The sequence below is a fragment of the Ursus arctos genome, unplaced genomic scaffold (genome assembly GCF_023065955.2).
Source record: "Ursus arctos isolate Adak ecotype North America unplaced genomic scaffold, UrsArc2.0 scaffold_4, whole genome shotgun sequence".
Lineage (NCBI taxonomy): Eukaryota > Metazoa > Chordata > Mammalia > Carnivora > Ursidae > Ursus > Ursus arctos.
This window is the reverse complement of record NW_026623056.1, coordinates 13,483,456-13,555,544: the sequence shown is the minus strand read 5'-3', so window position 1 is coordinate 13,555,544 and position 72,089 is coordinate 13,483,456. Positions and strand designations below refer to the sequence as shown.

Sequence of the window (72,089 nt, the reverse complement as noted above, 5' to 3'; positions counted from 1 at the left end):
GTGCAGAGATGGTTTTAGAGAGATTATGATTTATGAAGGCAGTTACCGGTTAGGAGACAGCTTCTCTACTTAATGGTTGGTTTCTCTACTTAATGGTAAAGTCTTTGAGGGAAAGATAACCACTTTTTAAATTTTGTAACTTGAAGGCTAGGTCAGTGTTTTAACAAATGCGATGTCTTTTATGAAGAACTCTACTTATGTCCATCATCATACCTCAGAAAGACAAATACAAGCCACTTCCTTTAAGAAGATGTGTCCCTTGTGACTCATGTAGTCATTGGATCAATGTTACTGCTTCCAGGTGAGCTAATTGCAGAGGAGATTTAGTGGCCCCCCACCCTGACCTTGCTCTCAGTAGGTATATAAGTTAATTTATATTACCTTACCTTATCTATATTATAACTGACTATTTGTGGGTTTTTTTCCATCTTTTTCATTAAGATGTCATTCCTGGATTAAGATCATGGCTTTTTCATGTTGTGTAGCCTACCTAGGAATAACCAATTCAATTTTGACATCGTGAGTTTATTCAAGGACTGGTCAAAGAGTTAATGAAAGCATGAATGAAGGAAAGCGTAAATGACAAAATAGTCTTCTAAAAGGTTGCTTCTGACTTTCCTGTATTTATATTAGAATCTGGTCCTTAAAGTGATCTAATTCACTGAATAAAACCATTTTGTTAAGCCTTTGGTGGGCAGATTAATACCTATATTATGTATAGAACTCCTCTAAAATTAGTGACTACAGCTCTCATTTTTCTTTAGATACAATGAAAAGAGTAAAAAAAATTTAAAGAATGTGAAAGGACATTATGAAATCACATCACAGTTAACTAAATCAAAATTTAATACAATAAACTAATACAGTACTGAAAATGTTCTAAGTTTTAAATTAGTTGATGTTCCCTTATTCTTGATTTATAATACAATGATTTCAAAGCATTTTGAATTTGTGAGCTAATAACATTACAATCTGCATGGAAAAGGAGACAAAATATACATATCTTCTGATTCAAAATATATGCCCAGGTTAGTTCTTGTATTTATAATACATAAGTAACATAAATTAACTGCTCATAGGTTGCTGGGTGATACGAATTATTTGTGCTGATGCCTAAATAGAGTCTCTACTTTTATAAAGCTTTCAGTTTTTGATGATTCACAAAGAAACAATTTGTATGGTTAAGCTTAATTGCTGTTTTAACAATAAACTTTATCTTTACAAAAATTTATATACCTAAGTCTTTTCCCATGTTGTCTTCTTAAATGGTGGATTTGCATGTTGATCTACCCATTACAATCTTAAATTTAAACTTTCATTGTTAATCATTATCATTGTTACGGCTGCTTCATAGTAATAGCAACTAGCAATATTTGGAAGAATAAGAGCGATTCTGATTTTGCATCTGGTTGTTTTTAATGGGCTGAGACAGAATTCTGTGTGACACTGAAGATTTTGTCATTTTAGAGTGAGAATGAGCTGAGGAAAAAAAAAAACTGTTAATAGATTGTTAGGTTGGTATTTGGTCCACGGTTATTTGGGTGGGGAGGTTTCTCCTTAAGTACATCTTTAATGCTACACCCAGAGATTTGGCTCAGATGTCAAGAATAATGAGCTTCATTATAAGAGTAAACCTTGATGAGAGTTCTGGCTAAAAAAGAAAGAGAGAAAAGATTAAAAGAAAAGAAAAGAAAAAAAAGGCATTTGTGGTACTTTACATATACAGACATGTAGCACCATCTACTGGATTAGAGTAAATGAATAAAATCTGTAAAATCTGTATTTCCACTATCAAAAGTATGAACCCATGAGTATCAGAGCTTCTTATAGTATTGGTTTAGTCAGTTCTTTGGTTTTGAGGTTTGTTCTTAGGATAGATGAGAATACTTTGATATAAAGGACCTTCTTTTTCCCTTTGTCCTTGCAGTTAAGAAATAGTCACAGATAATTGTTAGCAGTGATTTAAAGTCACACATCTATAGCAATTGATTTTACAGCTGCACAGAAACACACACACACACACACACACACACACACACCCTTTGAGTACCCAACTCAATTATGTAATATTTTTTTGCAAGGCAGTGGTTGCCATGGGCCAAATAAATTTGGTGAACATGTATTTCCTAGAAAAGGATATTAGAAGGTCTGTAATTAGGTCTTTCCTGTACTGTTTCTCTGTAGTAAAAAATGTTTTATTTAACTATAGTTATGGCCCCCTGTTACCAGGAGAAATAAATCCTTAGGAATAATATATTCATTAATTTAGCGAGTATTAAGTGGTTACTGTGTTTCAGAAACAATGCTAAAAACATTGAAAAAAAAGGAACAGTGATTTCAAAAATACTGCCTAATATTGGGCTGTGATGTAAATGTTCCTTTGTAAAGACTTCCATCCATCTTTTTCATTAACAGGGTCCAAAAGAGCAGCCAAATATCTAATACAGCCTTTGCGGAATGTTTAAGTCTGCAAGATGTTATAGATACTAGTCAGTATATTCACCACTAAAAGCATATTTTGCATAGATAGTTAAGAAAATTGAGGAACAGGACAGTGGTGGGACCCCTCTGACATTTTTCCAATAAGACTGTTATGTAATTATCCAGGTCATTATTTCATAATAAACGGATTTCCTCAGGAGGGAGTGAGTAGCTAAGCAGCAGCAGCATAAAAACATTGCATGTTGCTGAAGTGCATTTTGTAGGAAGTCTCTTGGAAGACTCTTCTGAGTTTATATAAATGCTCTGAATGTGAATCATATGCAATGACTTAAGAATGAATCGCATAAAAGAAAATGTGAAAAAATGGAGACTTTTACCATTTTTCCCTGTAGGAAAGCAATAAAAAAAAGTTTCAGTTTTTTGAAATTATAGTGTATATTCAAGAGAGATTTCAATGAAATTCCTAGGATTCTGAGTCCTCGTCTTTTTTTTGGAGGGAAATGGGAAACTTGACAACTTGATTTCAAGGAAGTGTTTGAGGGTAGACAAGAATAGTTGTGATGGTGGCGATAGTTGGTGTGTTTGGCCCTAACGTATTAAGAAACTGTGCTACTCAAAACTGTGGTATTTTTATAGAGGTAGATAAATACATCAGTGAGACACAACATATCCAGAAACATATCTTTGTATATATGAGAATTTAGTATTTAAGAAGGACACATTTCAACCCAAAAAGCAAGATATTTATTTAATAAGTGGTGCTGAGAAAATTACTATTTGTTTTGAAAAAGAACTGTAAATCTACTTCTTCTCATACACAAACATAAATTTTATGTGCATTGAATTTTAATATGTAATTCTTTTTTAAAAGATTTTATTCATTCAGTCAGTCAGTCATTCATTTAGAGAGTGCGAGTAAGGGGGAGGGGCAGAGGGAAAGGGAGAGAGAGAATCCCAGGCAGACTCCACCATGAGTGCGGAGCCTGATGCAGGGCTTGATCCCAGGACCACAAGATCACGACCTGAGCTGCAGTCAAGAGTTGGATGCTCAGCCAACTAAACCATCCAGGCGCCCCTTAATATATAATTCTAAGAAAACTAGAAAAACTTTTGGTGATCATTTTTATAGTCTTCTGGAAAAGGCTATTTGGTGTGAAACAAAAGTTATCGAGGAAGACTGACATTTAATTACAAACATTTTAAACTCCTCTTTTTATTCATATATTGATTCTTTCAGCAGATTTTTATTGAGCACTACCATGTACAGGTGAACAAAATGCATCTGGTTCCTACTGTCATGCATATTGTAGTCTAATGGCAAGGATCAAAAATAAATAAGTAAACAAGCAAATAAAAACATTAACTGCCAATTGTGGTGAGTTGTCTGAATGAGATTACTAAAAGTGAAGAATCTGCTCTAAGAAAGAAAAACAGGAAAAAGCTATGATGGATTAAATGGGCAAGGAAGATCTCTATAAGGAGGTTGTATATAAACGGAAGACTATGGAACCCTGAAGAATACTATAGAACCTAGTCATGGGAGGAAAATGTTCCAGGCAGAAAGATCAACATATTTGAAGACACCTTGGTTTTTTTGAGGCTCTAACAAAACAATTTTAAAAAGCCAAGGTAGCTGGAACATAGTGAATGAGAGGACAGATGGCAAGAGATGAGGTTGGAAAAAATAGGCAGGGATCAGATCACATAGGACTTTGTAGACAGGTTAAAGAGTTTGGATTTAATTCTAACCAAACCAAAAAGGTCAGGCATGTTTTTATAAAACAAAACATATACACCTTACCCTATGGTCAGCAGTTGTATCCGTTGGTATTTATCTAGGAGAAATAAAAATACATGTCCTTGAAAAGGCTTGTACTGGGAGTATATGTTAATAATTATGGAACTAGTTTAAATGTAAATTGAGGTTGAAGAAATAAGTAAATGGATGATGAATAGTGGGAGCAAGGCTTCTCACTGTCAGAAGGGAAGTTTCACATAAGAAAGGGAGGCTAGAATGAACTCTGTGGTACTAGATTGGAGTCAGAGACATCAGTAGGTACTAATGTTTAGCTTATGCAGGTAGATAGATGCAAAGACAATTGTAGATATGTATGAATTCTTGGGTTAATGTACATACCTATGTTATCTAATTCTGTCTGCTGAGAGGGCCCAGAAATAATGACAACCCCATAGCAGCATATATACCCAGAGACCAGGTCTTGGTTTCTAAATACCGTTATCCACCAAAAGGAACAAGGGCTCCTTGGAGAAATGCTAATTCTTAGGCTGGGTAAGGAAAAAATAAGATGATCCTGGGACATTTTGCAGTGCCAGAAAGTAAGGAGGTGCTCAAAAGGATGAAGGTGTGTCAAAGAGACAGGGGCCAATGGCTGAAGCTGGAGCAAATTGAGCAACAAAACAGCGTAGTTTGGAATCCGAAGTATAAAGTATGTATCAGTCCATAGTGCTATAAATTAATAATTGAATAAATAAATGGAGAAGAGATAATCAATCTTACTATGGAAATGTTTCAAATAATATATGTACGTACTCTCCATTTAGGAGGTAGGGTGTAATCTCCCTCCTTGAAGGCAGGCTGAATATCGAATCACTTAGAGTTTGGAAAGGAAAATAGTAGCTTTAAAATGGGGTGAAATAGGGGCACCTGGGTGGTTCAGTCAGTTAAGCGTCTGCTTTTGGCTTTTGATCCCAGTGTCCTGGGATTGAGCCCCACATTGGGATCCCCACTTGGTGGAAAGCCCGCTTCTCCTTCTCCATCTGCCTACCACTCCCCATGCTTGTGCTCTCCCTCTGTGTCAAATAAATAAATACAATCTTAAAATAAAGTGGGATGAAATAGATAAAGGGGACCAAGAAGTACGCTTATCTTGATGAGCACTGAGTAATATATAGAATTGTTGAATCTTTACATTGTACACCTGAAACTAATATAAAACTGTATGCTAATTATACTTCAATTTTTTAAAAAAAGAAAAAAATGGAGAAAACTGGCAAATGCTACCTTAACAAAATGATCAAGATTAAAATCACCAGTGATGTTATGAGAACATGTACTCCCTGATATGATGTGATGAGAATTGCACTTCACCTCTATGGGTTTCTTTCTTAAAACCCGTAACTCTGGCCTAATCACGAGAAAACCATCACATAAACCACATCAATGTCATTCTACAAAACACCTGACCAGTACTTCTCAGTTATGTCCAGGTCATGAAAAACAAGAAAAAACTGAGAACTTGTCACAGACCAGGGGAGACTAAGGAGACATGACAACAAAATGCAATGTGGTATGCTAGATTGTATGCTGGAATAGAAAAGAACATTGAAGAAAGGACTGGATATGTTAACTACCTAAAATTTAAATAAATTTAAGTAAAAATCATAAACTATGTAAAAAAAAAAAAGAAAAGACCGGAAGATCTGGACTTAAGTTCATAGTCATGTATCAATATTGGCGTCTTGTTTTGTGAAATGTACTACAGTAATGTGTAATAACATTGGAGGAAACCAACTGTATGAGGAATATATGGGAACTCTTTGCAACTTTTCTGTAAATTAAAAGTTATCCTAAAATAAAAATAGTATTAAAAAAGGCTTGTACAAATATGTTTATAATAGCTTTATTCATAATTGCCCCAAACTGAAAACAGTTCAGGTGTTCATCATTAGGAGAATGGCTAAACAAAGTGTGTTATATTATGTAAGGGAATATTACTTAGCAACAAAAAGAAATAAGCAATTGATGCCACAACATGGATGAATATCAAAAAATATGCTGAGTGAACAAAAGCCTGATGTCAAAAAGTACATACTTGTATGAGTCTGGATCCAATCAGGAGGGAGAAACCACATAGTAATTTAATAGGGAAAGTTTAATAGCAAGGATTGTTAACTATAACAGAGGATTGGAGTATCAAGGGGTTGGCGGTTAAGATGTAAAGACAATTCTAAAGAATGTAGAAATAGGAGATATAAGGAGCGGTCATCCTTAATGCTGAGAGGACCTTGTCAAGGCTCACTGAATGGCAGAGAAGTTATTGTGGTGCTGGTTGAACTTTCTGGAAATCTGTTCTCTTGTGATGCTGGGGAATCTGTTAGCAGGGAGATGTCTCATTAGAGGCACCCTGCTGCAAAACTGCCCAAGCTGGGGTGGGGGAGGCCCTAGGGGAAGCTGCTGTGCACTGCAGGAGCTGGAACTGAGGAAGCCTCAAGCACTGCAGAAATCTGATGCCAGACAAACTGCCTGTGAGGCAGGAACTGGATACTGGAGAACCTGTGCTTGCTTCAGGAGCCTGCTTGAGAACACTGGAACTCGGAAGAAAAAACCCTTTTTTCCTCCTGCGGTGTCTCTTCCTTACCCTAATAAAGCTTGATTTTGTGCCAACAGTCAAAGGAGAAATATTTAAAGGGCCCATATTTGTTTTCAAAGATAGGCAGGCAAAATGGGTAAATTTGGAGCTGAAAGGCAATACATTATAAAATATAGTACCTTTAGTGCGATATAGTACCTTTTCATTAATTTGAAGTTTTAAAAAAGTAGAAACTAACTTATGATAGAGAAAACATCAGGACAGTAGTTTGCCTTGGGGGTTGGAGAAGGTGAGAGGCAGGATCGACTGGCTAGAGGCAAGTGGGAACTTTCTGGAGTAGTGGTACTGTCCTACATCTTGAGAGTTTAAGTTAACCAGATGTACGCATATCTCAAAACACATTTTGTTTATTTCCTTGTATATAAATTTTACCTATAGAGGAAAGAAGGTAAACAAAAGTAAACATATGTATGGTGGAGTCTTTGGAGCGAGAGTATATGGATTCTTGCAATTTACTTTGAAATGCATCAACGCAGATTGATGAATGAATAGATAGACAAGTGATAACACAAGAATAGTAAAAAATTAATGGTAGGATCTAGGAAACATCTAGATCAAGGGGCTGTTGGTGCTCACTATAAAATTATTTCAACGTTCCTGTATGTGGGAAACATTTCAAATGAGTTGTTAGAAATAAAAGATTACCTGAACTGTTAAGGGAGAATGGATTTGGGGGATAAGAGTGGAAGTGGAGAGATTGTTGAGAACGCAGCTGTATTAATACAATGAGAAATGATGATAGTCCGAATTGGAGTGGTGGCAGTGAAGATGGAGAGAAGTAGAATTAATATAGACTTGGGGGTAGAAGTGAGATGTCATAGTGATGTATTGGAGGTGGAAGGTGAGGAAAAGGAAGGAATCAGTAATGACATCTAGGATTTGATTTTGTACAGCTGGGTATATGGCTTTGGTTCTACTGTGCTAGGAAAGACTGAGAAAGAGGTTTGGAATATGTGTGGGATGAAATCAAGAATTCTGTCTTGCACCTGTGTATTAGATTTGAGGCATCTCATCTAGGACACATCTCAATGGGACTATCGGGTAGGCAGTTGGATATATGTTTGGTGTGGAAGAGAGATCTGGGATACGGAAATACTAATGGAGTCGTTAAAGAAGTCCATGGTACTTAAAGCCATGAAAAAAATGGATGTGATCATCGAGGAAGGAAGTATAAGAAGAGAAGAGAGGCAAGCTTTGGGTCTTGAGGAATGCCAATATTAAGAAGCCAAAGAGGATGAAATAAAGCAACAAATGAGACTGAGAGGGTTACCTGACAGTCATAAAAAGCCATGAGAAAAAGAGGGAAGGAATAGCTGAGAAGAGTGCAGCCCATAGATCTGGCGGGAGTTGATGCTAAACTTCGCATTGGAATATGAAGCATACTAATGGCAGCAAGAGCGGTTTCTGAGATGGTATGGCAAAATATACCGAAAACAAAGTTTTAAAAACTCCAAAAAACGGATAGGAAGAAAAATACTGTTCATACACACATGTCCCACACAAGCATGCACAAAGAATACTGTCCATAAAATAGAAAGCACTGTGTTATAATTCAAAAAGAAGAGACAACCTAATGGGATGGATGGGCAAAGGATATGATAACATTTTATTTATTTTTATTTTTTAAAATTCCAATACAATTAATATACAATGTTATATTAGTTTCAGGTCTACAATATAGTGATTCACCAATTCTGAACATTACTGTGTTCATCATGATAGGTGCACTCTTCATTCTCTTGACCTGTTTCACCCATCTCCCACCCACTTCCCGTCTGGTAACCATCTGTTTGTTCTCTATAGTTAAGAGTCTTTTTTTGTTGGTCTCTTCTTTTTCTTTGTTCATTTGTTTCTTAAATTCCACATATGAGTAAAGTCATATGGTATTTGTCTTAGGATATGATAAATTCTTGGCAGAAGAAATGTGATGCTGTCTCATAACTATAAAATTGTCAATAAACAAAAAGATACCATGTTTTTCTCTTTAGGTTGTAAAATACTACTTTATAATATACAGAGTATGCAAGGGCACTGCCATGTTCTGTTGGTATGTAAAGATGTTTTCAAAGAATTTAGTAGTAGCTATCAAAATAAAATTGCTTATATATGTTTTCCATCAATTTTACTTCTAAGAATAGGTCATGTAGAAACACATAGGTGTGCAAGATTATCTCTTATTCACCAAAGCAAATTGAAATATGTATCTCAATTTTAGAGATATTCATATGTGAAAATAAGTATACCCCAGACTTGATGAAATACAGTATTATAGAGATGTTCATTGTAGCATTGTTTAAGAAGTTGAAATTGATGGATAATACTGAATTTTAAGCTGCCATTAAAAGACCAAAGATCTAATGTACTGATATGGAAATATGGCCACTAATGTTAAGTAATAAAATGAATCTGCAAGAGAATATTTATAATATGATTCTATTTCTATAGGAAAAATTAATATATCTATGTATATGTAGCTTTACTTAAAAAAATACTGGTAGGACACATGTCAAACAGTGGCATTCTCTTGGGAATGAGATTAACGTGGAGGTGAAAGATAGCTTTTCCTTTGTACGTATATGTATTTTTTTTCTTTTTCCTTTTTTTTTTTTACAAATATCATATTTTTTCAGAACCATAAATCTCTTCATATTTTAAGCTGAAAAATATGATTTGGATGAAATTATCTACTTGGGAATGAGATAGTAAAAGGGTAACATCTACCTTAGCATTTTGGGATTAACTTGAATATTTCATGGTCAGCAACAAGGCTTATAAGCTTTGGGTTTTGTTTCCAAGTCTAGATCTGAATACATTCAAGTAGAGTTATAATAGTGGGATTATAAAAGTGGGAACTGCATGATATGGAATGCTGTGATGATGAGGTAGAGAAGCAGGAATACCATTTTAAGGCAGAAATGTACAATTAGGAGAATGTACAGACATTTTGTACAAAATTCAACACTGTATAATTATCATGCTGAAATTCAGGAAGTAGAATCCATGAGATATGAGATAATGGGACTCTTTGCATGGATTTATCCGCCAGACTTCTTATGTCCTTGGGGCCTACAGGAGTACACAGCAAAGACAGTCCTGTATTTGGCAGCTCCTGCTAACACTGAAACGGATGGATCAACCGATTGGCACAGGCTGAGGCAGCTGCCTCAGTATTCACATTAGTAATGGGGATGAGGAATTAGAAAAGAATGTTTAAGACATATGGACAGAACAACACTAATAATTTTAGGAAGCAGCATCGCTGTAATAAATCTCCAGTATAAATAACTATATGCATCTTAATATGTGTTGGATACTAACATTTTCATTAGTAGGAATGACTAAACTATTATAAAATAAAAGATAATCTTTTATAAGGTTGTTTAAGCTCAAAATTTCCATTATTCCACACAGGTTGAAATCCCCCCTACAAGCTGTCTTTCTCCTCCACCACCTTGGGAATTTAGCATTGCAGAAGTGAGGAGTAAAATGCTGTGCTAATTCTACCACCTATAGAAAGTATTTCTAAGAATGTTGTATATGTGAATAAGTAAAGTGTTATTTACAGTGAATGATGTTTCACCACACTGTGCTGCATATATTTTGCATATAAAGGCACACATATAAAAATTCTTTCTAAAAAAGAATTGTATATATAGATAAGTACAGTATTTCAGTGAAGGAATGTGTTCATTACACTTTGATGCATGGAATATACTATATATAGTCAAATGTATAAAAGTTTCTGAGAATAATAAAATTTTATTGCATCTAAGTAATGTCATTCAGCAAAATAATATATGCCACGTATGCTGCATTTAATACATCTGTAAAGTATGCCACATTTATAAAATGTTTCTATAGTGATAGAAGATAAAAGATAAATACTTTTAAGAATACAAAAAGCTAATTTTAGTCTTTGAGACCAGAGAAATAGTCTATAAGATTAAATATATGGAAAATCATGTAAGCACAAGGAGACAAAACTACAAGATTTCAAAAGTAAAGTAACAAACCAATGGTAAAAAGACATTTTCAGGACAATTGAAGAAATATAAATATGAAATGGTTATTAAATGATATTCAAGAATTTTGATATTGTTAATTTTGATAGATGTGATAGTTATACTGTATTTATGTTAGAAAACATTGAACGTTAAACATTAGTGATGCATGCTCAAGTAGTTAGAGATGAAATGTCATGATGTCTGTGATTTTCTTTAAAATGCTTCAGCAAAAAATATAGATGAAGTGAATGTGGCAAAATATGTTAAATCAAGATAATGAGTATGTGGACGTTCATCATAACCCTGCTCTATTCTTATTTCCCACCTCTCGCCCCCATTTATTCTTTTTTATATTTAAACTTTTTATAATAAAAGGTGTAACAAAACAATGGTAAAACAAAATTCGAAAGGGCAAAAAAGGCCACAGACAGTTGCTTATTGGATAAGCAAAATTAATTTAAGCTCATGATGCTGTAGTAGAGGTATTTCAGCCAAGAACATCTCTCATTGCAGACAGCATAGTTTGTAGTAGGAGATCTGTATCCTGGTCCTGCTGACTTTAATCGCTTTACCTTAGGAAGCCTCAGTTTTTTTTTATCTGGAAAATGAAAGGATTAGATTAGTTGTTTTATTCTTCCCAGTTCTGAGATGCTATAGAACAGAGGCTCTAAACTCAAATGTCTACCAGTGCCAAGGAGGTTAATTCAAATTACCGAATTGGTGAAATGCTTGCCAGTCTAAAGGGGGCGCCTCTCAAGCCGAATAATGCCTTCATGATAATGTGGGCTCAGTGTTTCCTTTTTCGAGATTAGGAAGAAATACAGATTTCTATGTGAGATAGATTTGTGGATGTTAACAAACGAAAATGAGAGAAAAGAGAAAGAGAAAAATAAGGTGTAGGAGTGGTGAGGGAGGGACCACCAAACTCTGCGCCCCAAGTTTGCCAACTCTGCGCAGTCCATGTCTGCGGTTAGCCGGGACGCGCTGCAAAGGGCAGATGAGCATTGTGAGGAAGACCAGGAGATTAAAACAAAGATCGAAGCACACATCAGAGATTCTACGGGATGAATTGTGCTTCAAAATACCAGTCTACTTCAGCCTACGAGATTTCATCTGAGGATGAAATCAACAGACACCACTGGAAAAGAAAAGCCGGGTTTACTGTTTTCCTTAGCTCTCTCTCAGCGGCTTGCGATCCGGCAGTTGCGTGGCGCAATGCCATTCCCGTATCCTGTGTATCCTGGAGACCTCAGGCGCCACCGACTTTACACTCTCCGGGAGCGCCCGGGCAGACGACCTCAAGTCGCAGTTTGAGGGAAGGTTATGCGGGCACCTGGCAACCCCAGCGATCTCCTGGTGTATAGTGCTTCGCTTCCCTGGGAACTCAAAAAGAAAAAGCTCGGGATCTAGGGGCCGAGTTCTCAACCGGAAGTTTTGCCTTGCGGCTTGAGCATTTCCTGTTTGGTAACTAAGGGCGCGGAACGGTTGCTAGGGCTGAGGTGGTAATTACAGGCGAGCTTAGCGGGTGTGGGGGATTGCCTCGCGTGCTGCTCCCGGGCTGTACGAGAAGGCGGATTTTTCCTCCACAGCTTGTCAGAGGTTCCCTATCCGTTTGCCATCATGAGTAGCGAATTCTTGGCAGAGCTGCATTGGGACGATGGGTTTGCTATCCCTGTGGCAAATGAGGAGAACAAGATACTGGAAGATAAGGTAAGCATCAGGTGAAGAAGGCGGGGTAAAGAGGGGAAGTTTTCTGGTTGGCAGGAATACCCCAACCCCTTTATTCCTCCCCTTTCCTTCCCCAGGTTCGTCTCTTCACTAACTCTCACCCGCACCATCTTCTTCCTCCCTCACTTGCCCGCCCTTTTCGGAACTTGCTAAGCATTACAAAATATAAAATGAAACGATAATTGATATTCAGGACTATAAAGACTGAGTCGTTATTCTCTTCTCTCCTGCTCCATGTATTCATTTCCAGCCTGCTGGGCAGGAGAGGAAAGGCTGGTTCCTGGGTGCTCTTTTTCCTTCCTCAGAATTAAGCGCGGCTTGCAAAGGGACTTCTGAGGTTTTCGAAGCAACAGTTGTTTGCGGATGTTTATAAACAAAACACGTTCGGGTCGACGTTTCTTTTTGAGTTTCTGCCGATGACATTTAAAGTTGAAAGTGTCTTGAAGAAATGTTTTCAAGAGGAACGTTCTAGTAAGAATGTAAAATGTTCAGTTTGCAGCTTTTCAAAGTGAGAATGTTGTCACGGAGTGATATAAAATATTTTACATTGTAAGGAATATTTTACACCAGCTTGCAACCAATGCATAATTTTTGTTAAAAATAAAATTGCAACCGGCTCAGAAAACTTTTAAAAACCTTTAACAGTCAGTCTAAAGTTCCATCACATGGCAATGTGTTGTGTAGAAGAGGGTCCAAGAACAGATGATGTTTACATTACTTTATAGAATGGAAGAGAAGGCTTTCTTTCCTCTGAAAAATGAAAATCCTTCACTGTTTTTTGAAGATTTTTCCCCCAAATACTCTGACTTATTTGCTCATGCCTAACTTAGATGGCTGCAGTTTTTTGTTTGTTTCAATGAAGGACAACATTAGGAAATAAAAGAGATTTAGCACTGAGTACTGAGGAATAATAATATTAAGAAGTATTCAGCCCTGGGTTCAGATCCTAATTACCAGCAATGAGCCTGTTTCTTCTTCTATAAACTGGAAATAAATAAAATAATTATTTCACAGGATTGTTAATACAGCTCTAAGGACATTAATGTAAGTTAAACTTCCATTCAAATGTTAGTTGTTGGTATTATTACCATAATATTTGTCTCATATGATTTTATATACATAGTAATTATATTAGCTATTTAAAAAATATTGCAGAGCAATAGAAAGAAGAAGAGTGAGGATCATAATCACTTCACCTGAATAAACAATGGCATTAAAAAAGCAACTCTGGTAAGTTTAAGCCATTCAAATAGAACAGAAGGGTATAAAATAAGAAATAGAGTACTCCCTCCTCGAAATACCTACTGTTGACTATAGAAGTGTGACTTTCATGACATTAAACGAATATTCCAGACATCATGGTCTACAGATATAGATAGAAGAGGCCAACAGAAGTATTATATGAATGGAATCCTACTATATGAGCTGTTTTTATTGTAACAATTTTTATTTAATAAAAATAATTTAGTTTTACTTAAGAGACAAAATGAAAGGGATTGTTGAATTTCAGGTAAATATTACTTGATTACTACAGATAGTGATTGCTAAAAAGTTTTCTTAACCTTAGGAAAAACTATATAAGAAAAAAATGAAATGGTTAAATTATTGTTTAAAAAATGCTTTGTTTCATTTGTTGACAGTATGGGTTGACTCCCTGATCTTTCATTTTTCATTTTTAAAATAAAGAAATTAGCTCTCACACTTCTTTCCACCATCTTTTACCCCATTAAAAAGTAGTGGTTTTATTATTTTTATGTTATCAAGGTTTATTCAGTGTCCTTAATTTACTACAAGTTTAGTCTTATTTTATATTTAAACTGATGTAATGGTCCTTAATGCAGCCACTTGTCTTTTGACTGGTTGGGTTCTATCCTTAAATAGTTGTTTCAAGAAGGGTCCATAGTACTGTGCTTTTGATTCCTTGCATCCTTAGTTGCCAACTGATTTCTTGCATTGCCTGCTTTAAGTTTATATTCTTTAAATTATAGCATCGGATCTTCAAGATACCTTCCTTCTAGAGTCCTGTGTTTTTTTAATATGGACTATTTTTCCACAGGCCTATTTTCCAACTGTTAACTTGAGAATTTCCTTTATTCCTTTACTGGGTTGATGCTCTACTTCCTAGATCACATATCTTCTTTCTTGGGTAATTTCCTTATTTTGATGAAATACTTCTTGTGTGTCCCTAGGAAGTGTGTATAGGAGGAAAACTCTGAATCTGAAAATGTTTTTTGTTTAATCTCACATTTGATGGTTTTGGCTGGATAGAATATTCTAGGTTAAAAATATTTTTTCCACAGAATTTGGAAAGTATTATTTTCCAGTGGTGATATTCGTGAGTAATCTGATACTAGATTGATTTCCATTTCTTTGTGGGTTATAATTATAATCTCTGGAAGTTTTTAGGGTTTTGTTTCAAATTTACATTGTAGTTTTTATCTTGGCAACTCTGTCAACCATATTTTTAACTTTCAGGTTATTTGCTTGTTGCTTTTTTGTAGCACATGGTCTTGTTTTAGGAGTACAGTATCATTTACAGTCTGGCTGAGTGTGTGTGCGTGTGTGTGTGCATGTGTGTGTGTTAAGTTCTTTTTTGTGTCTTGAATTATGTTTCCTGTGGGATCTTTTTGTTTGTTTATCTTGATATCCCTCACATGTAAGTTTTCAATAAATATCTGGTGGTCCTTGCATGGTCTTTTATATTTAAAAGAGGCAAAAGATATTTCTGGGAATTCTGTGGGGAAGGAATTATCAGCTTGTGGAGAGGTAATCATTATGCTTTCATTGAAAAAGCAGATGCTTTTGCTCTGGGTTCATTGTGCAATCATAAAAGTTATAACTGATGAAGTAAATAAAAGTCATAAAGCTGTATGCATCAAACAATGCAATAACTAAGTACATGAAAGTAAAAGCTATTATAAATACAAATAGACTTTGACAAAAAAGTACAGTTGTAGTAGGATACTTCAATATTGACCTCCTCAGAATTGGACAACCCTAATAGACAAAAATAAGAATATAGTTATGAATAATACAATAAAAATAAAAACAGAGAGAGCACATATATCCCTTAAATAAACACTTTAAGGAGTATGTCCATAAAACATTTACAAATGTGGATCATTTACTATACCAGAACAAAATCCTTAATGCACTAAAAATGAATGTTAAAACTTAAAGACATTATATGAAGTGAAATAAGGTGGACATAAAATACTGTATGGTTCCACTTATGTGACATACATAGAGTAGTCAAATTCATAAAGATTCAAGTAGAATGGCAATTTCCAGGAGTTGGGGAGAAGGGGAAAGGAGAGTTAGGGTTTAATGGGCACACAGTTTCAGTTTGGGAAATGAAAATTTTCAGGTGGATGGTGGCAGTAGTTACATAACACATGAATACACTTAATGCCACTCTTAATGTACACTGAAAAATGGTTAAAATGATACAAAGTAGGTTATGAATATTTTACCACAATTAAATGAGTGGTAGGAATTTTGTAGGCCACATTCTCTAATCATAAGCCAATAGCATTTGTAATAAATAATTTAAAAAATTATCTTCCATTGTTATGGACTGATGTCCCCCCCCCCACCCCATTCATATATTGAAGCTCTAATCTCCAATGTAATGGTATTTGGCAGTGGGTCCTTTGGGAGGTAATTAGGCTTAGATGAGGTCATGAGAATGTGGCTCCCACGATGTGATTAGTATCTTTGTACGAAGTGGAAGAGAGACCAGAAGTCTCTCTTTCTCCACCATTTGAGTATGTAGCTAAGAAGGCACTATCTGTAAGTCAGAAAGAGATTTCACCAGAACCAAATTGGCTAGCACCTCTGTCCTGGACTTTCCAGCCCCCAGAACTGTGAGAAATAAATTTCTGATCTTTAAGCCACCCAGTCTATGATATTTTGTTATGTCAGCCTGAGCAGACTATGATATCCATCTTAAATACTTAGGCCAACTTCTCAGATATATATTCCTGGATAGTTCTTCTATCATAGAGAAATTGAAAGGGAAAAGTCAGTTTTTAGAAAACAATAAAAAGAGAGTTCTTCACACCTATATCCATTGGAAATAGCAAAAATCTTACTAAAAGAAAACTTACAGGCTTAAATACCTTCATTTTTAAATCAGCGCCTTAGTTGGCTTGGGTTGCTTTATAACAAAATACCATAGACTGACTTAAAAAACAGACATTTACTTTTCAAGGTTCTGAAAGGCTAGAAGTTGAGATCAGGGTGGCAGAGTGTTTGGGTTCTAGTGAGAGCCCTCTTCCTGGCTTGCACATGGCTGCCTTCTCACTTTGTTCTCACATGGCAGAGAGAAAGGAAGCTCTGGTCTCTTGTCTTCTTAAAAGGACACTAATTCCATCATGAGGGTCCTACCTTCAGGTCCTAATTTAAACCTATTTACCTCCCAAAGGCACATCTCCAGATACCATCACATTGTGGGTATGGGTCTCAACATATGAATTTGAGGGTGACACAAACATTTAGTCCATAGTAATTGATGTGACAAAAAGTAAAGAAATTAGGAATTGCTCTTAATAAATTTTAAAAAGAACAACAAAGTAAACAAAAGAGGGAATTAAAAGCAAGACTGAAATTATGAAATAAAAAGCAAAAAAATACATCTTTAATATTAGTATGCTTGATAAAATATAGGATATAACATCTAGTACATTAGTATTTATTTTCTTTCTTCCTTATTTAAAAATTCAAATATTGCCTTTTGTACTTTAGTGGATTTTGTTGTCTACCTCCTGGGTCGTAGCCCCAACTTTGGGAACCACAGATCAAGACGATAAGAAAGGATATTTTTGTTTTGTTGAGCTTTTACATTGCTTTGATATATTCTAATTGTCCTGAGAATCTATCTTGTAATTTCCTAAAGTTGTTTGTTTGTTTGTTTGTTATACATTTGCATTGTTTTGTTTCTACTCAGGGTTCTAATTCAGTGATACACAAAATACATTGAGAAATAGGGTCTAAGCACATGAGAGTTAGTTGTTTTCTTCTGTTCAGCTTGCTCTAAATCTGTTGGTTTTGCATAGGAGTTCAGGGAGGAGCTATTATACCTGGTGTCCCACTACTTTTCAAACTTATGGTTCATGTTCTGTGTTTTTGTTACGTCTGTTATTATGCTCTTGTTTGCTCTAGAGATCTTGTGGTTTAGTTATGGAATAAAATCTCGTTTTTTCCCTTTAAGTACTGCTGTATGAAAATTGCATTTTAACAGTGGTCCCTGAGAGATTTCTGAGAAATCTGAGAGATTTCTGTTGTCTTAATATCCTAATATAATGTGCTGACTTTCCCACAGTAATCTCTAAATTACTGCACATATTATTTACAGTTGTCAAAGCTGCAGGAGGAAAGGGCAAGCTTGCAAGATCAGCTACGTGACTATGAAGATCGAATTAATGCTATGACTTCTCACTTCAAAAATGTTAAGCAAGAATTTTCCTTTACACAGGTACAGTTATGCCAGTGTTATGTTGATTATGCCATGTGTAGTCATGGAACATTTCACATTGCATTTACATCTTGATTTTATTTTAGAGATACAACAGGAAACTTTAGCATAGCTGAACTATTGTGAACATAACCTTGAACCTGACGATAGGTAGAAAAAAAGGCTTTGAGGAACTCATTGCTGCCACCAAGTTCAGGAATAAATAATTCAGTTGAAAGAAGAGATCATTCAAACAGTCTAATGTAATATTAGGCATCAGATTATGTGAGAAGCATTTAGTGATCAAACAGTGATTTTAAGCCAAAATAGACCTAATGTAACACATGATAGAATTTCCACCTCCTTTTCACTTTTTCAGTGCAACCCACTGGGCCTTTTTGAGTGGAGGCAAATAGTTCACACACTTCAGTAGCCCTTAGGGCACCATGGTATTTTAGGATCCTGAGATAATAGAAAAATTAAATTATATTTAGGTTATTATTTAAGATAACCAGGAAAAGTACAATACATTTTAGAAATATTACTACAAATAATAAACTTAAAATTTAGAGTGATTAGTTAAGTAAGCTTTTGTTTTATGGACAGTCTATTCATGTGTAGAACATCATTCCCTGATGATGTCCTACTAATCAGCTCAGCAAATCAGCACTGGAGAGTTTACTAACTTCCATTTCAAACTATTTTTTAAAAAATGCATCTACCTTTCTTTGAAAGATATATAATTCTTAAAAGTGAACAAAACATGCTTTTAATACCAATTTATAATTAATACAGATAAGTAACCATTTTATTGCGTACAAGTCTTATTAGGAAGCTACGAATTTAATGAACTTTTAAAAGCAATACTTGAAATTTTTGAATCCTGATATGATTGAGTAACAAACTGTTTGGAACATATTTTCTTAAAGTTATTAAATCACTGAGTTGGGAATTTGAAAGTCAGAGACTCTCTGTAGGTATATAGGTATATTTCATTATAGTCAAACCTTAATTAAATCAGATAATAGACAAAAAAGACAATAAACTTCCTATAGCACTAACAGCTCTAGTAATTAAAAATAATACTGATAGTGATAACTTTGAAGCACTACAAACTCAATAGTCAACAAATACTATTTTATCAAGTAAAACTTAACACAAAGACATGGTGGTTTATTAATATATTCTGGGAAATATTTATAACCATTAGTGTTTACATAGTCATTTATAAATTATCTCTTAATTAGAATATGTAATCAGTTCATAGAAACATCCCATTTCCCAAGTATTTTTAAATAAACTTTATTTCTTATTTTTTAGGTAAATGATGAGTTATATATATATTTTTAAGTCTTAACCATTATAAACTTTGGTTTTCTTCAATTTCCCTAGACCAACATAATATCTGAAAATTACTGACAACAATATTTTCTCCTAGGTCATTCCATGAACTGACTTTCTTACAACTAGTATGCAACACAAACTACACTGAATCATAAAACCTAACATAGTTCAGGTTTCAGAAAAGTGGACTTAATAGTACTTAATCTAAGTATTTTGTGGGAACTTTTTTGGGGGGCTAGTGGATTATTATAAATATTTTATAATATTAAAAATTAAAAGGTCTTTCTATCTTATAAATTATTCTGTAGTCTCTTTGTAAAGCCAGGGAGCATGAGATTGAAAGTGAAGAGCATTTTAAGATCATTGCTGAAAGAGAACTGGGACGAGTGAAGGATGAAATCCAACGACTGGAAAATGAAATGGCTTCAATACGAGAAAAGAAAAGTGATAAGGAAGTATGTATTGAAATGTTACTTAAAATTTTGTGCTATTGTTCTTTCTTCCCTCACCAACTAACACAGATTTTTTTCTATGGGAAAGGCATTCATTAGTTTTCTGACATTTACTTACATTGTTTTTTGGACAATGAAAGGTGTGCAGAGTTGTTATTTGAATGAAATGATAGAATGTTATATTTATTTTCCCACTGTTCATTTACCAAATAGTCATTGAGCCACCACATGCAGAGTACCATAGTGGCTGTCTGTTATGTGATACTAGACATATAAGTATTATATGATACTAGGCACAATTTGTTCATATATTTTTAAAAGGACATGTTAAAAATTACTTTTAATATTGAGTTTCATTTTTCATTCAAAATTTTTACCTTTCATATTAATTTATTAGCCTGTAACTCTAATATTATACTACTGTAACCTCTTTTTCTCTTTTCCTTTGTTTTTAGTTGTCTGATTTGGGAGCTCTTTGCAAATTCAATTTTTCTCTTTACATGTGTATATACATATAGAAATGCACATATGTATGCATATGTATACACACATACATATTTTATTATATTTGTATTTATTTGCGTAATGATCTGTTTTCTTTTATGACTCTAGATTTGTTAAATGAATACATTTACAGAATTTTTGTGTTTTAGTTTCAGAGGTAGAATTTAGTAATTCATCAGTTGCATGTAACACCCAGGGCTCATTACAGCAAGTGCCTTCCTTAATGCCCATCACCCAATTATCCCTTCCCCCTACCCACCTCCCTCCAGCAACCTTCAGTTTGTTTCCTAGAGTTCAGTGCCTCTTATGGTTTGCCTCCTCTCAATTTTCATCTTATTTTATTTTTCCTTCCCTTCTCCTATGTTATCTGTTTTGTTTCTTAAATTCCACGTATGAGTGAAATCATATAGTATTCGTCTTTCTCTGACTGACTTATTAATTTACAGAAATATTTTTATCTCCTTAACAACTGTATTTATTTCAATTAAAAGTACTTCCAAAATTTCCATAGAAGAGGCATCTTAGAGGCAAGAATCTGATTGGAAATGGAGCTGAAGGGGACTTGACTTAGGCTTGAGTTAGCATATCAAGCACATTATTTTTACTAAGATTGTATATCCAATCTCTAATATTAGAGATTGCTCTGGGGGACTTCCCCTGAAGCCTTTTTTTTTTTTTTAAGATTTTTATTTTATTTATTTGACAGAGAGAGAGACAGCCAGTGAGAGAGGGAACACAAGCAGGGGGAGTGGGAGAGGAAGAAGCAGGCTCCCAGTAGGGAGCCTGATGTGGGGCTCTATCCCAGGACCCTGGGATCATGCCCTGAGCTGAAGGCAGACACAATCTTTGACTCAACTACTGTTCTCAACTTTATATAATCGTTTCCCCTCTATTTTACAACCAAAGAATTAAATACAAATATGATAGTTATATAATTGAAATATGGTGCATTATATATATCTGGAAGTTGGGAAAGGGATAGGATTTCTTCTTTCCTTTTCAGTATGTTCTGTAGTATGTAATATTATGTTTTATTTTAGTTTGTGTAGTAAATAATATTTTATGATCTCTCCCTGCCCCCTTTCTTTGGAAATTAGAATAACATATTTAAAACTACTCAAAAATTGGATGGTTTGAAATGTCAAATGAACTGGGACCAGCAAGCATTGGAAGCCTGGTTAGAAGAATCAGCTCATAAAGATAGTGATGCCCTCACTCTTCAGAAGTATGCACAACAAGATGATAATAAAATTAGGGTGAGAAATTATAAATTGTAGACTTAGGTTTTCTCTGAATCTGTAGTGTGTGAACCTTTTTACCTAAATTAGATTTGTAATTTGAAAGCCATAGTTTTTTTTTTTTGTGTCAAATACTCATAAAATTTTGCTGAAAGTTTTATAGATCCTCTGAAACCCTCTGACCATTTAGGGATCCACAGACTCCAGGTTAAGAATCCAGATTGAGAAGAGTTTTCAAAAGCATTTCAGAGAAGAAAGTTTTATATTAGAATTATGTATAAGTAATTTGACTTCTTTTGTCTAAATAATAGTTTGAATGTAATATACAGTGTTTGTTGATTTGAGACTATAGTGCTATTATTTAATATTATAACCATTACTTAAAATCTACTTGTAAGTAAATATGTTAATATGTTAGTATTATGAAACATGCTGTTTTCTAATAGACTTAATACCAAATGCATTATTTTAAATGGCAAATCATTGTTTATTTTTTTCTAACTTACTTTAATAGTCTTTTTAGAAACAATTGAGTTTTCATTGCAGCCCTTTAGGGTTAAAAGATTATGTATTATTTTGTAATTGTTTTAGATAACAAATAAGTGTATATCTGTAATATAGTAGTACTTAATGTGAGATATGCTAATAGCTTTTAAGTTAAATGATCATTGTGAATATTTTTACATGCAACTACATCACAGGCACTGACTCTGCAATTAGAAAGACTGACTTTGGAATGTAATCAGAGAAGAAAGGTTCTTGACAACGAACTTACAGAGACTCTAAGTGCACAGGTTAGTTTAGTGAAGATTTTTATTAATTGTCGAAGGGATGTATGCAAAAGCACTTAAATTCACAAAAATGTTATTTGCTCTCTATCTGACAGTTAGAATTGGATAAAGCAGCACAAGATTTTCGTAAGATTCATAATGAAAGACAAGAACTCATTAAACAGTGGGAGAACACAATAGAGCAGATGCAGAAGAGAGATCGAGACATCGATAACAGTGCCTTGGTAAAGTAGTTGTTTAGTCCTTGCGGTGTTCAGCTGTGTTACTCTCTTTTGTATTTAACTCATTCATTTCAAATGTAACTCACATTGTTATTTGAAAATCACTTTTGTAGTAGGGTTCAATAGTTTTGATAAATGTTTTTCAAAGCTGACTCTTTCCATTTAGATATGTGATTTTATGAAGATTATTTACTTATGGTATTATAATGCTGAAGACTAGATCTTTCCATCTCTGAAATGTGGAACAAGAGAAAGTCAGTAGATAATGTTAGTGCAGTAAACCAATGCTCTGACTTACACGTGGTTTTCCAAAGGTGCTTTGGATTTAATGTATGTGCTATTTGAAATAATCACTGGTGTAGGGAAATGAGTCTCATGGTTGGCCAAGAAACAAAAAGGGAGAGTCAGGAAAGAAACCTAGACTGTGATGAAATTTCACTTTTGAAACTGAGGCACTCATAATGGGGTAGAAGCTTGGAAGGGAAGGAATACCACACCAATTAAACACAGACCTAGTGTTATCTTTTGCTACCTTCAGAGGTAATTTAGGAGATGTTTTTTAGAAAATCATTAAAGGGCAAAATGGTGGTGAGTAAAAATGGGAAGATTAGGGGGAGTTGGGATGGAGAAGGAATTGAGGAAAGAAGGCAGATGCGAGGATATGTTAACTTCCACTCTGAGTCTACTCCACGGAAAGTCAAGCAACCTAGGTCATTGGGAGATTAGAATTCTCATATCTGTATGAGGTTTACTTGCTATATGTGACTTATATGTAACTATATTATTCTTTTATTTTAAATTTTTGTAAGTAACCAACATTTTATCAACAAAATGGCCTATGCCTTCCTTGGAAGGCCAAGGGAGAACCAGTCTTAACTATGAGTTCCTCTTAATTCTTAATGCTGATCTTGGTTTCAGGCATCAAGTCCTGACTGCTTCCTTTGTGTAAATCAAATGTGACAGATCCAAGATTGCAGATCCACAATTGCATTCTCATACAACCCCACAGCTGAATTGACACAGCCTGCTGATTTGGCAGAATATACAACTTGTAGCTCTCTGGTTATATTCACTGTGGTTCCTTATGGACATCTCCTGGTTGTCTTTTTTGTAAGAGAATTGGGAGGTGCTAAGAAGTGCCTCCATATGTAGTGGTATGCTTCTAATTAGAGTGTTTAACAACTGGCTCCCATTTGTAGCATTTCTGATTTCTGTGGGGAAACTACTTCCATACCAACGTGACTCCACTCAATGCAGAGTTGAGAAGAGATGTGTCAGTCAGTGCTGGTGAGCCAGTGAGATCCAGTTCATACTAGGACGGGATTTAATCTTTGGTCCTGTGACTCCAAAGCAGTTCCTGCCTTCTTGATGTCTTCTTGGTAGGAATCTGAGCATATGAACCTGAAATTGGCTTCTTAAAAGAAACTTTTATATTATATAGAAGAGGAAAAATATTTTTCTATTATGCTTTTATTCCAGTGTGGAAATTTTGGGGTATTACTATACTTATCAACATCACCTACAAAAAACTTAACTGTGAGTAGATAACACCGTTAAAAAATGTGAATGTTGAAGTAGGTATTAAATTATCTGTTTTAGTGGTAGAAAATCAATATAAGGCAGGAAGTTCTAGAATGATCATTTGACATATATAAACTTAGGATGTTTTGACATGTCTTTGATTGAATGAACACAGTATATATATATAGAATGTTACATTATAGAGTGTTAATTGTTATAGAGAACATGTGGGATTTAATAAATTTATGCTTTTTAAAATGTAATGTATTTCAGGGGTGCCTGTGTGGCTCAGTCGGTTAAGTGTCTGCCTTTGGTTCAGGTCATGATCTCAGGGTCCTGGGAATGAGCCCCAAGTCAAGGGGGGCTCTGCCCTTTGCCCTACTTCACTCTGCCCACTGACCTACCCCACTCCCCGCTTCTCCTCCTCCCTCTCCCTCTGCCCTGCCTCATTCCCCTGCTCATGCTCTCTCTCTCTCAAATAAATAAAATCTTTAAAAAAAGTAGTACATTTCATATATATATATATATATATATATATATCCATTGAATATGCTAATATGTACAGTATTACATGCAGCACTTCTAAAACTTACTCATTTCAGAACATATACCCTCACCCTAGGCTCCCTGCTCAGCGGGGAGCCTGCTTCTTCCTCTGCCTGCTGCTCCCCCTGCCTGTGCTCTCTCTCTCTCTCTGGCAAATAAATAAATAAAATCTTAAAAAAAAAAAAAAAAAAAGAACATATACCCTCCCCCAACCCAATTTTTGGGATTAATTGTTTGGTGGGACTCCATTTTGGAATTACATTTTAGGGTAAATTTTCCTTCTTCCTCCATTCCTCTAACATGTTGCCATCAACATCACTTGTAAAAACCACATATGAGCTTTTTATTCCTCAGCTCTAAAATCTTCTTTGTTCTACATTGCTTAAAAATTGAACCTCTTTAACATGGCAGTTAAAAAAATTGAACTTTTTCACAATTGGGCCCTATCCTCTACCTTTCCAGCCTCATTCCTTTCATTTGTACCCACCCCTTCTTAATATATCCCCATTCCATCCCTGCCCTCCCTATACTTTAACCACATTAGAGTATTTATGCATCTCCATGTACTTTTTTTAGGCCTAACTTAAAAGAAGCCTCTTAAGTGATGCCTTTTGATAATTCATCTTGGATAGACTTCATCATCTCTTTTTTCCCATGGTGCTATGTCCACATTTCAGTTACTACCTTGTATATTCTATTTATTTTGTATCTCCAAGACCAGCAAAAGGCCTAAGTGAAGACATTCCTATTGAAACCAATAACTAAAATATTATTCTCAAAAGATGAAAAAAAAACCACTGGTACTGTGAAATATTTGGAAAAAAATAATTGAAATCCAACTTTCTATGTAAAAATATTCAACAGTGTTATATTTTTTAGACATCGTCTTTTGTTTATAAATAAGCTTGATAATTTTCTTATCTCTTTAGCAAAGTACCAGATGAAAGAAAACAAGATCTATAAAAAAAATGAGCTTATAGATACTTATGTGTAACATATTAATACTTTGTTTTTATTCATATAAAAATAGGCTCTCTCTCTTTCTCTCTCTTTTTTTAAGTAGGCTCCACGCCCAGTGTGGAGCACAATGCAGGGCTCGAACTCATAACCCTGAGATCAAGACCTGAGCTGAGATCAAGAGTTGGATGACTGAGCGACCCAGGTGCCCCCAAAATAGACTCTCTTTAAAGAAAATATTGTCTTAAGGAGTTTTGATAAAGTATCGAATATAGAAAAATAAAAACTAAATTCCTTTTTGTTTTGTTCATTGTATTAAACATATATTTAACATATTTTTAAATCTTAGGCATTAGCAAGGATAAAGCAGGAAATAAGAGAAAAAGAAAATTTGGTTAAAGAAAAGATCAAGTTTTTGGAAAGTGAGATTGGGAATAACACAGAGTATGAGAAGAGAATTTCCGTTGCTGATCGTAAACTTTTAAAATGTAGAACGGAGTATCAGTGTCATGAAACGAACAGAAATCAGCTGAAAGATGAGGTATGTCAACAAAAAGACTGGCTTGTGTGTTTGTGACAAATTACTATAAAAATAAGCATAAAAGCTCTCCTTTGATTAAGGAACTGCCTTCTAGGTTTTTTTTTCTTCTGTCTCTTCATGTTGTGGAACTTTTAGGGTACTGCAGTTGAGCCCTGCTTGGTGAAAGCAAGAGGGGTGCCAGGCATATCACAGGGTTCCCCCCCGCCCAAGTCATACAGCACACAACTTGTCCGTCACATACGGAGTTTTGTAAATGACTTGAGGCAAAAGGCTCCCAAAGTGTCTAGACCTGAAATCGTGATTGTAACTGGTAAATGGGTAGATGTGAAGGGGCATATTGACATTAGTAATAACCCGAACTGTCTTTCCAGTGCTACACGTGTGTGGTGGTTTTGACGCAAATTCTAGGTGGAGCTATTTGCTTAAGTTCAGTTTCTGTCCTTGTGAGGGGATAATATTTCAGTCTCGTAGTGACACAGTTTAGTCGTAAAATAACTTGAAACAGACAGAGAACAAAATTTCTCCTGCTTTGTTCTTTCCTCTTGTGCAGGCACACATGCCCAGCTAGGTTGTTCATAGGGGGTGTTAGCGATCTTTGTGACTGGCTTATTTCATTTATTTCACTCAGCATAATGTCCTCAAGGTTTATCTATGTTGTAGCAGATGTCAAAATTTTGTTACTTTTTAAGGCTGAATACTATTCCATTGTATGTATATATCACATTTTGCTTCTCCGTTTATCTGTCATTGGACACTTGGGTTGCTGCCATGTTTTGGCTATTGTGAATAATGCTGCTTTGAACATGGGTGTACAATTATCTCAGAATTGCTGGATGGTAATTATGGTAATTATGTTTTTAATTTTTTGAGGAACCACCATACTGTTTTCTGTAGTGGCTGTACCATTTTATACTTCCACCAGTAGTGCACAAAAGTTCCAGTTTCTCCATGTTCTTGTCAACACTCGTTCTTTTCTTTTTTTCTTTTTTCTTTTTTTGGTCGTAGCCATACTCATGGAAGGGTGTGAGGTGGTATTTCATTGTAGTTTTGATTTGCATTTCCCTAATGATTAATGCTGTTGAGCATCTTTTTTATGAGCTTATTGGCCATTAGTATATCTTATTTGGAGAAATGTTTGTTCAAGTCCTTTGCTCATTTTGGATCACTTTGGGTTTTTTTTTGTTGTTGTTGGTGGTGGTGGTGGGGAGTTTTAGAAATTATCTATATATTCTAGATATTAATCCCTCATCAGGTGTATGATTTGCAAGTATTTTCTCCATTTTGTGGTCTGCCTTTTAACTGTGTTGATATTGTCTTTTGATGCACAAAAGTTTTTATTTTGATGAAGTCCAATTTGCCTTTTTTTCTTTTGTTGCCTGTCATATCCAAGAAATCATTGCCAAATCCAATACTATGAAGCTTTTGCTCTATGTACCTTTAATGCATCTATGTAGGACTCTATAATTTGCCAGTATCATGCAATAAGTCATTTAAAATGTAATATCAGATCAAAAAGAAAAACCGTTAATATGTATTACAGCAATAATACTGTATTTATGGGTGTGATGTAGGTTAAAAACTAACATGTTCAGAATAGAACTTTTCAAAAATGAAATTAATTTATGAGATGTAGAGTAAATATGTAATTTCTGTCTGTTAACTAATGAATAGCTGGATTCTTTAAAAGCCACCGTGAATAGAAGTTCCAGTGATTTAGAAGCTGTAAGAAAAAATATTTCCAAAATAAAAAAGGACATTCATGAAGAAACAGCAAGGTAAGAAAAAAGATATTTAAATATGTTTATAGTTCTTGACTACTTCTATTTTTTTAAGATTGTATTTATTTATTTATTTGAGAGAGAGAGAGAACAAGTAGAGGGAGGAGCAGAAGGAGAGGAATAAGATGCAGAGCTCAGTCTCATGAACCTCAGATCATGCCCTGAGCTGAAATCAAGCGTTGAACGCTTAACTGGCTGAGCCACCCATACACCCTAGCTCTTGACTACTTCTAGAAAAATTATTAAATATTTAAGTTTTTGTTAAATAATTGTAAACTGATAGCTGCTAAATTATTAAACTTGAAAAAAAGTTTTTCCTGGGTTTTCTTTGTAAAGGCTTAGGAACAATATTTTTATGGCTTATTAAATATACATTTAATAAATATTTAAGGTTTACAGAAAGGTTACAAAAAGGTAATAAAAAGGTTTATGGCAAAAGAAACCTTCAGGTTATATGAAGAAATCTTAGGATAAACTATTCCTTGTTTGTATTACTTTATAGACATGTTTTCTGTTTTTTCCTCATAAACTCTCTCTAGGTTACAGAAAATTAAAAATCATAATCAGATTGTAAGAAAAAAATTACAGCAGATAACTGAGAAAACAATGTCTGTAGAAGAAAAAGCTACCAATTTGGAAGATATGCTAAGGGAGGAGGAAAAAAGCGTAAAGGTAAAACTTATTAGTTCTTAAATGGTCACAGCGAATTTAGCAATAGTGAATTAGACTCTTGTAATCGGGGAGTAGGAGGTCTTTTAAGAAGCTCTGCTTTCTGGTGTGATCGCGTTTGTAATCAGAATTTCGGGTTGTTTTGGACCCCCTTTTTGTGTGTGGCTTCCAAAGATATTTCTGGCCTTCTCTCTTAAAGCTTCTACTTCTCCTTTTGCTTCACTTTTGGTGTTTGACTTGGATGTCTTCTTTCACAGGTAGCCCTCGGCCTGCGATCTCATGCCTTCCCAATGCCTGGTGTGTCTCTGCTTGTTATTCACATAAATGCTCTTAAGTTGCAGACGTACCTTGAAAAATGCCCATATTTTAAAATTGATTTCTACCCTTACAGTTGGTTATCATTTTTTGTTTGTTTGTTTGTTTGTTTGTTTGTGATCAAATTCCCCCAATGGTCTGCATTCCTTCCCTGTGTTTCTTTATCATTTATTATCTCTGACAGTCTGGCACCACTTATAAGTAAATGGACTCTTAAGTGTTCTACTTTATCAGCTCTTTGGCATCTTGGTAACATTTAGGCCAATTTTTGAAGAACCGGAAAAGGCTGGTTCATCATTTCCTCTTTGAAAACTTCAAAGTGACTTCTGTGACCTGACACTATTTACACTACTTCTTGCTTTTACACTTTTTCTGAGGGGGAGCTGAAGACCATGGCAATATCCCCCATTTGCTAAACATCAAGTATGGTTTCACTTATATTTAGAGAGAATCAAGCTTCTTCAGTGTGCTGTTGAATGTTCAAAATCTCTGAATAATGAAGTCATGCAGCAGTCTTGACTTGAGTGGTATATGAGTCTAAATCACATTATTTTTAAAAAAGGTGTTTTTTTTTTTCTCCTAAGAGCATGATTTTCTGTAGCACATGAAATGGGACAGTATTAGAACTTAATGGAAATCTGTAATGACTGAAATCCATGTAAAATAGACCTTTTGATGATGACATTAAAAACTGGTGACATTTTTGAAGAAATTAGCTTAATTGGAAAAAATGGGATTGGCAGCGTGTGTGCTACTTATGCTGTAGTAGCATTTTATTCATAATCTTGGTTTTTGTAGCTGTTAGTTTTTGTTTGTTTGGAAAAATCCTAACCCTGTATGTTTTGGAGATGTATTATGTTATTCACCACCAAGCACCGACTTTAAAACTGCCAGGCAATCTTTGAGAAGGTCTTAAAACTAATGAAAATTATCTATTATATTAAAAAGCATTTTAAAGATTATATTAGATTATATTTCTTAATTTGTCAAAATTTAAATGTGCAAATAATAGATTTTTTTTTCATATTGAGGTTCATTGGTTGCCAAAAGGAAATATGCTTATCTGGGTATAAGAACACAAAGGGAAATTATTTCAACAATTAAAATATTAACTTTCAACAGGTCTTGCTTGGCATGGGAGGTCTATTTGAAACCTGGAACACTTGGTCATGAAGCCCTGAGGTCAAGACAGATCTGCATCTTGAGAGATGAGCAGTGGGAATGGGGGAAAGGTTTCTGTTTCCTAGAGGGCTGCACATGTAGGGAGGCCAGCTAGAGATGAGGTGTGAATAAAGGTGCCAGTAGTGTGTTGGGGCCAACCCTTTCCAGCTCATAAGAGTTGATAGTTAAATTTTCTGGAATTTTGCAAGTCAGTTGCTAAACATAGCTACTATTAAAAATTAAATTCTATAGACTCACAATTAAATACATAATATTCAAAACAAAGTAATAAGTATTCAGTACTCATCACTTACAAATTATTTTACTAGATTTTACTATTATCTATTTATGCTCTTAAAGTTACTTAAGATTACTTACATTTATTATATCTGTATAGTGGAAATGCTATGTAATGGTCTGCTACTGCAAATTTCTTCCCTACTCTGGCATTTAGTGGAATCGTGTTAGTAGCTTGAGATTGGCCATAATGGGAATATTTATACAATGAAAATCAGCTTCTTTCCCCTAACCTCCCATTCCCTGGAAAGCTGGTGGTTAAACATTTACCTGCTCACCCTTGGATAGTGCCCAGAAGAAGGTGGGAGATTGAGCAATGTGATTTCTTTCCTGTAACACCTGCAAGACTGCAGCAAATTCTGTGAACTTAAAAGTTGTATGTCTCTGGTATATTTTATTTTCTGAGGAAACCAGTAGAATGGCCAAGTTCTAAGGTCAGGGTGACATGGTGTAGAATTAAGATGACAAATCAAGGTACTGGAATAGAGTAGACTAAGAAGTGTTGGAGATTTGTTGAAATTGTGGGAAGGGCATTCTTATATTCTCATGGGCTAAAATGTTGGGGGGTTAATTTATGACCCCCCTAAATTATATTGTTCATATAATAAAACATTTCAAGGCATTATAATTTCATTGATCACTATTATTCTTATCATCAGGAAGTGGAAGTTCAATTGAACATAGTAAAAGATGTGCTATTTAAGAAAGTTCAGGAATTACAGACCGAGACAATGAAAGAAAAAGCTCTTGTATCAGAAATTGAAGGAACTCGTTCCTCTCTAAAGCACCTCAACCATCAGTTACATAAACTGGATTTTGAAACCTTGAAGCAGCAAGAAATTATGTACAGTCAGGTAGGTGTTAATCTTATGAATGTCTTCCATATTGATTTGTTATAGTTGTGAAGGTCAGGATACTACAGTGTCCTGAAAAAACAGAGATCTTTAAAGCACTCTTGGGGGGATAGACATGCTGAAATGGGATATCATGTTTGGTCAGTAGTAGGGTAAGGGAGCCTTAAAAGCTATTTTTTTCTTGATCTGAAATAAACAGATAAAACTCTAGTGGGGGAAACCATGCTTTAAAGGAAGCTGGGGCAATTGGGCCTGGAGTAAAACAAAACAAGGAGTGGGCTATCTGAAACCTGGAAAGACTATATGTTGAGTCTTAGTCGTGCAAACATGGGCTTCCCTACACCAACCCCTAGACTAATAGTTTAAAAGCACTTTAGAAGTTTTTCCTTATTTGTTCCATTTATATATTCTGTCTCATGTTAATTCTTTAATATCATCCCTCACTACCTCTTAATTTACTTGTCTAATGTAGTCTTAGTTCCTTAGAAAATGTGCCCTCAGAAATCCATGTCCATGTAAATCCAGTGGATTTACTGAGGTTCTGTCCTAGTAGTATGGTAAATACCCTCCTAGCTGACTTCTTACATTTTCAGAAGATTACTTACTTTTATGTCACTGTCATGTGCCTTAATTGTTGAAGAATAGTTTGCTGTTTCTCTGCTTAGAGTTAAGAAGGATTTTATACTATAAATTACTGAAAAATTAAAGTGACTTTAGTAAATGATGACACTTAAGACTAAACTTTAAGAAATGGTTTTAACTGTTTGTTTCTCCTTACTATGTGTTTTTAAAAACTGTAACAGGATTTTTACATTCAACAAGTGGAACGCCGAATGTCACGGTTAAAAGGAGAAATTAATTCAGAAGAAAAACAAGCCCTTGAAACAAAAATTGTTGAACTTAAAAAGACATTGGAAGAGAAAAAATCTACATTTGGCATTTTGGAAACACAGATCAAGAAGCTTCATGTAACTTAGCCAAAATACTTTTGATGCTTCAAATATCCTAGCCATTAGTCGTTCTGTTTTAAGTCAACATGGTCCTAAGACTTTACTTTGGATAGGATGATTGCCAAGCTACCTGCATATGTAACAAATGTATGAACTCATGTTCATGTTATACTGACTATGAGAATATAACATTACCATTGATTATGTACTTACTATATGCTAAGTATATTACATGCCTGTAGTATTTTATCTCATTTAATCTTTATCAGTGTCTTGTGAGGGAGATATTATTACTTTTGTCACAGATTAAAGAACTTGTGCATGGTTACACAGCTAGCACATGGAGAGCTAGGATTTGATCCCTGGCCCATAGGACTTCAAAATACTCTTAAATAGTACATGATTTAAAACATTGATAAACTCCCATTTTTCTTTTATGTTTTTGACAGAATAACTTGATTGCCCTTTATCTTTGAAATGACCTTTATAGGTCATCTGTTGTATTTCATATATTTATTTGGTTACAATATTTTGATATTTTGAATGACTCTATTTTGTTAATAAGGTGAAAATGTTCTTTCAGTATTATAATGTTTATGGTCATATAAAACCTATGTTAGGGGAACCTATGTAATATAAATCCTATGTTAAAGTTTAACTGGAGAGTAAGAGTGAAGATCATAGACCTGAATGGGATGAGAACCCCAGAGGATTTGTCATTTAGTTTGAAAGACTTGTGATGAGTGTCCTCTAGTGGTTATTAAGAAGAATTCTCTGAATTCCTTTAGGACTGTAAAGGTGAAAAGGAGCTCTTTTTAAAATTAATTATTATTTTTTAAATTTTAAGATGACAAAATTTTGGTTTGGAGTAGTTTGTAGCCTGATGAAATTTTAAAAAACTGTTTCCTTAGCTTTGTGGAAAAGAACACGTTTTGGAATCAGAAACAACTGGTTCTGAATATCAAGGTTTTACAGTACCGCTACTTCAACTTTTCTAAGCCCTAGTTAACTCATCTATTAAATGAAAGAAAATATTTGATATTATTTTAGGGAGTTTGGGAAAATTAGAAGTAGTATGTATCTTAACACAGCACATGAATGCTACAGAATGATAGGAGGGTGACATTTGTATGCTAGCATGTTTCTTGACCCTGGTGTGAATTGTGTCTATTTTGCTGTGTGGGAAGTTATACAGTTGACTAGTACTTATGCCTATCCCAACTCTGGTTTTAACAAAGAGATAAATAAATTAAAAGAAATGCAAGTGAAGTTTTAAAGATATCAAAGCTAGTTAACCTAATGAACGTCTGTTCTTCTCAATAGTACCATGAGATTGTGAAGTCATTCTGCATAACCTCTCCCATGCCATTCCATCTCCTATTTTACATAATAGAAACTAATTCTTTCTGGTTGAAAATCACCTTAACTTAAAATTTTTTCATTCTAAAAATTAATTTTATGAAATCACATCTTTACACACAAAAAAATTCCTCTCCTTATTGTCTTGCTGCAATCTTAGGTCTTGATACCTAAGAGAAATACAGGCAATGAGAGAGGCATAGGAAGGAGGGAGAGAGAAAGAGAGAGTAAAAGAAAGAGGGAGAAGAACAGAACTAGATCCTGGAACTAGAAAGTTTTTGCTTTAGGTACCCAGAGGGAACTAAGAGCACAAACCTTGTTCTGAGGTCTGGGTGAATGGAGACATGTAGACTGTTAGAAAGCTAGGAAACTGATATCTGGGTATGTGTGACGTATTTATGCATCTGATGGAATTAGATCTTTTCTAGCATTTTTCTCTCTACCAACATGTGAATATACATATAATTAAATAATAGTAAGAATTCATGACACTTTTATGTGTCAAACACTGTTGTGATACTCTTTGACAGTAACATCTTTAATCCTCACAGCAGCCCAGGGAGGTGTAGGCAGTGTCATCTCCATTTTAGAAATGAGGAAACTAAGAAAGAGTCGGTTGCCCACCAGAGTCAGATGACTAATATGTAATTAAGGACATCTGATTCTAGAGCTTGTACTGTTAACCAAAACCCTAGGCTTTTCTAGACGGTGAAGGTTTTTGCCTTCTGTGACTTGGGTTAAATCAAATAATGAACTTAAAAGGTGAGCTGTGTACTGAACCAATGCTTGGCTTCCTCCTCATATTTCTCCCCATAAATGGCAATCACCCAATAATTCAGGTCAAACTGTACATAATATTTCCCAGAATTATTGAACCTAAACCAAATCCAAAAAATCAATAGGTGATAAAAATGAAAATGTTCCTATGTGAATATCCACGTGTATTATATTAGAAACATTGGAGCATGAAGAGTGAGATTTAAAAATCCAATTATTATAAATATTCAATGGAGCATATAATTTAATGTAAGATATGTTTAATACTATGTATTTAATATTATTTTAAAATATGCATTTCACTTCTTTTCCCTTTTTATAGAATGATCTTTATTTTATGAAGAAGTCAAATAGTAAAAATTATGATGAAAAACAGTTCCTCATGACCAAAATAAATGAACTAAACCTTTTCAATGACAGATCAGAGAAAGAACTTAATAAAACCAAAGCTTTGAAACAGGTGCAGTAAAATCATATGTGTATATAATATTAAAAACCACATTTTAATGCTAATTATAGAAATTTTTGAAAATATACCAAATTATAAGGATGAAAATAAATCATACAAAATAAAGTGTTAAAGTTATATTATTTCCTTCTAGTTTGAAGAAAATTAGCTTTATAATTAATATATTAATATGTATTATTTTTAAAAATTTTAAATATGCTATTTCCATGTATGTCTGCAAACATTAAATATTAAACATTAAATATTCTTTAAGAATTATTTTTAAAGGCTTCCTACAGTTTATTGCATGCAAGTTACCATAATTCGTTTTACTATCTCCTGTTTTTCGGATATGTGTTTATTTCTAATGTTTGATTATTCTAAATAGTACTGTTGGGGCGTCTGCCTGGCTCAGTCAGTGGAGCATGTGACTCTTGTTCTCATGGTCATGAGTTTGAGCCCCATGTTGGGTATGGAGCCCACTTGAAAACAAATAGTACTACCATATACCATGCATATATATCATTGCATAGTTATTCAAAGAGCTAGGGAAAATTTCTAATTGTATAATTATGGTCCAAAAAGAATAAATATTTGCAATGTCTTGAAACTATTTTCCTTTTTTTTAAAGATTTTTTTTTAATTTTTATTTTAGAGAGAGAGCATGCACAAATAAGGGAGGGGCAGAGGGAGAGAGAGAGACTCTCAGGCAGACTCCACGCTGAGCAGGGACCTCCACACAGGGCTTGATTTCATGACCCTGAAATCATGACCTGAGCTGAAATCAAGAGTCGGGTGCTCAACTGACTGAGCCACCCAGGTGCCCCCAAACTATTTTCAAGCTAAATTGTCTTCTAGAGGGTTCATTTAATACTCCCACCAGCAGTGTGTAAGCATTCTATTTTACTCCCCACCAGTAAGGCTGGATATTATAATTTATAAAATTAGTTGTCAATTTGATGGGCAAACATAGTATCTCATTGTTTTAGTCTATATTTTTTAAGTTGGTGACACGTGAAAACATTTCATGTTTAATTTTAAAATAATTGTTTAAATAAAAATGTTTAGGAGTGCCTGGGTAACTCAGTGGGTTAAATCTGACTTTTGGTTTCGGCTCAGGTCATGATCTCAGGGTTATGGGATCGAGCCCTGTGTGGGCTCCGCACTGGGCATGGAGCCTGCTTGGAATTCTCTCTCTCTCTCTCTCTCTCCCTCTGCACCCCCCCGCCCCCCTGCCACTTGTGTGTGTTCTCTCCGTCTCAAAAAAATGTTTAAACATTTTTTCCCAATAAGTTATATTCTGTAATCTTTCTTTTTTGGATTTCTAGTTTATTATCTTGGCCCATATTTCCATTAAAAGGTTTGTATTTTTTAATTGTTTTGCAAAAGACCTTTATGTGTAAAAATATTAACTCTGTCATAAATATTGTCAATATTTTCCCATTTATCTTTAAGTTTTTATTCAGTTTTTTGACATTAAAAACTTTTTTTAACATCAAATATTTAAGTTTTTCCCTGCATAATTTTTATACTTAGAAACTTTTTTGTCATACTAAAAACCAAACAGATGTTACTATGTCAGTAACTGCATTGGTTTTATCTCTTACATTAAGTATTTCATTAATCTGTAATTTATTTTTGGTACATTTGAGATGTACGCATCTAATCTTTTCTCCAACCGAAAAGCTATGTTTTGAAATAATAAAGTCTTATGTTCTGGAGTATTTGTTTCTGGGCTTTCTATTCTGAAAATTGATCTATTTGTGTACTCTTGTGTCAGTACTCTATCCAATACTGAATTGTTTAGAATAAAATGTATATACATTATTTTGTGAGATTTAGTTTAGAATATAAAAATTTCATCCATAGGACTATATATATTTCCTGGATTGTAAGTTTCAATTTTGAGAATAAATTCTTCTTCTTTTTTTTTTTTTTAGTATACTAAACTTAAATTTCAAATTGAATTATAATAAGACTTGGAATAAACCCTTTTCTTAAAAAGTGAAGAAAAACCAAGAGTCATCACTCAGAGTAATCTAAATTTAATACTAGTTATCTTGGTCAGTGGTCAAATTAGAAAAAGTTGTATTTTCAAGTTTGACTTTCATGGCAATAAAAAAAATATTTTGGTTTGGGTGTAACAGTAATTATTTCAGTATCTGACAATTTTGTTATGTTGATAGGATTTGATGATAGAAGACAATCTTTTAAAACTTGAAGTTAAACGTACTCGAGAAATGCTTCACAGTAAGGCAGAAGAAGTACTTTCTCTGGAAAAAAGAAAACAGCAATTACACACAGCTATGGAAGAACGAATGGAAGAAATTAAGGTTCACAAAACAATGCTTGCATCACAAATAAGATATGTTGATCAAGAACGGCAGAACATAAGGTAATAATTCGAGTTTTAAAATACTGCTAAAATTTTTTGGAAACGTAAGGGTGATGTCAGAAGAACTGACTTGGATTATCACCTTTTTGTACTTATTTGAAAAGGCTTTTAATCTATTGGACATGTTTTAGTCCTGGTTTTTCCTCCCTCTTTCCTTCGGCTAACTCCTAATTCTTTAGATTATGCCTTTTGCAGTGAGATCACTAATTCCCTTGGAACTGGTTTTTTAATATGTTTTGTGGTAAGAGTTCAATAACATGCTTCCCCTTATGGCTACATTTATTAAAACAATTTTTCCATAGAGATTTTGCATATCTTTTATAAAAAAGATTTATTCCTGGCTACATGCCACTTTTTATGTAATTTAATTAATTAATTAGTTAATTTCTTATTTATTTGAGAGAGAGAGAAAGCACGGGTGGGGGGCAGAGGGCGAGTGATAGAGAATCTCAAGCAGGCTCCATGCTCAGTATAGAGCCTGATGTGGGGCTCGATCTCAGGACCTGATATCATGACCTGAGACTAAATCAAGAGTTGGATGCTCAACCGATTGAGCCACACAGGTGCCCCTACATGCTACCTTTTTTTTTTTTTAATATTTTCTTTATTTATATGAGAGAGAGAGAGCACAAGAGGGGGGAGTGTCAGAGGGAGAAGCAGACTCCCTCCTGAGCACAGAGCCTGATGCGGGGCTTGATCCTTGGACTCCAAGATCATGACCTGAGCTGAAGACAGTGGCTTAACCAACTGAGCCACCCAGGTGCCCTACATGCTACTTTTTAAAATGTTTCTGTCAATGTTATTTCCTTTTAAGTCATTTCATTTTTGGTTTGTTGCTAGCATTATAGAAATATAGTTGATTTCTGTATATTAAGAATCCAGCAACTTTGCTTAAACTCTTATTAATTCTGACAGTTGATCTCTAGATTCTAATTTCTAGGTATTTCATTCACATCAATTACAAGTAACAGTTTTGTGTCTCCCTTTTCAGTCTTTCTTTCTCTTGCTTCACTGTCCTTGTTATCTGACCTCCAGGTCAGTGCTGACTGGCAGTGTGATTGCAGGTCCCCTGGTCTTGTGCCTGATCTCGAAGGGAATTGTTTTATCATTAAGTATGAATTGTAGACTTTTTTGAAATATCCTTTATAATATCAAAGGAGTGCCCATCTATTTTCATTCTTTGCTAAGAGGTTTTTTAAAATTTGTTTCATCAGGAACAGATGTGGACTTTTGTTATATGCTTTTTCTGCATTCGTTGATATAATGTAGCTCCTTCAGTCTGTTAATATAGTTAAATATATTGATTAATTTTTCAACTTTAAAACAACATTACATTCCTGGATAAACAAAACTTGTCTATCACATATTACATTTTCTATATATCTAGATTTTGTTTGATGGTATTTGTAAACAGTTGTCACATCTATGGTTATAATTCTCCTTTCTGTATTGCCCTTGTCAAGTTATCAGGTTATTAAGGTTATGTCAGCTTTCGTAGAACAATTTTGTATGTTTTTTACTTTCCTATAGTCTGGATAAGTTTGTAAAAGTGTAGTATTGTATCTTTCTTGAATTTTCAAAGATGTCCAGGCCAGTCATCGGAGGCCTGGACTTTTTTGAAGATTTTCAACTGTTTGTTCAATTTATTGATTGGTTATAGGACAATACAGATACTGTATTTGTTCTTGAGTCAGTTTTAGTAAATTATATTTTTCCTTAGGAAAAAATTTCCACTTCTTCTAAATTTTCAAAGTTCTTGCCATTAAGTTGTTCACAGTATCACTTTATTATTTGTTTAATAGCTGCAGTGTTTGTAGCTTTTCATTCCTGATATTGGTTATTTGTGACATCTCTTTTTTAGGTGGGATAAGTCTTGCCAGTAACTAATGAATTTTATTACTCCTTGAAAAGAAACAATGCTTGTTGATTTTTTTCTATTATGAATCCATTTTCTATTTTATTTTTATTTATTATTTTTTAAAGATTTTTATTTATTTATTTATTTACTTATTTATTTTAGAGAAAGCAAGTACAAGTGGGGGGAATTTAGAGGGGAAGGGAGAGGGAGGGGGAAAGAATCTCAGGCAGACCCAGAGTCAAGCCTAGAACCTGATGCAGGGCTTGATCTCATGATCCTGAGATCATGACCGGAGCTGAAACCAAGAGTTGGATGCTTAACTGACTGAGCCATCCACGTGCCTGGTTTTCTATTTTATTACTTGCTGCTCTCACATTTACTATTTTTTCCTTCTATTTTTGTGGATTTATTTTGCTGTGCTTTAACTTTTTGAGATAGATGCTTAGCTAATTATAAATTTCAACTTTGAAGGCCAAATATTAGTTTAGCAATATCCCACACAATTTTCTATAAGGGCCAAATAGTAAGTGACATAGGTTTTGTGGGCCATATGGTCTCTGTTGCAACAGTCAACTCTGCCATTGTGGAGTGGAAGCAGCCATGGATAGTATGGAAAATTTTTCTTTAGATCAGGGAAATATTTTTCTATTAGTTATTTAATTTTTTTCTCATACCACTCTCTGTTTTCTGCATTTGTTGCTCATTTTTAGAGGTTGTTGGTCTGTCTCCTGGATTTTTTAACTATACTCTCATTTTGAATTTTCTGTTCTTTTTATTCCACTTTTTAAGATATTCTCATTCTCTCTCTTCCTACTCTCTTCCTTTCTGCCTCCTCTCCATTCTCTGTCCCCCTTGCTCTCTAGATTACTGATTAATCTTTCTTATTTACTACTATTAAGTTGAGACGGGGAAACTATTTGCAAGGACTTTTGTTCTTTCATTGGTCCTTTCTTTTCATAGCAGCCCATTCTTGTTTATGGATAGTTTTGGATCAACATCCTCTCATCTTTTAGAGATACTAGAATACTCTGGAAGTTCTCTTCAATCCCATGCATTATTTTTGTTTCTCTTAGGATGTGTTCTGTGTTTGCTGATTTTGTTCTTTTCATTCATGCTATTAACTTTCCAAAATGTCTGATAGTCCTTGGCTTTCTGTTATATTTAATAACAAATGTTTAATTAATAATCATGGTGATTGGTATAGCAGCTGGTATGGGTTTCTTCTGCAATTAGGTAGATCTTTTTCTCCAACTGGTCTCTCCTCTAAATGGGAGGGCTGCTTGTGGGCACTGGGCCAATTTGCCCCTTAATGAGCATAAGGAGTTTGTCCCTTAAGGAGTTTATTTTGGGTGATAAAGACTTTATTTTCTTCATGGATGGAATTTTGTTTTTTATTAACCTCCACTGTTGTGGGGGCCTGGAATTATATCATGCCCTTTTTTACTTTTCTCTCCAGCTCCAACATACAATGCTAGGAACTCTGGTAATTTGGGGGATTATCATTGGAGCATAAATAATTCCTGCCAACATTTCTATAAACTTTGAGGGGTTGGGGAAAGTGGTCCAGATGTTCTGTAGACAGTCCTTTCATTACTTACCTTAATAGTAGCCTCAGAGATCACTCTTGCTCTTTTTATTTCTGATTTCTGGATTTGAATTTTCTCCAGACTTCTTTGGTGAATCATGGCTCTTATTTCTGCATTAATAATTTTCTGTCTGTATCTCCATTCCCCCCCACCCCCCGTCAATCAAATCCTATTTGTTTCCCATTTTTTTCGTGAATTCATGACAAAATTGTGTCTTTCTCTTTCCCAGAGCTGTGGTGCTTTTTTTTTTTTTCCTCCTTTTATTCTTTTCCAGTTTTGGAAGAAGAGAAGTACTTGTGCTTAGTCCACCATCTTAAGCTGGAAGGCCAACAGGTCTTGTCTTTTACAATTGTATAAAGGTTAACTAAATATTTTTTTATGATGTAACAGTAATACTTAAAAATAAGCAAAGCCATAACTTCTGTTACTTAATATATTTTACCACCAACTTTTCTTTAGGAGTAGGGAACCTGGTAGGTTAAAGATTTCTTTTCACCATGGTTGGATAGTACACTTTCATAAGGTTGTAGTAGACAAATGACTCACTCTTCATGTTTCCATACGTATATTAGCATTATTAGTATTATTATAAAATAAGTTTTTAAAAGTTCATAAAATATGAATTTACCAGAATGAAAGGAAAAAATAATCAGCAGAGTAAAAAAATCTAAATCTTGGGAGACAGTTATTTATGGGTTTCTCATATTTCTGTATGTCTTACAAGTAATGGTACTAACTTTCCTGTTCTAGGCTATCTTGTTAAAAATTTTTGGTAAAAAAACACATAACGTAAAATTGACCATACTAACCATTTTTAAGTGTACAGTTCAGTAATGTTATTAAGTGTATTCACATTATTGTACAATAGATCCCAGAACTTTTTCATTTCCTGAAACTGAAACTCTATACCCTCTAAACACCTACCATCCATTCTCCCCACCCCCAGCCCTTGGTAACTACCATTCTTTCTGTCTGTATGAATTTGACTGCTTTAGATACTTCATGTAAGTGGAATCATGCAGCATTTGTCTTTTGTGACTGGCTTATTCCACTTAGCATAATGTCCTCAGGTTCATCTGTGTAGCATGTGATGCAATTTCCTTTTAAGGCTGAAGAATATTCCATTGCATGTATATACCACATTTAGTGTATCCATTCATCTGTCCATGGATGTTTGGGTTGCTTCACCTCTTCACTATTATGAATAATGCTGGTATGAACACTGAGGTGCAGAGATTTCTTCAAGTACCTGCTTTTGCTTTTTTTGGCTATCTAACTGGAAGTGGAATTGCTGTATCATATGGTAGTTTTATTTGTAATTTTTTGAGGAATTACCATACTGTTTTCCCTACTGGTTGCATCATTTTACAGTTCCACTAATAGTATACAAGGGCTCCAATTTCTCCACATTATTGCCTGTACTTTTTTAAAGATTTATTTATTTTTTTATTTTAGAGAGAGATCACGAGAGTGCAGTAGTGGGGGGAGGGGCAGAGGAGGGAGAGACTCTCAAGCAGACTCCCCGCTGAGAGCCCCCAGAACCCTGAGATCATGACCTGAGCTGAAATCAAGAACTGGCAGCTTAACCAACTGAGCCACCCAGGCGCCCTGTCAATACTTGCTTTTCTTTTTCTTTCTTTCTTTCTTTCTTTCTTTCTTTCTTTCTTTCTTTCTTTCTTTCTTTCTTTCTTCTTTCTTTTTTTCTTTCTTTCTTTCTTTTTCTTTTTTTTTTCTTTTTTATAGCTACCCAAAGGCTATGAGGTAATATCATATTGTGGCTTTAATTTGCATCAAACTATCTTTTAAACGATGTTCAGATAGTCAATAGCCTTGGAAGCTAGAGGTGGTATTCTCTTGCTGGAGTAGGTTGGCTATATTTGCGTAGTTCCCATGATAAGATATTTGGGTTACCTGAGCTTGAGGTTCCTCAGCTGTGATATAACTATGGTGTATGTAACAGCCACTTGAGCCCCTTCTCACTTGCATGGGACTTTGAGAGCTCTGCAAACAGGAAGCTCATGCTACTTGGTGTACCATGAATGACAAAGTCCTTTTTCTTTGACCTAGGAATCTTGTGTCTTCTGCCAATATCCATGAAACTATGGCAGCCTAACTTCTTAGCTTTCAAATAGGGTGAAACCCGAGACACTTCCCACTAATTATAAAATTGAAAAGTGAAAACATATTTAACCTGTTTGAATTCAGTATTAATAAAAATGTCTTATATAAGAACACTGTAGTCCTTTAAAAAAAAGTATGTTATTTGTTTTTCAGTGTTTTTCTTTTTCTTTCCATATTAGTGCTGAATTTCATGAGAGGCTGAGTAAAATTGATAAGCTGAAGAATAGATATGAAATTCTTACTGTTGTTATGCTGCCTCCGGAAGGAGAAGAGGAGAAAACACAGGCCTATTATGTGATAAAGGTAATCTTAATTGATTCATAGTTGTGATAAAGTATCTTTTTCTGCTCTCTGTTAACCAAATGGCATTTTTTTTTTTTTTTTTTGCCATGCAACTTTAAATTTCATAGCGCTCTTACAGCTACTGCACTTGATTAGGGCCATAAAACATCAGTTGTTAGGTGGAGGTACTGAAGCTATTATTATTTTTTGAAGATTTATTTATTTGAGAGAGAGAGTGCATGAGAGGGTGGAGGGGCAGAGGGAGAGGGAGAGAATCTCAGGCAGACTCTGTACTGAGTGTGGAGCTGACGTGGGGCTCGATTGCACAACCCTGAATCATGACCTGAGCTGAAACCAAGAGTCAGAGGCTTAATCAACTGAACCACCCAGGCGCCCCGGAAGCTATTATTTTTTATACACCTCAAGTCCATGAGGTCAAAGAGAGAGGTCTGGACTGCTCTTTGATACTTTTTTCTTTTGGCTGTCATTTGTGTTGTCATTTTCCCTCATTTATTCAGGATTCAAAATCTGTTTTTCCCTAAGACCTGCTGTCACTTTGCATGTCTTTAGTATTCATGTGGTAAGGTGTTCAACACCTCAGGCTCAAGGCCTTACTTCTCTATAGCCATCTGCTCAGATGGCTACATCCTAGACGGCATCATCGCCTGGACCTACACTGCCTTTGCAATCTTACTCTCCAATATGCCAGTGCAGCTCTGGTACGGCAGATATCCAGAGGAGGAGGCCTGTTCCTTTGCCTTCATATCAGATGGGAGAATCTGCTCTGTTCTGATGTTTGAGATTTGTCTGCCATTTCATCTTTACGTAGTAACCCCTGAGGGAAAATGGGTGCATTTCCCTTCCTGAGTACTGCCATACTCATTTTTTCCTTGTAGAAACTGAACAGGTGTGATTTCCTTTACACAGAGGTCTGTGAACTTAAGATACTAGAAAGGAGTGTGGAAATTTTAACTCATTTTTCCTCTATCATACACTGATGGGAGTGGGAAGATCTCCCAATTCACACCCATAGAGGATGGCCCTTATGGACAGATCTTCCCTTTCCTTTGACTTGTACTTAATCTTCCAAATTTCCTTCTGTAGCCCTTCTTTGAGTGTGCCCCTAACACATACACTGAGTGTGATATGCCTGCCACTTTGCCTCAGGAAATTCCACCAACCTACATGAGAAATGAATCCCAGCTCTCAAACCGTTCTTGTAATTCATCGGTCTGTAGTACCTCAGGTTTCGACCTGATACTAACAAGACTTACCTCGTACTCTTAGGTTTTAAAGGTTCCTGAGGGGTGAAGGGTAGGCTCTAGGCTGTTCAGTGCTGGGAAGAAGGTAAATGTTACAATTCCAGTTAAGTTTCTCTTTCAATAAGGGCTGTGATGTTACCTAAAAGCTCTTTTTCCATATCTGGGTTCTATCACTGACCAAGTAGGTGACTTGAATAAGTTACTTAACCATTTTGGGGGCTTAGTTTCCTCCCTTGCAAAGTGCAGATATTATTACTTTTGTTGTGAGAAATAAATGAAGAAATATATGTAAAACCCTTAAAGAGTGTCTGGAACAGAATGAGCCCTCAGTAAATGTTAGCTGTCATTATTGTTATTGCTGTGATGAAGATGATGACGATGCATCCTCTTCTCAGGAAAACAGGCAAATTTTATGATGAAAAGAATGTGTCTTCTGTTCACAGTAAAGTTGCTGGATAAATGTCAGCATAAGGGATATGTAAGATGAATTGAGGTGATGAGTTACCTTCCCAATTTCCTAATGACACTCTTCACTTTCCCTCCTTTCTAGGGTCTGCAGTTTCCCACATTATTCCATTTTTCATTATACGGCATATTTAAATGTTTTACTGTTAACACTTCACATGTGCCAGTTGTGTAAAAATGAAACTTTATTTGTAACTAGACTGAATGTGTCTTATGTGGTCTTTATAGGGAAATTCCTTCACTAAATTCTGACCACAATTTAGTGAAACTATTAGAAAATGAAATTACTGGAAAATGCTTTAATATGCTTACAGAAAGGTATAAATAAAAATTTGTTTCTAATATAAGCTTTCTAATCTAGGATAAAAGGTATACATTCTATAATCTCTCATTTAGAACTAGGTAAATCATAAGAGTTTTTAGAAGTTTAAAGTATAATTAGATCAAGAAATATATATATATATAAATGTACAAAGTCAGCCCCTTTGTTTGACAAATAAAGAAACTGAACTCGGAGAAGGAAAATGAATTAATGTTACTCAACTCATTCGTAGGAAATCCACAACTAAAATCTAGCTGTTTTGATTCATTCTAAGTTTCTTCCACTACAGTATTTTTTGAATGAAAAGGTTGCCAATTCTAGACTCAACTTACTAGAATTAGATTATAACTTATCTAATATTTTTTTTTTGGCTAACTTATTTTTTTTATTATATACTATTTACTACAAAAATATGTGTAACATATTTTGAAGCATAATAAATACCAGTGAAAATGTTAGGAGAGGAAGAATTACCAATAAAACTTTTCAAATGGCCACATTCTGGTTTAATTATACATACCTAGGGATTAAATAAATTAACAAATGAAATTATTAGTTGATTTTGATTAAAAATGGGTTTTGGCACTTTTTTTTAATGTTTTTTTATTATATTATGTTAGTCACCATACAGTACATCCCTGGTTTTTGATGTAAAGTTCGATGATTCATTAGTTGCGTATAACACCCTGGCACTTTTAAATATATATTCATGTTTTCCCTGTCAACATTTAATTGGAGACATTCTTTGGAACTTTTTGGATACAACTCTAGAGAGCCTAGCCCAGTGACAAGAGTTAAGCTGGAAAAAGTCACTGAGTATGCCCACTACTGAGAATTTTTGGTTTTCAGCAATTTATAGACTGCATTTTTTCCAGCCACATTTATCAATTACCTTTAATTTTAAAAAATTTTTTAAATGTGGCAAAATATACATACAATTGGCCATTTTAACAATTTTTAAGTGTGCAGTCCTGTGGTAGTAAGTACATCCCCACTGTTGTGCAACCAACATCAACATCCATCTCCAGAACTTTTTCATCTTCCCAAACTGAAACTCTCTACCCATTAAACACTGAGTCCCTATTCTTCCCTCTCCTCAACCCCGGGCAGCCACCATGCTACCTTCCATTTGTGAATTTGACTATTATAGGCATATCATGTAAGTGGAATCATGCAGTGTTTCTCCTTTTAAAAATATGGAGTGCTTCGGGGCGCCTGGGTGGCACAGCGGTTAAGCGCCTGCCTTCGGCTCAGGGCGTGATCCCGGCGTTATGGGATCGAGCCCCACATCAGGCTCTTCCGCTATGAGCCTGCTTCTTCCTCTCCCGCTCCCCTTGCTTGTGTTCCCTCTCTCGCTGGCTGTCTCTATCTCTGTCAAATAAATAAATAAAATCTTTAAAAAAAAAAAATATGGAGTGCTTCACAAATTTGCGTGTTATTCTTGTGCAGGTCCCACACTAATTTTTTCTATTTTTTTCAATTTTAGTATGTGCTAAGTGAGTACTCTAATTTTAATATTACTTAACTGTTCAAAGATGTTGAAATCCTAGTTCTAATAACAATATAACTGGGTTAGAAATAATATGCATTTACTTTCCTAGGTGTATCTTGCTTACCTCCTTTATTCCTAAGACTTAAAATGACTTTCAGGCCAGAAACATGGATTCTTCTTATCTAGTTTGAAGCCACCTCCTAGTTAACCGTATCTCTTTCCAGTAAAGTTTAAACCTGCTTTGCTTTCTGGTAATTTTTATTGGAAAGTTTTAATGCAAGCTTTGGTTAATTACTACATTTTTATCTGTTTGTATCCTAAGTACTATATTTTGAAGGTCTTGGGGATTTAGTCTTCTACTCTAAATCAAGTGCAATACATAAATGCTTAATGCTGCCTGTAGGCCCCAAGGCAAATTGGTATTGTTATGAGTAAACTATTTCCTGCCCTGGAAACAGACATTCTGTCCTGATACTTTTGTCCAGTCACTTCTGTTCTATATTTCACAGGCTGCTCAAGAAAAAGAAGAACTTCAAAGGGAAGGTGACAGTTTGGATGCAAAGATCAACAAAGCTGAAAAAGAAATCTATGCTCTAGAAAACACCTTACAAGTGCTGAGAAGTTGCAACAACAATTACAAACAATCTTTTAAAAAAGTGACTCCATCCAGTATGTAGGAGTTTTTAAATTTTTTTTATGAATATATGCAATTAAAGCTGTAGTTACTTATTTTTGAAGAGGCACATTGTAAGACATGGAAAACAAAAATGTACCATGTTTGATTGAGTCAGAAAGTCACCCCCCGCCCTTTAAAATAAGAGCTAAGTTGTTATTTCCATTATTAGTTCTAGCAGTATTAACATATCACTTCTCTGGGAATTAATCTCAAATGTGAAGAAAACGGCAGCACATTGGCTGCTCTATGTTGACAAAGCAAGAATGGCTACTACATTATATGCTCATACTGTTTTTCAACAAGCAGATACAAGGAAAAATTACCTTCTATAACAAAAAATTTAGAAGTTTAATATATGTAAGACTTGAAGCTTGCTTTCTACATAACATGTTAAAAATTTAAACTAAGAATTCTCTAATTTTAGGTGATGAGTATGAACAAAAAATCCAACTGGAAGAACAGAAAAGAGCTATTGATGAAAAATACAGATACAAACAAAGACAAATCAGGGAACTACAGGAAGATATCCAGGTAAGTTCTACAGGCTTTTCAATAAGCCCTTGGTAAGAGTTAACTATCATTATTATTATGTCTACTGTCTTCTTATCTTGTACAAAGAAGATAATTTTTAAAAATAGATAGTAAAAGTCTCATTTAATTAAAATGAGAAAAAAATAAGTGACCAAAGTATTAAATAAATTAGTTAAAATCACAGTACTAAACATAGAATGGACTGCTGATAATGACTTGTTAATTAGGTGATGAATCATAGCCAGCTAATTATGATCTATCTACTAACTTTCATTTAATGAACTTTTTTTCATTTAATTCCTTAAAGATTACCTTAAAGATTGATCCTTAAATAAAATTTGAAAGATAAAAATAATCTAGTAGAAAAGTAGTTACCAAACCACATCACTGAAAGAGAAAACAATGTGCTTGGTAAGCAAGCTCTATGTAAAAATTTAGATTTTTTTTTTTTTTTTTGCTAATGTTTGAAGGAACCGATTGTATGAATTTTGAATCTTTGAAAATTGTATGCTTTTAATAGCTATTGTTTGACTTATTTATTTTCCCCCAAGTACCTTAAAAGTATTTCCTAGTGAAATTATGTAAGAAACTTAATCCAGAAACCATTATACTTATTATCTACCAATATATGTTATATGTAAAAATAAGTGAATTAAAATTAAAAACTTGAAGAAGTGGCAAGTTGTAAGTTATTGATTCTAACCAGTAAGTATGTTAACACTTTATTTTCTGCAGAGCATGGAAAATACTTTAGAAGTTATAGAACATTTAACAAATAATGTCAAGGAAAAATTATCAGAGAAGCAGGCTTATTCATCTCAACTAAATAGAGAAACTGAGGAGCAGAAGCCAAAATTGGAGAGAGTAACTAAACAGGTATTGCTCTTTTTAAAAACTGACCTGTCATATTTATATATTTTGGAGTTCCAGATGGTAACTCCAAATCCTCCATCCATAAAAAAATATTAAGTTCTGGGAAGTAGTTTTAAATAATAACTGACTACTATTGAAAAAAAACAGTGTGCAAAACTCACCAAGGAAATCCGACTTTTGAAAGACACAAGAGATGAAACACTAGAAGAACAAGACATCAAACTTCGTGAAATGAAACATTTCCACAAGATCATTGATGAAATGCTAGTTGGTGTCACAGAAGAAAATGCTGAGATCCGTATTATCCTTCAAACATACTTTCAACAGGTAACAACAGTACCTTTTAGCTAAAATATTTTTTAAACACTTAATGAAATAAACAATTTATGGCATTTATCATAAAGTGAAGCCTAATTAAAAATATTCTTTCTAAAATGCGGTGGTACTAATGATCATTATTGAATATTCTTTCAGAGTGGTTTAGAACTACCTACAGCTGGTTCAAAAGGCAGTCGCCAGAGTTCTAGATCTCATTCACAGACTTCACTGTTATCAACAAGGTAAGAGGAAGGTTAAAAATCGTCTTAACTCTCTCTCCTGTGCAAATACTGCCACAGCCACTGGATCTGCCAGTGCTCTCCTTACCCTTACCCACCTTTCTATGTTAGTATCATGTATGCAGAGCACAGCCAGCAGAGCAAGACTCTTTCCTTCTGATTTCTGTCTAATGTCACAGTTTCTGTGAGGACATGGAGTGTTTTGTAACTTCCAGCTATTTCAGTAGGATAAAGCAGGGTGAAATTTTGGAGGTTACATCTTGCATGGTTAACCCTGAGTATGGGGAGAATTTTTTTTTTTTTTTTTAATTTGAGAGAGTGAGCAAGCACAAGCAGGGTGAGGGGCAGAGGGACAGGGACAAGCAGATTCCCCGCTGAGCAGGGAGCCTGATGTGGGGCTCAATCCGGGGACTCCAGGATCATGACCTGAGCCAAAGGCAGCTGCTTAACTGACTGAGCCACCCAGGCGCCCCCAGGGAGAATTTTTTAAACCATTAAAAGGCAACTTAAATGTACAGACATATGGAGTATGATTTTTATGGTTAAAACCACATTATGTTTTAAGTAGTCAGAATTTTATTTCATTTTTGCTGCTTTATTTTGCTAAAAAGGAAATTATTCTTTACTTCTGCAGTGTAGTTTTATCCAGAATTCTATCAGGTACATTGATATTTAATCAATCCTCTTGTGCTTCCCTGACAAAATAAAAATTATTAATGATCCTAATTTTAAAATTCCCAATCTCCTATGTTCAATAGCCATTTACTTTTCACTTGTCCAGCGAGCTTTCAGAAAATAAAAGGGACATCCTGAAAGACAGTGTTTAAGTAGAACAAAACTGTTTCTACATAAACATGGTAAGCAGTCACCTAAATACCGCTGTATTAATATTTTTAAATCTTAGCATTTCAGAATTGTATAGCTATAGTTATGCTTTTCAAATGACCGCACCACTTTATCCTGTCATTAGGCCTCATTTTCTTCTTTAGCTTAGATTACATAACCTATTATTGTAGTCACTCTCGCCAGCACCCAAATTCCCATGGCCCTTTTTTATGCTTAATGATTTTTGCAAACCCTTTTTAATGTTTAATGATTCCACTTTTTTAAAATAATTCCACTTCTAAACTGATTATGGTTGAAAATATTTTTCTCATATAGAAACATATTTGTTGAACTAGTTTGAAACTATGTTCATTACCTTTTTTTCTTTGAACTAATTTTTTGACATTAATGGTTATGTTTTTAAAATTTAGTAGTAGTATTACACTTTCTGATCTCTTTAATTCGTTGTGGGATTATGGTATCTTTTGTCATTAGCAAGGGGGTCTTTACTAATAGATTTTGAATTAAATGTAAAATAGTGCTGTTTTTCTTTTCCCGTAGGTCCTCCAGAAGTTCCACAAGCACTGCCTCTCAGACTTCTATTAAAGTATTAGAGCTGAACTTCCCAGGCTCCTCTTCAGTGACTGGCAATATTTCTAGGCCACCAAGTGCTACCAGTGGCTCCAGTAATGGTAAAAACAAAAAGGGCAGCAAATAAACATTTTAATCTCTTTTGTATAAGTTGTAAACAGAAAAACAGTGAATTAAGATAGTGAATTCCACCCTATGCTTTTGGGTGCTGTGTAGTGGTGTGAGAGAGAGGCCCACTGAAATCGTGTTAGAAATATGCAATAACTAGACGAAAGCTGACCCAATGGAAAATGTGAAAACTGAGTTTAAAAAAAAGTCAAGCAATTTAGGTTCAAATAAGCCAAAGAAATGCTTAATTTTCTTAGCTTTTGCCATACTGTTTTCTTCAGAGAAGGAAAGCAGTAATAGCAGATTCTTTAACAAGGCTACATGTTTTATAAGCATAGAGAAAATGATGTTTTTCACTGTTATTTTGATGTTTGTTAGATTAGAAAACAGGTTGCTTCAGTATTTCATGCTAGCCATGAAACTACTTCAATTCTAATATAACACCATCCTTCAGGAAAAATCTGAAGATTCACTGTCCTGTGAATAGTTTATAATACTAAAATTCTCATTTACCCTAGAAAATCCTAAAATTAGGTTTGATTTAGTCAAAGAAACATGTTTCTTGGACTTCTGGGGGAGGAGTCTATTAGTATCTTCTTTTGGTATGATTCAAAAATTTTTTTAAACAAAAAAATAGCATTTATTCCCCCCCCCCCCAATAATGGGAAAGAGCACTGCATATCAATCAATAAAAATACAGCTTAAATTTCTAGGAATTGCTCAACTCTGATCTTGAAAGAAGTCAAACACATTAAACATTTTGTTTTCAAGATACAACCAAGCATAAAGAATAAGAATGTTCAAGACATTTTTTCCCCAAGACCTTCTTGATGTAGTAGACACAGAGCTAGGTGTGATTTGATTTGCAACAGGAACCCCATAAATTTACATTGGAGGTAGACTACCAGATTTAGAAAGTTATTCCACTTAATACCTTATAGAACATGAGCCCAGTATTTTCAACTCTTGGAATATAGTGTGGAGTACGATTATGTTATAAAACTCACTTTTAAATAGTTATATATATGTATATGCTTAGAAACTATATACCTAACATTTCTCCTTCAAACCTTGAAAGAATTTGTCACAGCAGTTATCATTGTTTAGAAGTGTCATTTACAGTTCCTTCTGAAAGGTAGTAGTGGCAGTAAACCTGTTTTTCCTGATCATTATTTAAACATTTTATTATTTTTAGAAATAGCCAGCAAATGGTATAGCCAAGTCCAATGATTAGGATAATTTTTTTGTAAAACATGGCTCTAAATGCATGAGATTTAGAAGATCTAGAAACTGATTAATTTTATGGTCACTGTGTGTTCACTCAAGTTCTTATTCTCTGCACTGTATTACTTTATAGATTACTTGGAACTTGCAATTCAATATTAAACACTGTGTTTTATGGAGGCAGGGATTGTCTTACTAGCTCTATGACCTTAGGAAAGTTGCTTCTCTGTGCTTTTTTCCTTGTTTGTAATCCTGAGACAGTAAGAGTTACCTACACCACAAGTTTACTGAAATAATAAAATATATACAAAATGTACAGGCCCTGACATAGGAACCGCACACAACTTCTACCTATTACTGAGTCACCACCCAAAGGCTAGCACAGTATTTGTGGAATGGTTAGGCTCTAGGCCAGCATATTTAACTCTACTAAATAAACAGTTCCAACCTCATGTGTATAATGCTAAATGGCGACACAGGGATCAAACCCATTATCTCCAAATGTGGAGAGTTATCTTAACATCCACCTATTGTGTTAGAAAGTTATTTGTGGAAGCCGAGACACAGTCTGGGTGTGTACAAACTACAGACATAATGGTAAGGAAAAAAACTGCTGAAGATAATTACTAACAATTCTTGGTAAGTCAGTCCCCAATACTCTTTTGCTGTGGTGGGTTTCCTGAACACATCCTTAGAAACTGGCTTGTATACTCTCTTCAAGTTCAGTATGTCCCAGGAAAGAAACTCTGGGAAAGACGGAATTCCGAAGTTCAGGCAGGCCTACGTAAGGTACTATCCTAATTTTCTTGTACCTGAATGTAACATTAAGCCACAAAGACACCTTGGAAAATTATAGTGCTGGTTGATAGTGATGCTCAGAGATTTTAGTAAATAAAATGGTGTATGTAAAATACCGAAGATGTACTATCAATTCCTAAAGGTTAAAGACCACGTCGAGATAATTTTCACTCTTTACAAAAACCACTGTGTACGACTATGCAGGGATGACACAGGAGCTATTAATACACAAAACAAACCAGGGACTCTTTTAAGATGAGTTTCTTGGTACAAAGATGAATGAGTGACCTTTCTGCTGCTATTACCCATGGTTTTTGACCAGTTTCTTTCTCTGTTCCACTGTAAAACAAACTTCAGCTTTTTCATTAGGCTCCCAACACTAAAGTCTGAAGGCCACAAACAGGACATACCCAGTTAGAATGATTTAGAGACATAGCATTAAAGGCCTGTTGTTACTTGGTGTCTAGAATCTGAAATTGGAAAGATTCTAAAGACTGTTACAAATCAACACCATGACTCCTATCTCTATCTCCAAATCTCTTTTCAAATTTGGGATGATCTTTATGATCTGTCACTTCTTCAGCTCTAGTTGCTGGAATTTATTGAGTAAAACCAGGTTTTGTTGGCCTTGTCATTTATTCAGACACTAAGAAAGGAGGCATCAAGGGAAGTGGTTAGGAGAGCTGTACTGAAAGAAGAGGAAAGACAGGCCAGCTCTAGGCTAATTAAAAACATGCCCAGTGCCCTCCCAACTGGACATATGTAATACTAGGAGTTTCCCAATTTTCTTTCTCTTAGGGGAAAACCAGAATTATAGTGTGTTTCTCTTCCCATTGCTGTTTTTGCTAAAAGGATTCTTTGTTATTCTGATCTAATTTTGCCTGGTATATAGTCTCTAAGGGTCTTGACAATATTTAAAGTTAAGAAATTTCTTAGGGCTATACCACTAACAGTAAGGTTTAAAAAAAGAGAGAGAGAGAGTGAGAGAGAGAGAAATAAGCAAAATGGGCCCCTATCCAACTTTCATGGCTTTATTCCTAAGGTACTTGTTAAGCTGGCACACAAACCATTTATAATTAAATCAAGCTTTAGAGGTCAATTAGGCAAGACAGATAATCTGTATATAATGTTAGAAGTTATACAAAAAATTTGATATTTAAATAAATGATCAATATAAAATGGTACTTAAGGAACAATCAAATACTGTGTATCTCTTTCAAAAGCTGAGGGAAAAGACAGAATTTAACAGAAAAGACAGTGGAATAATTTTTGAAGAAAACAATCCAAGTGTTCAATGAACAAATTTAATTTTCTCTCAAGCAGCAGGATAAGGTGGACCCAAGGAATTCTCACACACTATAATACAGTGAGGAAGCAATACTTCGAGAATTATCTTTAGGTGAAGTTTAAATCATCACAGTAAGAAATACTATTCAGAAACATACACATGAAAAGCCTAGAAAATCAAGCTGTGAGGAGACCCACAACTGAAACAAATATGCTGAGAATAGCTAAAAAGCATCTGCTTTCTGCAATCTCTACAAATAAAATAGCTTTAGGAGCAGAGATTCTTCTGGACTAGAAGACCCAAAACTTTCATAAGTAGCCTTTTGTGTAACAGTTCCAAGTCCCCTGGCATATTAATTTTTTGGCTTATTTCCTTTTTCTTTCTCAAATGCAGCTATCTGATTAAATATATTGAGTAAATTTTGAGGTAAATTTTTTTTAATTCCACTTTCTGACTGCTCTTTGCTATTTAGTCCATCTGCTTCTGGAACCTCTGTTTTAATGTCCTCCTCATAATTATCCTCTATTTCATATTCTCCTTGATTTTTATTTAACGGGTATCTTTGCTCATGTCTACTGAAATCACGTGATCCAGAGTAAGAGTATTTTTTATATTTTTCGACTGACTTATAAGAGTAGTCTGAGCTTGCTGGTGAGGTGGAATGCCTCACGGAACCTGGCTCCCACCTTCTATAGTGCTCTTTTCTTCCCTCTGTATCTTTTTCAAATCTTCTATAACCATAAGTTTTCACTTTGTCCTCTGAATTCCTATAAAAGGAATCTGAGGAATCTCTTCTACTGGAAAAATGTTTTTCTGATTTATATGGTTTTTCTGTTTTGCTACTACTTGCCTGAGTATAAAAATCTCTTGGATCTTCAGACCTACCTCCAAAATCATCCGGAATTTCAACTGAAGATGAAGAGAGAGGGCATCTATCTTTCTCTTTTACCTGTTTCTTTTGATAAGGTAACCTGTCCTGCTTTTCCAGTAGTTTTTCCACTTCTTGTTTTTGGTTAAGAAAAGATGCTAAAGTATTGGTTGGAACTGGGAAGCACTCATCTTTCCTATTCTGATCTATCTGACTTGAGGAGGCCTTAGCTAAATGCCTTTTGGAACTTCGAGAAGACTCTGAACGGTTCCTCTTATGTTTCTTATGCCTTTTGTGACTGGAAGAGGAAGAGGATGATGATGATGAAGAATCAGATTCATCACCAGAAGAAACACTTGAAGAGGAAGAAGTTGATTTTCTTCTTTTCTTCTTTAGCCTAAAAAATATAGGTAACCCATCAAATATGTTAAGTATAAAAATGTTCTCGATTATCCATAAAGATTCTAGTCCTACTTTGTTCTCTTTAAAGGTTTCATAAAAGCTGTGAGTTTAGATAAGCAATTACTATAATAATCTGTTACTACAATATCCAATTCTACTATCAGGCATGACTTTTGGGAAAAAATACTGTGTAGACAACTGTCACTGAAAGCAAATCCATTATTTCTGAAGACACAGTCACATTTCCAACATTGTCTAAAAAATTTAAGCCCATCTGAATACATAAAGGAGAGAAATGAAGTTTTATATCTGGCTACCTCTAACATATAGTTTCTCCATCTCAGCACTATTGACATTTTCACCTGAATAATTCTTTGTTGGAACATAGGGTATAGTAGGGGTGGGGGTATCACTGTAGGATGTGTAGCAGCATCCCTGACCTCTATCCACTAGATGTTAGTACCACTCCACCAGTTATGATGACCAAAAATGTCCCCCCCGTTGAGAACCACTGCTCTAGTTCTAAAACATTTCTCCCTAAAATACAGATAATTAAAACTATTATATATTTTAAGATTTTTTTTTCTTTCTTTCTTTCCTTTCTTTTGCAGAATTCTACCTTTAGATTCCACTTTGCTTAATTTCTTCTACAGAAAAATTTGTGGTACACATACTTACAAAGTATCACTGATTATGATTCAATACTTTTTTTTTTTACTTACTTTAACCTCCACATGGCACTTTGGTTCAATTCAGTAGTTGCTTTAAGTTAAAAAATACTGAATATCATAGTTTACCTTTTCTCCTCTTTTAAGAGCTTACGCAACTTTTCTGCACTTGTTTCTATTTTCTTTGTTTTCTGCTTTTCTTCCTTTTCAGCTTGTTTTTCTCTTAATTCCAAAGATTTCTTTTAGAACCCAGATATCGGAAAAAACCACACGTTAAAAATAGCAGAATATATAAAACCCAGTTTTCAAAAGACCACCCCCCAACCAGAAACCAAATGGGGTATACCCAAATCACCATATATCCAGCAATAAGTATTTTTAACATGTAAAAATTAATCATACAAGTGTTTGGCATTAATCATTGGAATAGCCAGAACAGCATTGAGGACCATATTGCAGTTGGTATTCCATGAAAAAAGGGGAAGCCATTGCATTGGTACCCATGACCCAGAGTGCAAGAAAGGGAGAAAATAAAATACATAATAAAATACATGAAAAATTATTAAAAAAAAAAATTGAAAAATTTAGACAGGACACAAATTTTATAAATAAAATTCAAATAAATTCCATTAAGGTGAATTGAGGGAGGAATCACCATGTTCAAATACAAACCATTTAAAAAATAGCACAGCCCAGTTGGACGCATGATTACATAAGAGATCATTTTCCAGTTTGAGGATGGGGATGAGCAGCACCAGATGTCACAGACACAGCAGCAATGGTCCAATTCAGAAGAAAATGCATGAGAAAACATCATCATCAGTATTACAGGAAAAGGCAGTACAAAATATTTCTCAAAGAGGTTTTTATAATTAGCTCAATTTCAGAAACAACACTGAATTTGTAACCACCAGGAAAGCTCACTACAAGGACAGTTCTCAAAACCACATACCACAGGTAGGCAGTAGGGATTTTCTCATAGGGCTATTTTTACTTTTGAGTACCAACAAAAAAGAAAAGGCACTATGAAGTAATGTCAAACCCAATTAGGAAAAGTTGTATCTAAAAACATGCTTTTCGCAATGCCTTGACTAAGTAATCTAGAATAGTATTCCCTATAAGAAAGTTAAGTTTTGGCATCAATTTCAAATATTACTAAATTTCTAAGAGGAAATAAAGAATCACCTGCATATATTTATGAAGCTTCTGCAAAGCATCCTCTGCATCTTTAAAAGTCTCATCCAAAGCCAAAGCTTTCTTGTAGTAACTTTCAGCATTTAAAAACTTGTCTTCTTCTTCTAACCTAAATTTGAAACAGAGATTTAGCTTTTCATAAAAACAAAAAAATCCCCAAATATGCATATAGGTCAGAAGCTTAATATGAGAGAACTTATTAGAGAAAAACCATGTTTGGTAACATTTTCCAAATTGAGCAGTACCTAAATCATGTGCGTTTTACTGCTATTTCTTTGGTAAAAAGACCACATCAAAACAAAAAATCTAAACTCATAGAGAACAGATTGGTGGTTGTGTGGGGTTGGGAGGGCGCTGGTGAAATGGGTAAAGGTGGTCAAGATATACAATCTTCCAGTTAAAAGATAATTAAGTCCTGGAGAGGTAATGTATAGCATGGTGACTATAGTAATACTATACTATATATCCGAATACTGCTAAGAGAGTAGATTTTAAAAGTTCTCACAAGAAAAAAAAATTGTAACTGTGGGAATGATAGATGTTAACAAAATGTTGTGGTAATTATTTTGCAATATATACATCCAACAAATCATAATGCTGTACATCTAAATGTAATATAATGTTATAGATCAGTATATCTCAATTAAAAAAGGTAGGAATTCATTACTGGTAACTAAGGCCATATTATATGTCCAGCATTGGGATTTCAGTATGATATATGAAAACATGATTAGCCAATGTCTTCTCTAAATTTAGTGTAATCTTGAGCTTTAGCACAGAATTACTGAGGTTGGCTTTTCCTAGTAGTTTATGAAGAATCTTCCTTTTGGCAGAAAAAATTTCCCAGAAAATTCACTGATGAAGTTGGAAATACCAACACATACATCTATACTACAACTAGCTGGTAGAAAGAATTATTAGATGAAACTCATGTCTGTATATGAAAAATCAAAATTAGAAAGTTTGTATACAGAGCAGAAAAGGATTTGTAAAATATTTTCAGTTTTTGAAAGTAGGAAAAAGTTAACAAAAAAAAGTGACCCTCCCCCCAACAAAAAACCCAACCCCACAAAAACCCAATGGCTTCAATGGGATCACTTTTGTATCAGACTGGATATGGGCAGTAAGGGACCAGCTGAAGACTATTAACATTTCTGGCTTGGATAGCATATAGATCATGTCGCCATCCACTCAGCCAGAAGACATCAATATGCAGGTAATAAGACAGCCATATTTTAGTAACTGTCTACATAGTGAGAAAGTAAAAAGCTGCTCCAGTCACTTGGGTCTAAACAGAAGTTCTTGAGTTAAAGACAAATACTGCAAAAAACTCCTTAATTTGGAATTCTGGAATGATCATACAAACTGGAATAATTAGGCAAATTCATGAAACAGAAAAATGATAATTCTATTTAAAAAAATTAGTTGCAAAAAAATGCTATTGTTAGCAAGCGGTTATTAAAATTACTTATATTGGAATATTATGTTTCTTCACAATATTTTCTGAATTAGACTAGCCTGTTAGTCATTAAATATTTATGATACAACTACTATGCCAGGTATTATGCCAGTGTATCAGGACAGTAACATAAATTTCAGGGTTTGTTCTTAATGATTTGCTCTTCCATCTAATCCGAATTGGTGGATTTTATTGCACAGGGCAAACAGCAAACATTCACAGCCAACATAACAGCAAAATATTCACAATTAACTACAGAACTCTCAATTCATATTTCTGGCATTATACTATTAGAATGATGAAATGAATTAGAAATCAAATTCCTATTGAAACAAAAACTTATCGTTTATGTCTAAGAAAAGAATACTTAATTTCCTGGACCTTTACATTTATATTTCTATGTAATGAGAATAGATGTTCAGAACAATAAACTCAAGATGCTAAAATATCTCCAACCTCCAATCACAAAGAACTTCAGTAATATGGAAAAAAAAGACTAAAAAGCTTAAAGAGGACTATATTTAAAAAACATTTTCAACCAAAATAGAAACTAAGGGTGTTTTGAATTCAGTGAGTTAAAGATGCTATTTCCTTGTGTTAAGTTCAAGATTTTATTTATACTGGTTGGTTGAGCATGAGATCTCTACTTAAATTTTAAACAAAATCTGATACTTACTGCCCTCCTCTTTCTACAAGTGTCTGGCAGAGGTATTTTCTTGCATTCCTATGAGTTGGACAGTTTTCCAATGCAAGCTCAAAATCTTCTATTGCTTTGTTCAGACTTCCTTTTGTTGCATATCTAGAGATAGGAAATTAGAAGAATTTATCTTGTGAGCTATTCATAAATCTTGTACACATTTACCTTATCAATATTCCTTAAAAGCCATGGTTCACTTACAATGCTCCACGAGCTACCAAAGCTTCCACATTTTGTTTGTCTATTTCCAGAGCCTTATTGTATTCATTCATAGCATCTACATGGCGTCCGACCTTAAAATAATCAACTCCAATCTTCACACTAAAAAGACATTTGTAAAGCATCACAGACATTTCTCAGAATATCCAAACTTAATGTTAGCATGGATACATTTTTAAAAAACAAATTTAATGTGGTTAATGTTTAGCCTTCAATACTCTCAATATATGTAGGAAGTATCCTGCCTTTGGATAATCTCATAACAAGTATTTATGAAATCAATGTATCAATATACTAATTCCTTTTGAAAAACATGGAAAATGTTGGTTAAAACAAGTCTGTTAAGTTTACGACATAACACAATTTACACCTATAAAAAAGCTAATGTCAAAAGGCATCATTTTAATTCATTTATAAACAAATTTGGTCTTAATTATGACTTAAAAATGCCTGCCTTATTCTTTTTTTTTAAAAGATTTTTATTTATTTATTTGACAGAGACAGCCAGTGAGAGAGGGAACACAAGCAGGGTGAGTGGGAGAGGAAGAAGCAGACTCCTAGCGGAGGAGCCTGATGTGGGACTTGATCCCAGAACGCTGGGATCAGGCCCTGAGCTAAAGGCAGACGCTTAAGGACTGCGCCACCCAGGCGCCCCTGCCTGCCTTATTCTAACCTTTAGACTAGATAATGCAGTTGTTGAAAGACAAAAAGTTTCCATACCATTTTAAAGCCCAAGATGCAGACTGTTTCTTTCTTAATGCAGAAGCAAAATCATCTTCAGAGAAGTTTTTGCTATTCAAAGAAAATAAAAGTCAAACTATATACTTTTTTTTTGGTAACAATACTTTACTCTGAAAGATAAAAATTCAACACTGAAAAAGTAAATCCCAGGCAAGAAATTTATATTCCATCCACAAAAGAGTATTTTTTTTTCAAATTTTTATTTAAATTCTAGTTAGTTAATATATAGTGGAACATTGGTTTCAGGAGTAGAATTTAGTGATTCATCACTTCTACATAATACGCAGTGCTCAACACAAGTACCCTCCTTAATACACATCACTCGTTTAGCCCATCCCCCACCAACCTCCCCTCCATCAACCCTGTTTTTCTTTATTATTAAAAGTCCCTTACAGTTTGCTTCTTCTCTTACAAAAGAATATTCTTGAACTCTCAGGAATGACTATTATTATTATTATTTTTTAAAAGATTTTATTTATTTATGTGACAGAGAGACAGCCAGCGAGAGGGAACGCAGCAGGGGAGTGGGAGAGGAAGAAGCAGGCTCCTAGCGGAGAAGCCTGATGTGAGACTCGATTCCGGAATGCCGGGATCACACCCTGAGCCGAAGGCAGACGCTTAACGACTGCGCTACCCAGGCGCCCCAGGAATGACTATTATTGTTAAATAGTATTTTAAACATAAAATTCTTAAAAACTCTCTGCATCTTTCTCTACAAATGTAATCACAACAAACTCCCTTCCAGAAGGAAGTGGGATCTCCTAGTTCATTCATTCTTTGGCATATTGCTGCCAGCAGGCTTAGAATAGCCAAATATGTCTCTCAGTTATATAGCTTTTGAGCTCAGCACCATTTACCTTTACCACTTAATAATAACTAATTTACTATACCTTTGTAAGCCTCTCATTAAAGACGGTGGATTAGATTCATCTAATCCTAGTTTTCCTAGGAGGAATTCAACTACTCCTGGATTAACAAATCCCAAGGAACTCTGCATGATATTTTCATAGGATTCCAAAGAATTGCTATTTAATTCAACACTTCTCCTTAAAAAAACAAAACAAAAACAAAACACACAACAAAAATTTAGAAATGACTAACAAAATTAGCACATCCAAAATTAGCACAATAGTATTTCTATTAAAGAAATACTCATATCATTTTTATATATGAAGGTGTGATAATATTATTTTGGTTTCTTTTACTTAAAGGTTATAAAAATGAGTACATTTTGAAATAAGAAATTTATCTTCTACCTTGCCAAAAATTGGACACAATTTGCTAGTTTTTAATCAAGAAAACTGTTTTGCATTAACTTCTTTAAATAATGTAGATAGATTACCTGTAGTATAAAGGAAGCTCTTCAGAACTAATTACACCTAATTTAATACCAGATAGATGTGGTGGAAGAGATGAGCTATACAGAGATACCGCAAGCTTTTCATGGTATCTGTCAATATCTTTGATTCCAGCTTAAAAAAATAAGGAAACTAAGCTGATTAACAAGAAAATGCAAAACATAAACACACATAAATCTTTCCAAACACTACTCATTAGACAGATTTTCAAAATTAATATAAACAAAAATCTGACAACTGTTACTTTTTTATTAATATGATGAAACTGATCACCTCGAATAATGTCACCGGTTTGGTAATATGATAAAGGATCCCCGTGGTTACTATGAGAAGGTACATCTCTTAACGGACAAAGAGCCTGCAATGAGAAGTATCTTAAAAATGCCAGACATTTCATTCTTTGGTGAGAAGTATCATCTTTTATCCTAGTTGTTCAGTACAATCAGCTAATAGTTGACAAGAATGTTAAAAAAACAACTAGCACTCTAAAGTCTAAATTTAAATAAGGATTTTAATTATAAGCAACTCCCGTGCCCAAACACAGTAAAACAAGTTTTCTGGTTCAGTTCAAAAACTAAAATCTCATGAAATTTACTATTAGTTTCAGGAACCAAATAGACGTATGGATAACAAAACGAGGATATTTTATGCCTCTTAAAAACAAAACTAAAACTGTGAAGAAAGTACGAGAATTCCAATGAAAACTAAATGCTAGTTCTCCAAAGTTTATGTCTGTTATCCAGTCTATCCTGCTTTTTCTTCCCCTATCATCTGCCTTGACAGACAGCAAATATCAAACCTTTTAAATTGACACACTATTTCAACTTCAAGACAATTCATCTTGGGCAAAGTATCTTATAAAGTACATGTACAAATCATTTACATTTAACTACTGTAAATATAAAAATAAGAAATTTGTTTTCAAATTATCCACATGCAGGTATCTAACTCCAAATACTAAATAAGTGAGAACATGTTATGCTCGAAGAAATAAGCCTGGAATACCAATCAATCTCACTATATTCACTGACATCTCTGAGCATTTAAAGAAAGACCCTATCCCTGCCAACCAAAGGGACCAAATAAACCCCCCAAAACCAGAAAGAGGACTAAACTATCTAAGTAACTAGATCACCGTTAATAACTTTTTAAAAAGAAAACATACTTTATTTTTCTCCAATTAATATTTCTTTCTAGAAACTATGTCAGCAGGATACACCCAAGTACAACTGGATGCAAAGACATAATTCTTGCATTGAGAAGGACTCTTAAAAACAGAAGCAATCAAATAACTGAAAAGTAACTCACTGTTATTTCTAAGTGAGATATATCTCTTATGATGCCACTGCCTAAACAAATCAACACCATGAAAAACCCAAATTCCCGAATGGAACTAATTCTTCCAATCACTATATCACCACGCTCAATATCTCGGAAAAACAGCTCTCTCCGGTCCATACTAGGTATCTCCATGAACTGCTCTAAAGGTGGCATGACTGCATAACCATCTGAAAAAAAAAAATTAGCAAAATTACGAGAGCACTGTACTTTGCTTCATCTCAGGTGCAGTGAAATACCCCAAACCGCAATCAAAATATTTTAATAAAACTCACCTTCATTGTCTTCATTTACTTCAGAAATTGCAGGTGCATCTGATTTCCAGGAAAGCGCAAAAAGCAAATCCGCTTTTTTGGAAATGAATTTTTGTATTTCAATGTTGTCAACTTTCTTCTCTTTTCTTAAAAGGAAACAAAATTTAAGAAAACTGGTTTATGGGTAAAACTTTTCAGTACGTCCAAGCTTATGCTCATGATTTTCATCGCCCAATCGGGTCATCCTAAACTCCGGGCCGTACATCCTCCGATAAAAAGTTTTAATCAGGGATTCTCTCATTCAACCAGCCTGTAGGTGGAGGGCGAGGAAAGTTAAAAAGCAACTCCCGAAGCTCCAGATAACGAAGCCTAAGGGATTTTGGCTAAAAACTCCAAGCTTCTACTAGGCAGTACCAAAGAAAAAGTTCAGCCCACATCCCCCCCGTCCCCTCACACCCAGAGCGGGAACCCTCCACCAACCAGCCCTCTGCACCAGCGCCGCAATCCTCACGTGCTCGCGGCCGCGGCTCGGCTCGTTCTCGACTCAGCCACCCGGCGGCGGTAGTGGGGCCTCACCTGCGTCCCCTCCCCCGTCTCGCAGCGGCGCCGCTGTCCCATTACCTGCCCAGTAACTGCTGCTGGGGCGGCTGTCCCCGAGCAGGCTCGGCCGCCGACCCTAGCAGGCTCCGGAAGTGCGGATTGTCCTGCTGTTCGCTCCGGAGCAGGGAGAGCAGTGACGGCCCGTGGTAGTTCAGTGACTGCCGCAGAAGGTCCCGGTCCATGGCTAGAGATTGCTGGACCCAACGACAGGTGGGCTGCTAGCCCCCCCCTCCCGTTTCGTACCCACTACTTCAGCCTGGTAGAACCGGGGGCTGAGGAACGAGCCTGGAAGCCGCCGGAAGCACACATCACAGACACTTACACAGTTGTCTCCCGGAAGCGTTCCGGGATCGCCCCAAGCGGCGGCGCGGAGGAGCTGCGCGAAGGAGCTCCGCCTCGGTCTCGCGAAAGGCAGCGAGACTACGGAAGCCGGAAGCGCGGGGTTAAGCATTTCCTGAGCTAAGGGCTGCCTATCGCTACGAGGTAGTGATGTGTGAGAAGTTTGTTTTTTAAAAATTTCTGTGATGTTATTATTACGTTGAGGTAGCCCGGGCTCTAATCTAGACTAAATAATAATTCGTCCACCTATTTAGTGAGGCGCTTCTAAGTGCCAGTGCCAGGGTGAGAACCCCAAACGAGTTACAAAGGTTTTTCTTCAGAGTACTCGCTGGATGGGTCACTATCTGCTTCTCGGACATAACCACATTAAAATGACGGCTTTGGGGGATTTCTTGGCATTCCAAGGCCAGAAGAAAGGAAAGATACTTACATTTATTTAGCACCGGAATTGTGTTCTCCATCCATACTCCATTCACTGTAGTGATTTTTAGAGTTAGCTTAAAATCAGAATGGCTTTAATATCTAGACATATGCATATATGCATTCTTTGTTATTTCTGTAGTTTATTTAAGTGGCTTCTAAAAACTAGTGCGCATAAGATTTACAGCGTAGTGTTGTGTACATTAAAGTCAGTGTACTGTATGTATGGATAAGTCAAGTGATTTACAAAGGTAATTGTGATTTAGGCTTTCTCCCCCTTAGTTACTTACTTGAGAACCTAACTGCTTTAACTCGTTATACTCTGATTTTAGAGATTGAGGAAACAGGCCCGAGAGTCTCAATAACTAGCTCAATGTCACCCACCTGGTAAAAGGTTAGAGTTAGGATTCCAACCTCGGTCTTAATAGATCTTCAGAGACACATTGCTGGAAAGAGTGTATTTATCATATAAAAGGCCTAACTTCTCTGATTTGAGATAACATGACTTTCTTTTATTTCACTACATTAAAATCTGTACCACTTAAATATGTATAGTTTAGTACAGTCCTCTCGAACAAAAATAAAGGGTAGCAGTTATTCTGCCTCCTCTCCAGCTATGTGTTTTCACACGTCTCATCACCTATAGAAAACCCAGTCCAGAATATAGTGTAATGCATCCACACTATTTTGTGAAAAATCCAGACAGTTTACTGAGACTTAAGAAGATGCAACAAAGAAGGATGCAAGTTTAAAAGATAATACATTTCAAGCCACTATGGGCACAGCAGGAAAGTTTACTCAGTGGTACCGACTGATTCGTGTTAAGCTATAGCTCTAGAGAATGGCTATTAGGAAAGAGGGTGTTGTCACTGAAAGCCAACTCACAAAAATGAACTATATAGACATTCTGGTAAGTTATATGATTTTAGTTAGAGTTGATCCGTAATTAAGGATCTAATTATCTCTGGACGGACTGAGAAGCCCAGTATCTGAGAACCAGACCCCAGATAGTGGCACTTTGTCTGAGAAGGCCAACTTGTGAAGCCGTTCCTGAGTAGAACATGCCTTCATCACTACGGGATCTGTCTGTTGTTTTTCCTAATTTTAACACCAGAGTATACTCCAACCACCCCATGTCTTGAATATCTAAAATTGCTGTGGTGTGACCATGGACATAGGAGAAAGTAGCTGCTTTTAGAGGGTAAGCAGTGTTCATCAAGAGTGAGATTTATCAAATGCTTGCTGCATACATAGTAGTGATGGAGGAAAAAACCCCACAAACTTCAAGCAGGTGTAACCAAAACTCAGGCTGGGTCCTATCTTTGGTTGGTGCTGGCCATAAATGTTGGTAGTCGCTGTAGTTAGGGGCCAGAGGCAACCTTATTTTTCACTTTCCAAATACTTCTCCCACAGCATGAGATTAGGCCTTTTACAGTTACAGATGGGTTTGAATTAACTTTCTGTTGGGATAGATACCTTTGATTTTGGAGGGGACTGAGCACTGGATTGTTGACGTAGGACTGGAGGAAGTGAGGAGAGGAAGTGAGGGGTATTAGTTTTGCATTTCATTTTGGAGAAACTAGGCCCACATACAGGATTTCTCAAGGTGGACATAGACAGAAAACACTTTTTTTTTTCACTTCTTGCTGTAATTATTTTGTTTACTGGTGTGACCTTTAAAAGAATCTTTTAAAAATCTTTTTCGAGAAGTTTTCCAGATTAAGCAGTATGAATAATCAAGTGACTATATGGGAAGAAAAGAGGGTAGGGCATTCAAGACAGTCATATCTTTGGTGTCTGGATCTGGGGCCTATTTTTATTGTGATATTAAATTCCATTTTTAAATAAACACATTTATACATCTTTTAACAAACACCCTCTAGGCCTTGGAGATATAAAGATGAAAAAAACTCCTGATTCTTGAGTGATACACAGTCCAATAGAGGATTAGACATAAGAAGAAATGGGGCACATGGTAAGTACTATTGTTGTGGACACTATTAAGTGTCTGCTTAGATCCCTTATTTTTCCTGGGGGATGAGGTGGTGGGAGTTGATGGGGGTAAGAGAGGAAAGGGGGAGGCAAGTATGTGCTTTCCAGGAGGAGGGAGCAATATAATCAAAGCAGAGATGTGAAAAAATGAGATGTGTTCTGGAGACGGCAAGTGTGAAATTGAGGTAGGTAGGGATATTAGTTATGGACATTTTAGTTATGTGTATCATTTCAGGTAGGCTATATATTGGTGGGAAGAGACCCCCGTTTCCTCTTTGTGAGAATGCACACACACACACACACACACACACACACACAGATTAAATGCTTGACTTATTTAGCAAAGAACATAAAAACTTAGCCAGAGCAAGGTAGCCACAAAAAGCAAAGGCAAAAGCAGCTTATCTCAAAGTAGCTTTTCTTGGATCCCCCCAAGTTTCCCAAAATAGCATACAGAGCTGCTAGTGACACGATATGCAAAAGATGAAGTCTGTCTGGATCTCAGAAACTTCTATATTGCTACATGGGAAGGACTCACACAAATAATCTCTGACTATATATGAAATCTGTAGACAGGTTTTTTGTAGTTCTTGATTCTGATATAAATAATCTTAAAAAGCCTCATCCTCGCCTGGATTTAAGGATGAGATGTTTGTATCAAGGAAGTGTGGGTAGACCCAGATAAGACCATAAGGGTATGTTAATACTCTCCCTTTAATTTTTCAGCAATTCTTTTCCCAATTTTTTTCTTTAAAAAGTCCTTTTTTTTTTTTTTATTATTACTTAAGCCAGCTTGAGTAAATTTATGGTTTGGAATGAGAGGAATCTTGACTGTACTAGGAAGCCACCAACTAGTAGCTTCTGCTGTTCTTACTCTGCCATTTAAAAAAATAAAAAACAGATATGGAAAGGTTAAGAATTTGTTCAAAAACTAACTTTAGAATCCACATTATCTTACTGAATATCTAGTACTCTTTCTACCATGCCATACCATCTAGAGGGTCAGCTGAAACCATGCTCTTTAAGAATATAGTTTGTAAATATATATTATGGAACGTATTTTATTTTAAAAATATCTATTATTATGTTAACTTCTAAAGATAGCCTTGAACCTTTTTTTTCCCTATAATGGGGCCACTTGGTTTCATTCATAAGCCCATGATGCAAGAGGCAGCTTTGCTTCCACAGAAGGTAGTAGCTTTGTTCTATTCACAGTTAAATTTGGAGTCACCCTGGGTTAACTCAGGGAAGAAGTGCAAAGTATGGCTAAATCAGCCCAAAAATTCGTCCTCAATATTAGAGAAATAATTCAGACTTCTTCTGATAAGGGTTCACTCATCCAGTAGTCTTTGTTTGAAAGGATTATACCACCTTCTCTTATTATTTTTCATATCACAGATTAACACATCTCTTTAAGAAAAAGATTGTCAAATATTTATCCACATGAGGGTGCTGTAAGATCATTGTGGGTATCAAGTTTTCCATCTTTTACCAGAAAACCTACTGCCAATTAAACAAGGATTCAGGGATTGGGAATTGCGACCTACAGTGTAGAGTCATTTTAAGATAGTTGTGTCTCTAACACCTTCTCCATATTTTAGTTATTGGTAAATGTTTTAATGAGGATATTATTTTAATATAAGTTCGTTCATAGCTCATGGTCTAGGATCGATTAGCTCAGTAATTTTGAATTTTTCCAAGAGGAAAGATCACTAATTTTAGTTACAATTTAGGCCGGTTAGCTCTGAACTGACCCAGGGGTGAACATTGTACAACTCCGGGGCCGGGGAGGGGGGTGTTGGGGTTGTTGCATTTACATCATAATCCATGTGTGCCGAACGTGACACTCCCAGAGACGTGTAATGCTGGACCACACACAGTGGCCATCTGCAGTGCTGTTCTCAGCCAGCCATTTTTTTTTTCCATGTTTGTCTTTGTTTACAAAAAAGACTTGGAATAGGATGAGGATATTTCAGAATAAATCCATCATGATCGTTGGGGGGAAAAACAGAAAGACGTGTGCAATACATGGAGTAGGTCAATGTGCTTATCTTCAGGTACTTTGTCAGGACTGCTTATAAAGATACCAACGCACACATTTCTTAGATTCTCATTTTGTGGAAGTTTCTCAGAATACTGTGCCAACAGGGAACATGTCAGGATTATAGCCAGGAACAATTGAAAGTTCGATGGTAAATAAACAGTATTCTTTGTCAATACGTTCTGGGTTGGTTTGATAACTCATTTTTAATGCAATTTGGACATTTCTTTGAAAAAGAGTAATTGATCACCTTTTAATTATTAAATAGTAACTTCTTTTATTTTATTGATGGCAGCACCAAAGGAGAATTTCAGAGACTAGAAATGTATTATTGGTTTATTATATTGGTCTCTCCTTAATGGAATCCTTTGGAAGATCAAGCACATCTGGGTAAAGATTAAACTTCGATCCTACCCACTTTAGATACAACATTTGATTTTTGGTAGATATAAAGGGTCTGATTTCCAAAACCAATTAATTGAGTGAATAAATGAATGAATGAATGAATTCAGCAAAATTTATTGAGGGTTGGGCACTGTTTCAGATTTTAGGGATATAATATTGAAAAAATACACCAAGAGTCCTGCCTTTAAGAGATCATATGCTGGTAGAGGGAGATGATGAGCAATAAACATAATAAATAAGTGAATGATATAGTATATTATAAGGTGACAAATCCTATAGAAAAAGAAAAAAATCTGGGAAAGAGGTACTGGAAATGCAGAGGGGTGGGTGTATTAGTTTTAAATGGAATGGTCAGGGCAGGTCTCCCTGAGAAGATGACATTTGAGCAAAGACTAGAAGGAGATGAAAAATTAGTCATTTAGCATTTGGGATAAAAGAGGTCCAGGCGAAGGGAACAGCCAGTACAAAGGTCCTAAGGCTGGAAGCTGTGTGGTGTATTGAAGAATAGCAAGGAAGACAGTGTGGTAGGAACATAGCAGGAAAGTGCGGGGTTCATAAGCTATGGGAGGAACTTGGCTTTTACTCTTGGTGGAGTGGACTTTCCTTCAGGGTTTTAAGCCAAAAGAAGCGTTAAGTCTTCCATTATAAAAGGATCACTTTGGCTGCTGTATAGGTTGGAGTTAAATAAATAAGTATTGCTTATAATAGAAGGGAAAAACTTTTATAGGAGACTATCTCTTGTTTCTTAGGAAACATGATTTTATTTTAAAATATACTCATCATTGCCTAGAGTGAAAATACGAAGTTTCAATGGCTCTGAGAAGATTAAGAGCGTCAGTAACTATTACCATGAGATAGGGACTTATCATAGTGGAAAAAGTTTAGCCCAGGAGTCCCGGCTGTGTCTTGGGAGCAGATCATCTAATCTCCCAAGCCTCTTGCAACCTTTAAAACTAAGGGATTAGACACAATGAATTTTAAGATTTAACTCTTTACATTCTCTGTTTTATGATAAAAATAGTCCAAGTGCTAAAACTTCGTGTCTCTCTTTAAGCCACTGTTCATCTTTTTCTATGAAATTGTATGAAGTTTTTTTCCTATTGCATTGCATTGCTAGTAAGTGTGAGTTCCTACTGTGGATGGTCTGTTTAAATGAATGCGTTTCTCTAGTTCCAATTGGTTGTGGTTAGAAAAGAGACTAGCCACATTGAATCACTATATTGTACACCTGTTAACTATACTAGAATTAAAATAAAAATCAATAGATAGATTCATAGATAGATAGATAGATGTCGCAGAGAGAGTTTAGCTGGTCAGTCTCAGGTAGTCTCAGTGTGACAATTCCATGATGTAGTCTGTGTGTTTGGCATCCTGTTTTTCAAGAGTAGAAATTCAACACAGGCTTGGCAAACTGATAGACACTAACCAAACTAGCTAGACACTGATTTAAAAACCATATTGATGATGTTTTAATGGTGAAACATAGATGCTATGTGGACCAGAAACTCATATTGAATACCAATATATTCTCCCATGAGAAGCCTACTATAGTCAGTTTATTTGTGAGCATGGAATCAGAGTAAAAGCAGCCTGTTGGGTGATGTTGATGACTAATTCCATCAAACTGTAATCTGATGCATTTATTTCCCTCTATATGAGTATTTCCATTAAGGCTATCAGATACTCTGCTCACATAGGCACCCCATCCCTCCCTCTCTCCCTTCCTCCCCCTCTCTCTCTCTATTAGCAGTTATATTCTCTCTCTATATAACTGCTGCTTTTGAAGCAGTTTTCAGTGATTTTTTTTAACTTTCTTAAAATGGAAGCCCACTATATAAAACAGATAACAGTAGAACTACCTTTGTTGAAGCAGTGACAGAGAGATAATGGGAACTCAACCTATTAATCCCCTCTACCTGCACCCCTGCCATGCATGTACTAAATGATGGCTGGAGAGATACCTTTAAGGACTCTCTCAGACTTGTTAACAGATTACTTCTTCAGGTGGAGTTCAATATCATTGATTATGTTTCAGCTTACGTTAATAATCATTTTCTAGTCCTTCTTCTGTATGTCTATATAATGTATCACTCTGGAACTGAATATTTCTCGGACTCTCCAGCCACACACCATCTTCTCCTTTGCTTGTAGCTACTTCCACAGATGATGATTCTTGTGCATTATGCTTGGTCCTTCCAGGTTTCACAGCTAATGTGATTTCCATGTTCAAGAGGGCTCTGTTCTTTGCCCTAATAAATTCACTGTGAAGCCCTTTATGATATGGTCTCTGCCTGTGTAACACACCTTATTTTCACCCTCTCTATAAATCATTAGGACTCAACTACATAGATTTTCTTTTTTTTTCTTTCAACCACATAGATTTTCTGATATTTTCCAAATACTCCAATTTCCCCCCTGCTTTAGAGCTTCTGTTCTTGCTATTTTCTGAAATGCTCTTCCCTTACTTTTTTAAAATTTTCTTTTTATTTTCAGGTCTCAGCTCAAAGATAGCCTCTTCTCTCTCACAGCATTCCGTTTATTTCCATCATAACAGTTATCATAATTTATTTCCTTATTATCTGTATTCCCCACTAAGATCCGTGAAGGCAGGGCCTTATCTGTCTTGTTCATGCCTCTGTACTCAATAACTAGCACCAGCATGTGTCAGGTACTAAATAAATACGTTTGAATGAATCAATGCAATATACAAATATGTATATATAGATACCAGACTCAGACTAAAGGATATGTCATAGTGTGTCATATATGTCTCTATATTTTTTTCTTCTAGGTTGCGTTTGGTTTTTGTCTTTGTTAATCATTAATTTCACTCTAAGAATAGTTTTTCCGAGGTGTTCTGTGCACATAGGACAAATATCTGCATCCTTGTTGTATTAGTCAGGGGTCTCCAGAGAAACAGAACGAGGAGCATGTGTGTATATGTTTAGAAAGAGATTTATTTTAAGGAATTGGCTTTTGTAATTATGGAGGCTGGCAAGTCCAAAATCTGCAGGGTGGGTTGGTGGGCTGGAAACTGAGGAAGGCTGATGCTGCAGTTCAAACCTTTAGGCCATCAGGTGGGAGACCAAAGAAGAGC

The 72,089-nt window shown here is 35.2% G+C and overlaps 2 protein-coding genes and 1 pseudogene across 2 annotated transcripts; 1 reads left to right on the top strand and 2 right to left on the bottom strand.

Moving 5' to 3' along the window:
- Positions 1–12,348: 12,348 nt before the first annotated feature.
- On the top strand, positions 12,349–53,733 carry CCDC39 (coiled-coil domain containing 39). The gene is made up of 20 exons (XM_026498124.4): positions 12,349–12,547; positions 17,922–18,041; positions 19,673–19,819; positions 21,418–21,576; positions 22,260–22,352; positions 22,445–22,573; positions 25,944–26,135; positions 27,807–27,910; positions 28,453–28,585; positions 31,015–31,209; positions 32,013–32,177; positions 34,618–34,755; positions 36,930–37,138; positions 42,883–43,006; positions 47,036–47,195; positions 47,627–47,733; positions 48,469–48,609; positions 48,754–48,933; positions 49,081–49,166; positions 50,550–53,733. Exons 1-20 carry the CDS (start codon positions 12,458–12,460, stop codon positions 50,704–50,706), a joined length of 2,829 nt encoding a protein of 942 aa, XP_026353909.2. The 5' UTR covers positions 12,349–12,457; the 3' UTR covers positions 50,707–53,733.
- LOC113257332 (U6 spliceosomal RNA) lies at positions 46,439–46,538 on the bottom strand (annotated as a pseudogene).
- TTC14 (tetratricopeptide repeat domain 14) lies at positions 53,727–64,159 on the bottom strand. The gene is made up of 12 exons (XM_026498110.4): positions 63,817–64,159; positions 63,217–63,341; positions 62,912–63,111; positions 61,877–61,961; positions 61,588–61,717; positions 61,136–61,291; positions 60,225–60,296; positions 59,487–59,606; positions 59,265–59,387; positions 57,121–57,238; positions 56,065–56,174; positions 53,727–55,262 (listed from the first exon to the last, which is right to left on the bottom strand). The coding sequence occupies exons 1-12, from the start codon at positions 63,975–63,977 to the stop codon at positions 54,350–54,352; spliced, it is 2,313 nt and encodes a 770-aa protein (XP_026353895.2). The 5' UTR covers positions 63,978–64,159; the 3' UTR covers positions 53,727–54,349.
- Positions 64,160–72,089: the final 7,930 nt, after the last annotated feature.

Excerpts from the sequence above, each read along its gene's own strand:
- CCDC39 (XM_026498124.4), top strand. The coding sequence starts at position 12,458 with ATGAGTAGCGAATTCTTGGCAGAGCTGCATTGGGACGATGGGTTTGCT. Across the intron at positions 47,734-48,468 it reads AACTACAGGAAGATATCCAG|AGCATGGAAAATACTTTAGA; the intron begins GTAAGTTCTACA and ends TATTTTCTGCAG. Across the intron at positions 49,167-50,549 it reads ACTTCACTGTTATCAACAAG|GTCCTCCAGAAGTTCCACAA; the intron begins GTAAGAGGAAGG and ends CTTTTCCCGTAG.
- TTC14 (XM_026498110.4), bottom strand. The coding sequence starts at position 63,977 with ATGGACCGGGACCTTCTGCGGCAGTCACTGAACTACCACGGGCCGTCA. Across the intron at positions 61,962-62,911 it reads TATCTCACTTAGAAATAACA|GCTCTTTGTCCGTTAAGAGA; the intron begins GTGAGTTACTTT and ends TTCTCATTGCAG. Across the intron at positions 55,263-56,064 it reads CTCTTAAAAGAGGAGAAAAG|GCTAAAGAAGAAAAGAAGAA; the intron begins GTAAACTATGAT and ends TATATTTTTTAG.